The 72,089-nt window shown below is 34.2% G+C and overlaps 4 protein-coding genes across 7 annotated transcripts; 1 reads left to right on the top strand and 3 right to left on the bottom strand.

Moving 5' to 3' along the window:
* Window positions 1-41,204: 41,204 nt before the first annotated feature.
* LOC144998018 (DNA double-strand break repair protein) lies at window positions 41,205-44,864 on the bottom strand. The gene is made up of 6 exons (XM_078957859.1): window positions 44,635-44,864; window positions 44,445-44,516; window positions 43,701-43,734; window positions 41,993-43,532; window positions 41,675-41,765; window positions 41,205-41,404 (listed from the first exon to the last, which is right to left on the bottom strand). Exons 1-6 carry the CDS (start codon window positions 44,712-44,714, stop codon window positions 41,365-41,367), a joined length of 1,857 nt encoding a protein of 618 aa, XP_078813985.1. The 5' UTR covers window positions 44,715-44,864; the 3' UTR covers window positions 41,205-41,364.
* Window positions 44,865-46,322: 1,458 nt separating this feature from the next.
* On the top strand, window positions 46,323-48,476 carry IMP4 (Ribosomal RNA processing Brix domain protein). The gene is made up of 9 exons (XM_078994263.1): window positions 46,323-46,559; window positions 46,638-46,721; window positions 46,891-47,000; window positions 47,090-47,140; window positions 47,227-47,370; window positions 47,608-47,697; window positions 47,798-47,904; window positions 47,986-48,070; window positions 48,259-48,476. The coding sequence occupies exons 1-9, from the start codon at window positions 46,448-46,450 to the stop codon at window positions 48,355-48,357; spliced, it is 882 nt and encodes a 293-aa protein (XP_078850389.1). The 5' UTR covers window positions 46,323-46,447; the 3' UTR covers window positions 48,358-48,476.
* Window positions 48,477-50,429: 1,953 nt separating this feature from the next.
* LOC145045327 (RNA polymerase II transcriptional coactivator KIWI-like) lies at window positions 50,430-51,707 on the bottom strand. The gene is made up of 3 exons (XM_078993667.1): window positions 51,346-51,707; window positions 50,939-50,961; window positions 50,430-50,667 (listed from the first exon to the last, which is right to left on the bottom strand). Exons 1-3 carry the CDS (start codon window positions 51,590-51,592, stop codon window positions 50,617-50,619), a joined length of 321 nt encoding a protein of 106 aa, XP_078849793.1. The 5' UTR covers window positions 51,593-51,707; the 3' UTR covers window positions 50,430-50,616.
* A 3,726-nt stretch (window positions 51,708-55,433) lies between these two features.
* LOC144998121 (ubinuclein-1-like) lies at window positions 55,434-67,202 on the bottom strand. 4 transcript variants are annotated; one of them, XM_078957939.1, is made up of 11 exons: window positions 66,631-67,202; window positions 59,990-60,066; window positions 59,768-59,882; window positions 59,085-59,184; window positions 58,606-58,712; window positions 58,386-58,472; window positions 57,728-57,847; window positions 57,197-57,274; window positions 56,912-56,959; window positions 56,149-56,247; window positions 55,434-55,856 (listed from the first exon to the last, which is right to left on the bottom strand). In XM_078957939.1, the coding sequence occupies exons 1-11, from the start codon at window positions 66,838-66,840 to the stop codon at window positions 55,647-55,649; spliced, it is 1,251 nt and encodes a 416-aa protein (XP_078814065.1). In that variant the 5' UTR covers window positions 66,841-67,202; the 3' UTR covers window positions 55,434-55,646. The 4 variants fall into 4 exon arrangements, with proteins under 4 accessions (XP_078814065.1, XP_078814061.1, XP_078814064.1 ...); XM_078957935.1 differs by having other exon boundaries at window positions 59,591-59,888; window positions 66,631-67,201; XM_078957938.1 differs by having other exon boundaries at window positions 59,768-59,888; window positions 66,631-67,201.
* Window positions 67,203-72,089: the final 4,887 nt, after the last annotated feature.

Below are 72,089 nucleotides of genomic sequence, written 5' to 3'. Positions count from 1 at the left end.
GTCTTACACTTGAGGGGAGGTTCAAACTAGCCAAAACTGGCAACTTTATGGACTTAGAGACTAAAAGAGTTCAGATCTGGAGTTGCAACTTTAGATCTTAGCTCAAACACAAGAAAAGCTTTCTAAAAACCATCCAAAAGAGATCTATGAATAAAAAAGCCAAGGTAATAGCTTAATACCTTCAAAAAGGGTGCCCACTGAAGTAGATATTTGATTCCCCACGAGTTCCTTGCTTCTAATTACTTGTTTTCCCTAAGCTTTTCTCACCAAAATCCTTCTTCAAATATTAACACACCAAGAAAGCACACACTCTTCAATTTAGGGTTTTGAATGACAAGAGGTTGTAGAGGGGTGGACAATGATCATTTATATAGGGTGCATAACCCCAAAAAATAGGGTTTCATCCTCCAGCTCCAACTCGTCGAGTCCCTCCTTAGACTCGGTGAGTAGGTCACTTAAACAAGTGGACCAACCCACTGCTACTCGACGATTCGATCAACCAACTCATCGAGTAGACCTTGAAATCAAAATATCTTATAACAAAAGAAATCAATACCTAGGAATTGGGGCATTACATGGATCTGCATCCCGATCCTGATCCCCGGCTCCAAATCGTGTCACCACCATACTGCTTTGCAATACCATAAAACATAATGATCATGATGTCCACATAGGGGATCCTCCTACACCAGTTCTCCTTAGAGCTTCCAAGTCTAACATTGGTTCTATTACAGTTCATGTGCTTTCAGTAGTACGGGCCCAATACTACCTTCCATACCTACTTGTACCTTCACCAAGGCTCTACCTGATAACTCTAATTTGTTCTAGAACAAATCAGATCTCACAGGATACTGCATAGCTCAAATCCTAGGCTAACCTAAGATTTCCTCCATCCATATCAAACCATAACTCAATCATAGTAGGTTGCCTTATGCATGCAAATTATACACATAACATGATCAAACAGACTTTTGAATAATAGACACTTCCCTAAGACCACAACCAGATAAGGAACAGGTAATAAGGAAAAAACAATCATTCTGAGGCTATAATACCCTAACCATATACAATTTTAAAAGCATACATTTAGCAAGATTCATATGATTATGATAACTCACATATCAGTATACCATGGCTAACATACTGGGGGAACTACTTACTTGTCTCGGCCGATCCCACACATTACATTCTCCTTTTTCTCATTCTAAAAAGTTTTTAACTTTTTTTAAAACAATTTTACCACTTCCTTAGTTTGAGTCCTAACACACCCATGAGTGTGCCCAAATCCCTCAAACCAAGATCCTGATACCAACTTGTAACGATCCAATTTTCGAAATAAAATTTCAATTTTAAAATATCAAAACATTTCCAATTATCCATAAAACCTCAAAAAAATTGTTTTCAAATTCATACATCAACAAATTCATATTTCAAATATAAGAGTGTCCCAAAAGAAAACGCCTGTGAGAGTGCAAGCCGCGCCATCATACCTTGCCCTTGCCCTTAGGCTCAGAAGTACCTGAAACAATCAACAAACTGTAAGCTAATGCTTAGTGAGTTCCCCAGAGCATACCCTACACAGTCCACATAATCATATAATCATATTATCTATAAAATTTACATAAACCACATAAGCCATGCATACAAACATATAAGTAAACCATGGAAACCCTACAGGGTCTTACATTTACACCTAATACCACTTGTGACAACCCGAATCTTTTTCCGTCAACGTTAGTCGATTTCCATTAAATAAGTTTTGAATTTTATTTTGTCAAATTCCTATGATTTGGAAAATCATTTGGTTTTCTGATTAAATTTTTATAGATGAGTCGGACCCAAAATCACGCATAAGACCCGAGATTTCTCCGAGAAAATCAGCAATTCCGGCCTGACCGGTGTTCACGGCCGTGAACCCAATCACAACCGTAAACCCGATCACGGTCGTGTACCCAATCACGGTTGGACCCCCAACATATATATATATATATATATATATATATATATATATATATATATATACCCAATCACGATTGGACCCCCAACATATATATATATATATATATATATATATATATGTCCCCTACCCTCATTTAAATTTTTCTGGCAGCAAACCCACTTTTTATCTCTAAAATCTCTCACTCGAAAACTCAATATTTAACAAGTTTTATCTTTATTTATCGCTCTATCCGCTTTAGAAGATGTTTTGGAGCATCAAACACCCACTTTTCGTTGATTCAACATCATGTTCTTGAGTTCACGACCATGAACCCTTCGGATATTTATAATTCGGGCTGTGAACCCCTCAAACCTTCAAAGACCGTGAACCCTTTAAAGGTAGTAAACTGTTCACGACCGAGAACAGTTCACGACCGTGATCCCTTCACGGCTGTAATCAGCCCCGACCGTGAATCGTGGTGAAAAAACACTTTTCCTGATTCAATCGACTCCCAGTAACATTCCTTAACCAAATGCAAATGTTTTTCTAACACTTTATCTAACGAAATCGCTAATTTTAGATGCAATTATGTGTTTAATTATTTATAGGATTTTGTTAACTTTGCGTACAACTCGAGGGTCCTCAATTCCAGTTTCGCAGTCCGACACTTTCACGCAACCAACAGTGAGTTCATACCTCTATGCTTTTACAATTTTTAACGTTTTCAGGGGAGATACAAGCCAAATACAAATGATTTTGTGAACTTCTTGAAAATAATTTCAATAGGTTTAAAACTTATGCAATTGATACAACAAAAAGCTTTTCACACTTTATAAAATATTCAAATATTTTATCCCTTTTGTAACATGCTGAGCATAAGGGAAGTTTTCAAATTACAGTCATAATTGCATAGTTTTCAGATCAATATATGGAACAAGTACATAACCTTTCACGCAAACTATAATAGGTATAGTTTGGGATTTCAATATACAGTTTTACAAATTCAGAACTTATACATTATCAAACATATAAACTACGACATATTTAGTTTATGATATACATTATTACTCTTCAAGGTATACGAACGGTTTCAAATACGAGAAAACAATACAAAACTACACGCAAACAAGTTAATACAGGATTGTGAGACAACACTTCAATTGTACCCTTCGGGGTATTGGTTAAATCCTATCATTAGTATAACCAGAGTCTCCTGGAGGGAGAGTATGAAATTTATGAATAGATCTATCCGGGAGTGACAAGCCCACACCTGAACTATTAGCTACAGTTAGGCAGGCATGCTTGGGGTGAGGAATATCATACCATCCGACCCCTGAAGAACGTCTTAGAGGTCACTAGTCATATCAAGCATGGTTAGACGACTCATAATAGTATAAACTAGCCTTTTTTTACGGGATTTCATTCTTCATTAGTTTTCTTTTTATTGATAGAACTACCATACATTACATTGGAGGATTCCAGGGATACAATACACGGTTTTATTTTAAGTAATAAAACTACTATACATACTGGTGGTAACCAAGGTTTTCAAACTGAACACATTATACATACTGGTGGTAAACAGGGTTTTTATACAGAGGGTTTTCATTAAAAACAACGATATACAATACAACTGGTGGTAGCCAGGCATACAAACTATTACTCGATACACAGCTCCAGAACGTAGTAACGAACTCATATGTTATAAAATATTGGATTTTCTTGGGAAGCATACAAACATATTAAAGATTCAATGACAGGTTTCATTACAAAATTTTTCTTATGAACTCACCAGCTTTATGCTGATACTCTTTCAAAATCACTTATATTCTCAGGAAATCAGTAGACAGGTACTCCCACAGGCTTTTGAGAAGACGGAGCATATAGAGTCACGTCTTTTATATATATTTTGTTATAGTTTTGATGTACTCAAACTATGAAACAAAAAGATGTAAATATTCACATCTTAATTTAATGGTTGTGTTTACTTTGATTACTATGATGCAATTGTTGTGATACTATACATGACGTCCTCCACCCCTGAACGTTTATGTCATTTTGATTTCGGGGTGTGACACCAATGGAACCCCCACATGCTCTTAACTAACTATCATGGGAACCCCAACATGGTCTTCCTGCTGTGGGAACCCCCATACGGTCTTTACAATCAAGAGATGACATACAAACCATACAATCAAATATAATAGAATGCCCTGGAAACCCTCCAAGGTCTTACATACAAGTGCCTCGGTAATCCCCAAGGTCTTTCATGCGAGTATAACAAATAACTAGTTTATCACATATCACATAACCAACTAATCATAACTCATAATGATAATGGACTGGCCTTGGTGCCTTCGACCTATTGGTATGGTGAGGAGACTCACCTCTCGTAAAGTCTAAACTGACAAGATAAGATCAGATAAATCCCACACGTTGCTCCAACTTAACTGTCTGTAATCATCATGTGATTAACCTGTCACAATCCAGGAATACCATAAATGTCCTCAAAGTCAACCCTGGTTAAAGTCAAGGTCAACAGTCCATGTTGAGCTCAACTCGTCGAGTGCATCCAGCAACTCGTCGAGTTACCTGAGTAACTCATCAACTCGCCGAGTTACCTACGTAACTCGTCGAGTTACTCAATGTCCAGAGAACCGAAAACCCATGTTGACCGGGTACTCCAATCTTTCATAGAAATCACTCGGAATCTCGGAAAATAGGTAAAACCTACCCGACTCGTCGAGTTAGCTATGGGACCCAACGATTTCCTTCAATCCTTTTTGTGTTCGAACCTTTTTAAGCTACCCCCAAAGCTTCAGATTGCAGATCTAGCCTCCTAAGGGATGGTTTCCACGTAAAGTTGCAAACTTTACATGCATGCAAGCTCTTAAGTACCAAAACCAAGCTAAGGGAGAGGTTTTATCCAAAGAGAAGAGCCAGTGCTTGATAAATTCAGAGACTTTATAACTCTAGGGGCTTAGAGGAGTCCAGATGTGAAGTTACAACTTCAGATCAAGCTCAATACCCGAAATGCTCTACAAATGTACTAAAAATGACCTTAAACCTAAGAAAAAGGGGATCTAATGCTAGAATGATCAAGATAATAGCTTTTTACCTTCAAATGGATGCCCAAATGTTGTAGATGATGGATCTACAATATTCTTCTCATTCCAAACTTCTCAACCCTCAAACTTCTTCAACAAAAGGCACCAAGAAGACTTTCTTAGTCTCACAAGCACAACGAAGCAACAATAACGACTAGGGCTTGTTCTCTGGGTAGTGAAGTGGTAAGGGAGGCCACAAGAGGCAAATTAAGTCCTTTATATAGGGTGCAAACCCTGAAAATTAGGGTTTTCCTTTACAGCGCCTACTTGTTGAGTCGGGGCCTTTCGACGCGGTTAGTAGGATTTATTTCCCGTGTCCTCATAAATGATCTCTACTTGACGAGTTAGAGCTCCCCAAATCGTCGAGTCCTAGCATAAAACCCTAAAATCTTGAAAATTAAATGATACCTGCAACACATGTTACAAAACTGGTAAAAATGGGTATCGAAATTCTGAAGGATTAGTACAATGATTTGGTTCTTATCTCACTTCCTAAGTCATATGGTCAGTTTGTTAAAAACTTTCATATGATGTATTTCAATGTGACCCTAATTGATCTGACTGAGATGTTGATAATAGTATAAACATAGATGCTTAAGAGTACAACTAAGGCATAAATTCTTGAAGGATCTAATCCCAAAAATTCATTGGACATTGAAAATAGTGACAATGGTGGTCTATAAAATATTTCTCTTCCCAATGGAAAGGGTTCGTCCAAGATCAAATTGTTTGATCGTATGATAAAGAGAAATGCTAGTTATGGTATTGTTCCATGTGTAGACTCCAAAGAGTCCATTTGTTTCGACTTCCAATTAAAGGGATATTGGTTATGAAGCTGCCTAAAGTACATGAAGGATCTCAGATATGGTACAATCAATTCATATAACTCTACTTCAGGTACATCCATTATCTGACTCCATTGTTTTATAATATCCTATTCATAGACTCTTAATACATTATGTGATGAGCACATTTTTATGATATTGTAGGATCTAAGAGAAAGAAGTAAGATTAAGCAGAGTGAGCTAAATTTGATTGTGAGAGATGGAATTTTTCACATGGTTCTATGGTCAGAATTTGGAGCTATTGTTAAGGAGTTAGGATAATTTAATAGATTGTTATTACTCTTCAAAGATGTATAGAAACATAGTTTTCATTTTATGCATTGTAAGCACAAGTTCCAATTATTCATTTATTTTCAATAAAAGTGAAGTTTTCGTTTGTTTGGTTGCCTTATTTTACATTTCATTGTATGGAATTTATGGAAGTGTTGGGTGTGTTTTCAATATTAGCAATATTAATTATGGTTTTGATTCTTTTGATATTGCTTATGGTATTGTCATAATTGACTATGTGAAAAGAAATCTTGTCACCAAGTTTCAATTGGACAAAAACATGGAGTCATATAATTCAAATTGTGTGATGCATGAGAATCTTGTTCATTGTAAAATTATGACTAATTCATTGTTCACATGTTTATGTGAGGCAAGTGAATGACTAATGGGTCTAGTACATGTTGATATGGACTCTTCAGATACACCACAAAGGACGATAGCTCTATTCGTCATGATTTTCTGATGTTTCAGTAAATATAGTTTGTTTATAGGACTAAACATAATTTTGATACTTTGAAAAGATTCAAAGAGTAGCAGAACGAATAAGAAGAATCTTTTAGGCAGAAAGATAAAAGTTTCTCTAATCTGAAATGAAAAGAGAGTACTTTAGTATTATGTTTTATGATTATCTTAGTGATTGATGTTCACAAAAATACTTGCTAGTCTTAAATTTATAACCTAACAAACTCTTACTAACTGTGCACTTATAGGTAGTGTACCTAGTCAAATTATAGTATAGCTTAGGTAAGTCAGGGGTCGATCACAGGGAACATAATGTTGGGTTTTGAGCATTCTAACACTCCTAAGGTGTGCATGCAACCCTAATAACCTTGGATCTATTTTTTCTCTAAAAATACATGCAAATAATAATTTCCAAGGTTTACATCCTAACTAGCATAACATGAAGAACTAGAATCATAAAATACTAGAAGAATGATATACCTTTTGATAGTGATTGATCGCTTGGAGTTTGAGAGCCTAGCACCAATAATGTGAATGCCTCAAGTGGAATCACAAATCACCACAAACTTGGAAAAACCTTGAGAGAATAATATGTTGTGTAGAAATTGGCCACCACAAAGTCTCACACAACTAGTTGCCATTTCTTGCAATATGTGCATCTTTATATAGTGTGGAGGATTAGGGTAAACCCTAATAACCCATGTCTTTTCCTTTCCAAGGATCCATGGGTTAAAAGCTCCATGGATCACCCATGGACCCCCATGCATGCTTAGCCCATTCCTAATGAGTTTAAGCCCACATTATATAAAATGCAACAACCCATGTTTAATTAGTCTTCCTTTTAATCACTAAATTAATTCATAATTAATTTAAGAATAAAACTAATTAAATAACATGACTTCATATTAATATATTATAACTTATAATATATTAATAAATCATAAACATACTATTATCATAATATTATCCATATAAATTGTTCGGGTGAAGTGCAACCCAAATGGACCATGTTGGGTCGGGTCAAGTATATACCAAATAAGTTATGGACTTAGACACCTTATCCAACAGTCTCCCACTTGGATAAGTCTAATAACTGTATTTGCGTATATTACTTCAAGAACCAACCAGCAATCGTAGCTCTCAAAAACTCTATTGAACTATGAAGCGCCATTTTAGATAAGTGATCATATAATCCTCTGTTCTCATGATATCAGCCGGACAAATACATGGAACAATGACTTACTTATTGTCTGGCAGTTGTTTCTCGATTTTCAATTTGTTTGACAAAGAACTTAACTGAACACATCAATTTAGTTCTGACCGGGCCCGGTACATGGGTCAACACAAAATCATCGAGGGGCCCAAATATCGCTTCTATTTCTAGAAGGAACAGATAAATTTCGACTCATATGCTTGTTCTACTACTTGTTGAATTGTACACAAAGGCACATTTTATAACATCAAGTTACGGATGCGTTTACGTGCAATCGATGCACAACCAACTCATAGGTAACAACTCATATCTCTAGGTTTGAAGACTTATATGATATTATCATCTAACGATCACTCGAGATAAATTTCATGAAGTGATACAAGTGAGCGTGGGTTTATTCCAATACTCATAACTTATGAGCACTCATGAACGTTGTAGCAACCATTGCTATGTCTAAACACATTTAGCCATCTACTACCTCGATTCATGACAGTCTTAATTCATACCTACTTCCAACATATGAACGACTGTGGAGTGTTTAAATAACTTTGTCATTCGGAAAGAATAACCTAGCTATTCTGGAAGTCAAAACATGCAAAGTGAAACACAATAATAATCGAATCCAATATGGTCTCAAAACCCTTTTGAATATAAATAGAACCACCTTTTATTTATTACCATATTGATTACACATTATTCATTGTATAATGTTTCAAATAATCAACTTAATACTTGAATAAAACAACAGTTGTCCCATGCTCCTAGCATGCACACTTTGTTTTCAAAACAATAGTTATGCCATACTCCAAGTATGCACACTATGTTTGTCTATGATCTTTACTTTTGTGAAATAGATCAATTGAACATGATTCCAATGATTCTTATTTCACAATTCCAAATCCTTATTGTAAATGTAAGAGTTCCTAATTCCTATCATTTACCAAAAATCTGTTAGATTTTAAACTTTTATGCAATGTTCCTCTTGTAATGATTATGCACAAAGATACAAAACTTGTCACCAGTCATTACAGAGTATTCCAAAGGAGATCAAATCTATGGAAACAAAGTTTCATATCCAAAGTACATTGCTTTGAACATCCTTCTTGCACTAAGGTTTTCTAATCTTACACAAATTGAACAACTTCCACCTATAGATACATTTCCATAGTCCCATTTTGACTATCACTTCCGAATAAGAGTTACCTCTTTTCGGAATATGTCAATATGGTCCTTTCCAACAATTTACATCATACTTCCAACTGTCCTGAGCAACCAATCTTTGGCGAACCTTAGACTGTCCTTGACAATTTCTTAATCACTTTAGTCATATCCCATTCTAGACTTTTCCCTTCTCAATGACCTAAGCATTTGGAAAATTAAGAAAGAATGAATATTATAGCACATGCAATCGATCCTATATCCGAAGCATATGGGACACGATTTGTGATGTTTCACATAAAGACATGATACTAGACCAGACTTTTGCTACAAAATTTTTTATTTGACATGTTTTCAAAATTTAACTATGAAGAGGGATGCCGTAGTCATAAACGAATTTTGATAACGCAATATATATATATATATATATATATATATATATATATATATATATATATATATATAGAGAGAGAGAGAGAGAGAGAGAATTTCTTTAAGTTGAACCATTCCAACATAAAATACATATATATATATATATATATCCTTGACTAAAGATGATTAAAATCTCAATCTAAGCTTTTAGAATTGAATGGAAGTATAATTTCCTCTCCCTTAATTATAGCAAAACAATTTTTTTTTCAACCCCTGAAACTTCACAAATTGAAACTTTTGTTTTTCTATAATTAACATTGCTAGCTTGCAATAATAATAATCATAATTATCATGCTCCCACTAACATGATGATTATTAGCATAACACTTATGCTCCCACTATCTTTGACATGTATTCAGAAATCGTTTGGACTTCTAAAATTTATATTCATACACCTTTCCGTAGATAGCTCACATGTGTGTCTAAGCAATTTCAAGAACTATGAAAAGGGATGTCGTAATCATAGTCTCAATTGTTTAGACCTTTTCCATTTCTCATAAGTCCATATTAGTGTGCCGGTTAACGACACACGCTCCACTAACGACTTTTGAAAATTCAAATAACACAATTGCTATCTACTTAAATCTACTTAGTGAAAGCGTTTCCTCACCATCATTCTCATGAATCGGAGAGAAACCTTATGACACTTAGATTTTATGGTGTATGAGTTCCTATCCATGTGAATTTGTCAAAACCATAATCACAAGACAAGGTTAGTGACAAAATAAGCCTCAAATGGATTGAACCTTTTAAATCTTAATTTCTTGTCACTTGGTAGCATAATGCCCACCAATGCTTCCAAGCTGTTATGCACGCAGTTTAGAACTAACATAAAACATATGCATAGTCAATTTAATTGGCACAAGAATTATGTCAACATGATAGGTTACAAACCTCAAGTCATGTGCTAGTGATAAAACACATGTTTTACTCTTGATTAAATCTTGAAACTCTTTCAGGATCTTTAAGGCTCCCACTGTCCTCTTGACATATAAGTTTCCCTAGTCAAGAACCATTCCCTGCCAAAAAAAATATTCAAGGGGTAGTGCGGATTCGTATCATGATAAACACTTCACACAATTGGTCTTAGTTGGTCTTTGTCTTATCCAAGACATCACAACTTACCAATTTCAAATGAACAGGAGTAGAAAACATTTTACACTACATTTGATAAGTATTTTAAACCTTACTTTATGTCACTCAATGTTACAATCTTGGAGTATGACTCTAAGAGTTGTTTTGGAACGAAGTATGATTCATCTTCTTGATTTTAACCATTCCAATAATTCATGACCTCTATTCTTAGTCATAACAATGCACTAAGATGTCCTTAGAGTATGAATTTGTGATATGGTTTTATAATCATTAATATGATCATAAAACACGATACTATAGTACTCTCCCATCTTTTCAGATTTGAGAAACTTTTATCTTTCTGCCTAATTTGATTTTTTTTCATTTGTTCTGCCACACATTGAAAACTTTCTAATGCTTTAGAATTATACTTAAACTTGTAAGTATAACCATATTTACTAATCTTTAGTAAATCATGACGAATCGATCTTTGTGGTGGACCTTGACCAACACACCCAGTGTACCCGATCCCTTTAGTCCTATCCTTGATCACATAAGGAATTAGTCTTAATTTTCCAAAGATGAAAATTCTCATCCATCATACAATACAACTTGTATGATTCCAATTTTCAGTCCACTTCAAACTTGGGTGATGAAAACCTTTCCTCATTTGGTAAATTCTGACATTACCACAAACGAAAGAATCAAATCCACTTTCCAATATTGCTATTACTGGAAACATATAAGCAACAATTTTTCACAAACGCCATTGTAAGGATATTTTTAAAATAAATAAAATTAAAACCCCTTTTCTTTTTTATTTTAAAACTTTGCGGAAAAACTTATCCTTACAATCCATATGAAAACCTTGTTGTTATCTATTCCTAAGTAATATATCATAACACTCAAGCAACAACACAAAATTCTGATCACGGAACCATGCGATCGAAACCCATCTTCGCAATCAGAATTTGCATATACTTCCTTTTAGCTTCCTATCTTTTCTTTGATTCTTAAAAACATCAACATGTGACCCATTCACATTATGTAATAAGAATCTCCAAATAGGAACTTAATAGAGTTAGACAGTGGACTTTAACTGGAGTAGAGTCAAACTTCTTGACTTGATCAACCATATGATCTTGCAGGTAAATATGGCAGCTTCGCAATCAGTGTCCCTCCCTTTAGCAATAAAACATATGGACCCTTTGGTAATGGCACATGAGACTATCTCAGACTTATCCTTTCTCTTTACCATTTGGTCAACCGAGTTGACTATGGCCGATCCCTTTCCATTGGGAAGAGAAATCCTTTTCTAGATATCCAATGCTACCATTGTCAATGTCCATTTAAGGTTTGGGAAGTTGATCTTCTAACAAAATTTGCTTTAATAGTGTTCCAAATCATTGTTGATTCCGCAACACCAAGCAAATAGATAAGATCACTAAGGGTCATGTCATAGTTTGTCTCATAGTAGTCCTAAAGGGACTCACTATGTTACCAAGAAAGTGACTGAACATCCAACTTTCACAAGACTTTGACACCCAACTCTCCCGGCTTGTCAATATGCGACTTTATCTCCAAGATGTGAGCACACATAGACTATGCTTGCCAATAGGGCTTGAGTGACCTTAAACTTGTGGGTTAGGGAGAATAAATAGAGGATGTGAAGGAAGAGAAACATGATGTTGAGGGACATCATCTTTAAGAGGAAAGCTTGTTCCTAGAGATTTGGGATGATCACAGTTGTCTGAACCAGACATCTATAATGGGAGAGGGATGCCGTAATCCAAGCTATAAAATATTTAAAGGTAGGCGAATGACGATTCACCAATTTCCACCATGAAAAACGAAATAATTTATTAGGTTTTAATTGGATTTGAAACTCCTAGATCTTTTTAGATTCATTGAACTTTTCATTGGCATGTTTCAATCTCGAGTGTTCCCTTCAAGTTTTGTGACTGGGATGCTGAGGATCACAAAACAAGGTGTGAATAACCATACTAATTCATTTGGTACCCTTAATATTATCACCTAATCAATGTGCCGGTTAATCACACACGCTCCATTGATCTACGACAAACATTAAGTCACCCTTCGTGATCCTTACTAGTCCAAGTTAGTGTGCCGGTTAACCACACACGCTCCACCAACGACTTGGTAAGGTACAAAGTGTGAATTCCATGAGCTAGCACCATGTTCACATTTTTCATAAAGTAACTAAGATTGGGAATTAAAATATTTACTTACTTTATCATAATCATTATACTTTTAATGAGAATCTAAACTCATTGTCCTACCCGCTCGGCTAACGACCCTCCACCGATCAAGGAAGCGGTGGGTGAGAGTGGACACCCATTAAGCTACCATTTTATAGGCAACCACCTTCTACCCCCCCCCCCCCCTTATAGACCGGTTTCGTGAATGAGGACTACTAACAAAACGACTTAATCTTATACATACATATATATATATATATATATATATATATATATATATATATATATATATATTAACCATTAATCTTATAATAGTATAAGGGTTGAATTTTAACTTTTAAAACTCTAAGGGTTTAGAATTAAAGTTTGTGTGAGACTTTAAAATTTCCAAAACTGCAAGTTTTGAACAATTCATAAACTTTTGGATATTCATAACTTATGAGTTTTAATTAAGTGTTTAAAACTTTTAATGAAGTGTCTTGGAAATCCATAACTTGAGGACAAGTTATGGAGTCCATAAAACATTTATTAGAAAAAACTCTTCAAAAGTGTAACTTATGACTTCTTAAAAAACATTTAAAAGAAAAACTTTTGGAATTCCATAACTTGAGGACAAGTTATGGAGTTCATTCAATGTCATAAAGATCAAGAATTATTCTATCAAACAATTTGCAAACAATTCCTATGATCTATCAAAACTCATAAGTTCATGAACATTCATAATCAACAACTTTCAAGAATCAAATAAGCATATATAAACTTGAAACATTGATTATAACTTTGAAATTGGTCCACCATCATCATTACCACATCAAAAACAGGTTTTATAAGTTCAAAACAGTTTAAGGTAATGATTCTAGACCAGTTCCAACACCAAAACTCAAAAATCTGCACTTAGGCCTGCCAACTCATCGAGTGCATAAACTGACGCGACGAGTTGGTTGAATATATGCATGGACTCGGCGAGTTCCATGAAGGACCCGGTGAGTCAGCTGTGCAGAATGCAGATTTTCGACATTTTTTAGCAATTTGCATCAAGTATTTAAGAAAACAAGCCTAGGCTCTGATACCACTGTTGGGTTTTGAGCATTCTAACACTCCTAAGGTGTGCATGCAACCCTAACAACCTTGGATCTATGTTTTCTCTAAAAATACATGCAAATAATAATTTCCAAGGTTTACATCCTAACTAGCATAACATGAAGAACTAGAATCATAAAATACTAGAAGAATGACATACCTTTTGATAGTGATTGATCGCTTGGAGTTTGAGAGCCTAGCACCAATAATGTGAATGCCTCAAGTGGAATCACAAATCACCAAAAAAATGGAAAAACCTTGAGAGAATAATATGCTATGTAGAAATCGGCCACCACAAAGTCTCACACAACTAGTTGCCATTTCTTGTAATATGTGCATCTTTATATAGTGTGGAGGATTAGGGTAAACCCTAATAACCCATGTCTTTTCCTTTCCAAGGATCCACGGGTTAAAAGCTCCATGGATCATCCATGGACCCCCATGCATGCTTAGCCCATTCCTAATGAGTTTAAGCCCACATTATATAAAATGCAACAACCCATGTTTAATTAGTCTTCCTTTTAATCACTAAATTCATTCATAATTAATTTAAGACTAAAACTAATTAAATAACATGACTTCATATTAATATATTATAACTTATAATATATTAATAAATCATAAAAATACTATTATCATAAGATTATTCATATAAAATGTTCGGGTGAAGTGCAACCCAAATGGACCATGTCGGGTCGGGTCAAGTATATACCAAATAAGTTATGGACTTAGAAACCTTATCCAACACATAATTCAATAAAATAAGTTAACAACTTTTAATTAAACTATGAAGCAAACTATGGTTTGCGCGGACGGGGGGGGGGGGGGGGGGGGGTTACTGATTTTTCAAGATCAAAAGAAGTTAAACTATCAGCTAGAAATTGAACAAGCAAAGAAAACAAAGTAACTTGAAGATTAAAAGAATACTTCTGCTTAGATCTGATTTCACTTTCTTCTATGGTTGATTTCTAATGGATAGGTTATACTGATTACCAATTATCTAGCTATTGAGATCAAGTATCTAGGCCTACTAATTTATGTATTACAAAGAAATGATCATGCTCAAGTTAACCACCAAATCGATAATAGCATAATTGGATTATGAATGATATTAGTTACTCACCTATTATTATGTTAAGCAACCAAGTACTAACTAAGGCTAATTATGCTCTCTAACACAATTAAAGTTACTAGCTCTAATTACTTAAGCTAAGATATGATTTATCCTAGCTCTAATTATCTAATGATCATAAATAATTAAGGAATATATTCATGCAATTAATATGATCAGTCAACATACAAAATCTGATTTATAAACAATGTAAACTATAACTAAAACATGCGAGGGGTTATAGATATTAAACACAAGTAAAATCAAATATAATCATCCAAATATTGAAATCAACTCATATGGATCAAGTTCATCAACACCAAACAAAATTAAAAGGTGTTTAGCCTCTCATTGTCGCAGAGAAACATAATAGATCTAAGTAAAATAAGCTTGACATGAGTATAATAAGCAAACAGACTAGATCAATGTTGAATTCTTCTAAATCTTCTATTATTCTTAAGTTTCACTTCAATTTCGATCTTCTTTTAGGTTTCTAAGGGTTTTTAATCACATTAACCTCACAAAACCAAATGCATGTATCTTCTTTCGACCTAATGTTCACTTTTTTATAATAGTAAAAATCTGATCACTACGTCATGGTCGATCACCACTACAACGTGGTCTTTGAGTAAATCCCGTGTCTGCCAAGTCAACCAGAAGGGTCACAATTCTTCCATTTGACATGTCGTGTTGATGAACACCACGATGTGGTCTTCAGTCTACTTTTCTTCTTCTTTTGTTTCAGCTCTCGTTTCCTGCTTCCAGCTCCTCGTATGCATCCTTTTTGTCCCGAGCAAGTCTTTGCCGCTACAAAACATATTTTAAACATAATAAGTATTTTTTGTTCCATATTAAGCATAATTGTAGCTAAAAGTATTAGAAAAATGCATTAAATATGTAGTTGGTTATGCACATAGAAAGTTATATCGTTGAATTATAAAAAGGTAACATTTAGTTATATTATAACATAAATAAGAGTAATAAATTCATAAGTTTGGAACATCTCAATATCATAAAAGAAGATGCGATGCAAATGTGTCGTGCTCTTCCCCATACTGCCAAAAAGACCTGCAACATTTAAACTTAAAACCATATGCACAAAACTTAGTGAGTTCCCCAAGATACCACATACAACAAATAACACCCCCCCCCCCCCTTCATAAATAATAATAATAACAACAACAACAACAACAACAACAACAACAACAACAATAATAATAATAATAATAATAATAATAATAATAATAATAATAATAATAATTGGACCACATCCATATAATGGGCACTGCTCAACATAACTGGACCCCTTCCAAACAATGGGTCCCACCCAACATAATTGGACCTGATGACGTGCCTAGGGCAGCACGGCAGGAACACGAGCTGGACATGCCAATCGGGCTCAGCCCAGTAGGCTTAGCGTCCGCTGGCATGCCGGGAGTAGAAGGAACAAACGAAAGGCCCGCACACGCCAACCCGGCCCAGCAGGCTTAGCGTCCGCTGGTGCCCTCTGGAGTGGAACACACAGGCGAAAGGCTCGCGCTCGCCTAGAGACGCTCCTAGATAACAAGACAAAACAAACGGTCAGGAGACAGGTAGGAGAATTGCCCCATTACCGTCATAGCCAATAAGAGCGCCCTGACGGATAAAGGCGCATGACCCTCCAATCAGCGCCCCTGATCCTGTCTCCCCAAAAAGCGATTTTGTCTGGTACGGATCAGGCAAGGGAGCTAGGTATAAAAGGGCACGCTCTCAGACCTACAAGGTAAGTTCTCTCAACTCTTTGGAGAGAATACACTCAAACCCTAAAACACCCTCTAACTTGACCGTCAGAGCGTTCTTCTAGGAGCTCCTCCCGGAAAGCGGCTGACGACCCTTGTTCTTTGTGATCTTGCAGTGATAGTTGAATATTGGAAAGGATTTGACATGCAGTATAAGAGCAAGGTCGCATCAGGACCCAATCCAGATAATGATCCTCGCCCAACATAATTAGACCTCGTCTAGATAATGGGCCTCACCCAACATAAAAACAAACAAGCATATAAGCACGAGTCAGAAATACAACAAGCATACATTACTCAAAGGAGTGAACGGATCTACTCTTGAAACCACCATCCATGCAACCAAAGAAACCTTCTTAATCATCAAGCTTCACTAAAATACCTTATTAAGCACCAAAAATGGTTCAAAGAGAGAGAATAGGCTCTTAATACTCAAAGGGGGCTAGGGTTTCACTTAAGGGACATTCGAGGGTGAAGTAGAGGCTAAGAAATGACAAGCCCGAATGGTTAATGGCCTTTAAATACTCCAAAAACGCTAAAAAAACAGATAGCCAATAGGGGTCGGAAGCATCCCATGCTCATTTAAGAAACGCTTTGTGCCTTTGTGGATAATTCTAAATTTTCAGTTTTCAGCTTCGAACAATCATAACTTCTTCATTCTAAACCTGTTTTAAATGATCTTTATATGCACACGAAGGCATTGATAAACCCTAATATTCTATATAATTACTTTTGACTTAATTCATACCTAACTTAATTCATTAATACATGCAAGAAGTCAAAAATATCACTTTTCCCCCATTTTTCGCTTTTGGCTCCCATACATGATGCAGAGGCTTAAATCACTTAACTAACATTATCAAAATATAATAAAGTCCAAACTTTATCCTTTGAATCCTGAGACATGCTCTTAACTAAATCAAAGTCCACCATTCCAAAATAAGAAACTTTCTAAAATCAGATGTTATACATATGAATTATATTATTTGTGAAATTAATAAAAACAATTTATATAGATAAAGAGTGTGGGTGCAGTGATCACCGTGGTGAGGCTATTGTGGCTATAATATTCCTCACCCTGCATAAAATGCACCGTAGGATTGGTCCATCTAGAATGGGTTGCCATCACACCCATCTCCCAGATGCCTAATCATTGCATAATTGTCCTTTGAGTTTTCCACACATGGGACCTTTTTTTCTCTTTAATTCACAAATTAAAAGCACAAATAAGTGCATCAGTATTTTTCCTGTATATTATATGCAACTGTTGATTCATGTTTGGTTGTGGTATGTTGAATAGGTAGTAAACTCGTTATTGAGTAGTCTGTAAATCACGAGTGGTCTCATGTACTTGTTATATAATGTATTTACTAGGCATATTGTGGAATAGCATTTCAATGTCGAGTCCTAGTATTTTTTGGTTCCGTGAGTACCCTATAAATAGGGTAAGTACGACATAAAGTCATAATACCTTGAGCATTTTATACCCAAACTTTCTCTGTACTCATTCCATGATTCATTGAGCTAAAACTATATCTTATTTAGATATTCGTATTCTTTACTCTGATTTACTATCGATTATTCAAAACACAAATCAAAATATCTTTTTAATTGGTATGAGAGCAGCAATCAACATCTTTATTAAAGAATTTTGTTCGTGTTTTCGCTTAATTGAGTCAATTGTTCTGATTCTATATTTCTGCAAAGCGAAGGCATAATTTTTTGCTTAATCATTATGATTGATCGATTTTGCATTTGTGTTGTCAGTCGTTTAGATCTTGATTTCAGTTTTCTCAACTTTATCCTCTTAGATCTCAAATTTAACTCAATATGATGGCAAATCTCAATGTCAACACCATGATAGACTTCACAAACTTCCTTGGATCTAAAACTAAGGTTCCAATGTTGATCCATGAGTACTACAATTAATGGGAAGATTGTATGTGTAACATCCCAAAATTTACGACCAAAAATTTCATTTTAAATTTAATAATTATAAAATCATTTGTCTGAAAACATCATAATACTACTCATATAAAAAAACCAATGTATCCATAATCAAAACATGTCATGACAAAATAACATTAGAGTATAAATCCCATATATCTCATGTGCGGAAATCCTGGTGTGATGCGCTGCAGTCATGTCGAGTCCTATCCCTTCGAAGAGGAAGTACCTAAAACCAAAACTGGAAACCTTAAGCACAAAGCTTAGTGAGTTCCCCCATCACACCACATACCATATAATAAACATACTGTTAGGCATATCTGGGTTCCCCGACCTACACTACTGGGCATACAGGAGTGCTCAACCTACCCCTGTTAGGCATACCAGGGTGCCCAACCTACCCCTGTCAGACATACCACAGTGTCCGACCTACCCCTGTCAGGCATATCTGGGTGCGTGACCTACCCTCCAATTTATCTCAATCGGTTATGGTGACTATTTCACCCCTACCACTACCACATAATAACATATCATAAACATACTACTAGGCATATATGGGTACTGTCTACCCCTTTTGTCTCTTTCAACCGGCAACTGTGGACTATCTCACCCCTCCTACCACTATCACATAATATCATAGCATCCTAGCACATAAAGCATATTAGATAGTGGCACCAGACAATTATCACAAAGACAATCATCTAAACTATGAACAACTACTAGTGGGATGGCATTGGTACCTTCGACCCACTTCTACTAGAAGGTAACTCCCCTCCACTGTTGTGAAGTGGCTGAACTGTCCTCGACTCTGAAATCCGCCTCACTCAAACTCCTGCACATAAAGATTTCCTTTAATTACCCTTTCATGCTCATACCCCCTTAAGGGTCAACTTTTGTCAAAGTCAAAGTCAAGGTCAACACTCTGGTCAAAGTCAACATCCTGGTCAAAGTCAACATCTGGTTGACTCAACTCGCCGAGTTGGTACATCAACTTGTCGAGTTCCATGAATCATAAAACCTTGAAATCACGATTCAACTCGTCGACTTCCTATAACAGAGTCGGGACTTTTCAACACAACTCATCTAGTCCCTCCTTGAACTCGTCAAGATCTTTAGTCTTTAATACCTAAAAGCCATGGCTAACTCGCGAAGTCATCACCTAGACTCACCGAGTTTGTTCGGTAACATAAAAGGTCGGGGGACCACGATCCAACTCTCCGAGTCGGATGAACAACTCGTCGAGTTCTCTTAGTCTAAATCCATTTAGTCACTTCCAATCGAGGGTGCATCTTGGTTTTCCTGAATATCCTCTAGAGGCACCATTGCAGAGTCGTCTACCAAGCACTTTCGCAGCTGGGAGATATGAAAGGTGTTGTTGATCAAACTAAGCTCGACTTGCAGATCTAGTCTATTTTCCACCTTGACTACCGTGACTATAACCCTTAAAGGTCCGATATACCTGAGGCCCATCTTGCCCCATTTTTTGAAGCGGATGACACCTTTAGAAGGACCATATCTCTGACCTTGAACTCCAGGTCCGATCGTCACCTGTCGGCGTAACTCTTTTGTTGACTTTGGGTCATCTGGAGTCTACTCCGGACCTGCTAGATCCTCTCTGTCATCTTGAGTACCACTTCGGTACTCCCCATGACCCTCTGCCTAACCTCACCCCAACATATCGGGGTTCTGTACTTCCTCCCGTAGAGCATCTCGAATCGAGGTCAGTTGATACTGGCGTGGTAGCTATTATTATAGGAAAAATCTGCCAAGGGAAGGTAGGTATCCCAGCTACCACCGAAGTCTAAGATACACGCCCGCACCATATCCTCCAAAGTCTAGATAGTCTGCTTACTCTGACCATCCATCTGCGGGTAAAAAGTCATGTTGAATTGCAGACGAGTACCCAACTCGTCATGTAATTTCTTCAAGAATCTGGAAGTGAAGAGTACATCTCGGTCAAAAATCACGGAAACTGGCACTCCGTGTCGAGCTACTACCTCTCTGATGTAGATTTCGGCCAACTTCTCAGACGAAATGCTCTCCTGGATCGGAATGAAATGGGCACTCTTGATCAACCGATCCACGATGAACCAAATAGAATCCATCCTCGTGCGGTCCTAGGAAGCTTCGTGATGCAATCCATAGTAATATCTGTTGGATTAATGTCTAAGCCTATAACCATAATTGGTAAGTACTTGACCCGATTGTGCATGGTCCTTTTGGGTTGCCTTCACCAAAGCAACTTGACTGGAGAAATAATAGAGAAATAGGTTAATATGATTTATTAATATGTTATAAGAATAATATATTAAATTAGAAATCATATTTGTTTAATTAATATTGGTCAATAATTAATTAAGAATTAATTTTGTGATCAAATGTAATTAATTAAACTAGAGGGGCTGAATTGTAATTATGTGATAGTTACAAAATAGGGCAAGGATTATCCTAAGGACAGGTTGGATGAATTTAAGGTGATGAGGCCTTAGAATTTGTTCATGATAAGGATTCAAGGCTTATCTTATGGTTTGCTTGGTGGGCAAGCAACTAGATAAGGATAAGGACTGAAACCCTATCTCTACACCTATATAAACACCCCTTTGGCTCATGAATTCATCGATACCTTCCCAAGACTTCTTAGGGACGAATTTTATACCTCTCCTTCTCTCTCTATAACTTCTCCAATTGCTTGTGGTGTTTGTGAGCCATTAGAGGCACTACACTTGTGGTGCTTGCTTTCAAGACCTAGGGTTGGAAGATTCAAGTTGTTATTACAATATAACAACAAGAGGTATGTAATCTAACTTTCTTGGTTAATTTCGAAAATAGCAATCATCTTTAGGGTTTTATTATATGTTCATAATGTTGTATATCTAATAGTGAAAACATATATCCAATGCTAGGGTTGCATGTACACATAGGATTGTTTGTATAAAAACCCATCAGTGGTATCAAAGACTGGTTAACTTGTTTTCAATTAGTTTATTCAATTGTATGAACTTGATATTTTAGGGTTTATTGCCAATAAACCCTAGGAGGATAGGGTTTTTCGAGATTAGGGTTTGCAAACCCTAATTTGCAAAAGTTTGAATAAGATCTTCAAATCCTTTCCTTAAACCCTTAGATTTCGAAATCTAGGATTTGTTTTAATCCCTTGATTTTCGAAATTAGCCTCCTCCCCAAGATAAGATCCTAAATCTTAAGGATTTCAATTATCCCATATATTGTAATTATCTTCTAATTGTTATATATGGTAATTATAGATTTTGCATTATCCTAACCATAATTTCGAAATCTAGAGAGATAATTAAGGGATTAGGATCTCTTAAATGTATAAATGGTAATTATCCTCATGATTTAGATAATCCCTTATAATTTAATAATTAAACTAATTGTCTAATTCAAGATAATTATTAAATCAAGAGTTTTAATATTTAAAATTTTAATTTACATGTCATAAATTTGAAAAAAATTTTAAGAGAAATTAAAACTAAATTGTTTTGAAAAGTTTCAAAACTTGCCCTCAAATTTTGGAATTTAAATTTTGATTAAAAGTTTAACTTTGATGCATATTTAAATTCTAAACCCTAATGTTTTGAAATGTTTCAAAACTTGCCGTCAAGTTTTGGAATTTAAAAGTTGATTAAAAGTTTAATTTAGGAATGTTAAATTCTAAAACCCTAGTATTGTTTTGAAAAATCCAAATCACACCCTTATGGTGTTATTAATTAGTTAAGGTGTATAATTAAAAGAAGTTTAATAAATCCATAAAAGGTTTGGTTTACAATTAAAAGTATAATTGTTATATTTGACCACCTAGTATTTTTAAAGAGTAAAACACACCCTATACTATATATAACATTAAAAGTATAACATTATATATATGTATAAGTAAAGTCAGTCTTACCGTTAGTAGGCCTCATTCACGAAGCTGATCTATAAGGGGAGTTTAAGGAAATTGCCTATAAAATGACGATTGAATGGGTATCCACTCTTACCCACCGCACTCTTGACTAGTGGAGGGTCGTTAGCCGAACGGGTAGGATAGGACAAAAACCTTCCATTATAAGTATAATGAAGTACAAAAGTAACTAAATGTTTTACAAATTCCCAATCTTAGTTACTTAGGCGAAAGTGAATTGATGCAATTCCATGAAATTACACTTTGTACCCTTGCGAAGACGTTAGTGGAGCGTGTGTGGTTTACCGGCACACTAAATGGTTCTAAGCGAAGGTAGCAAAGGGTGACTCAATGTTTGTCATAGTTCGGTGGAGCGTGTGTGGTTTACCAGCACATCGAATAGGTGACTGTAACATGTGAGGGCACCATGTAAGTTTGCATGGTTATTCACACCCGCTTTGTGATCCTCGACATCCCAGTCACAAACTAGAGGGGCATATCGAGATTTAAACATGCCATTTAAATGTTCAATGAATCTCAAAGGATCTAGGAGTTTTCATAGATTTAAAACTTATTTTTTTTTTTCGTTTTTCATGGTGGAAATTAGTGAATCGTCATTCACTTACCTTCAAATGTTCTGCAATTTTGGTTATGGCATCCCTCTACCGAGTTCTAGAATATTGTGTTGGGTCCTGGCCTTAGTATCTCATTTGGGTGATTTACTAAGGACTCAATCAATCAACTAACTTGAATTTGTTTCTCCCGTTTTGTAGATGTCAAAGTTCGACAACTATGGTCTTCCCAAATCCCGTGGAACAAGCATTCCACATGAAGATGGTATTCCACGATTCGATCGAGGAACAAGAAATCATGCTTCACTTCCTCCACGTCCTCTAATTGTTCTCCCTAGCCCACAAGATCGAAGAATTGAAAGGTTCAATATCACTAAGGCCCTATTGGAAATGAAACATGAAGATGGTAAATCCGTGTGTGCCCACATTCTAGGAATGAAATCATAGATCGATAGGTTGATTATGTTGGGTGTGTCATTTCCCGATGAGTTGGCTGTGAACTGGGTTCTGCAGTCACTCCTAGAATCATATAATGAGTTCAAAAGAAAGTATTATATGATGGATCATGACGATAACCTCATTGAGCTAACTTACATGCTCATTGCTGCTGAATCAGAAATGATTTGGCGAAGCAATGGAGCGTATTTGTTGGGAAAGTCAACCGACCATGCTTCCGAGGACGTTCTAAGAGAAGCGACCTGCGTTTGCTGCCAAGAGAAATGGCGTTGGATGGAAGTCTGCCTCAAGAGCCTGAAGATTCCAAAGATGGGAGAGTCAAAGAGTATGGTTGTGCTTCAGGTAAAATTCCACAATCTAATCCATTAAGTTCCTATTCGTTGATTCTTAATACATGATGTGATAAGATTGCATTTGAATGTTTTGCAGGATCGGTGAAAAGAAAGGAAGCTTGATGAAAAAGCAAGATGAGTCTAATCACAAAGCAATGGATCTCGATCGCATGGACTTGAAGATTAGATTTTGAGCTTATATATTTATGATAGAATTGTTAGGAATATTCGACTACATAGTTTTCAATGGATTTTGCATTGTAAGGACAAATGTTTTCCGCTGCTTTTATAAATAAAATAAATTTTGTTTGACTTATTTATTTCCTTGCAATGAAATCGTTATGAAAATTGATGTTTACATATTTCTACAAAGAATGGATATGATTCTTATTTATGGAAATGTCAAGAATTTACCAAATAGTGAGAGTTTCTCATCGCCCAAATTTCAATTGGACAGAAATTTGGAATCACGCAACTTGGTTGCATGATGAATGAGAAACTTCATATTTGGAAATTAGACTAATTCGTTGACAAAGTGTCAAGTGAAGGACTAGGAGATCAAGCACACAAAGTTGTGTGTTACTCAATTCCACCATAAGAGTAACAAAGATATTCATCATGATTTACTAAAGGTTTAGTAAATATGATAAGATTAAGTGTAATTCGGAATTTATTAAAAAGGTTTAAATCAATGGCGAAACGAATAAGAAGAATCAAGTAGGCAGAAAGATAAAAGGTTCTCCATTCTAAGAAGAAGGGATAGTACCTTTTATGTTTTATGATAGGTCTTAATGATTAAGAACCATATCTCAAATGATCCTCTAAATGAGTCTTAGTACAACTGTATGTTTAAGAAGGGGAATCAAGAATTGAAGAAATGGTTAAATCAAGAAGTCAATCATACTTCGTTCCAAAACAAGTCTTAGAGTTAAGATTGTGACAATGAGTGACAAGTATTAAAAGGTTTATAACGTTCATCAAATGTGGAAAGTTGTGATGTCTTGGATAAGACAAAGACCAACTACGACCAATTTATGAAGTGTTTTGATAAAAACTACACTAACTCTTGAATATTTGTTTGTTAAGAAATGTTTATTGACAAGAGAATCTTATATGTCAAGGAGTCAGTGGGAGTCTTAATGGTCTTGAAAGGTTTCAAGAACAAATCAAATAAACCTTATCGATCATCACTAGCACACGAGTTGAGGTTAACAACCTATCGTGTTGACATTATTTTTCTGTGCTGTTCCAATTGAGTTAATTATGCATGTGAGTCCTATGAGTTCTCATTTGAATGCATAAAAGGCAAGGACCTTGATCAATGGAAAGTACATTGATAGGAAAAGGTGAGTTGCTTAACTACTTGGAAGACATGGTGGGCAGTCGTGCTACCATAAGGCAAGAAATCAAGATTAAGAAAGTTCGGTCCATAAGAGTTTGAATTTGTCGTAAACCTTGGTTTTAACAAATTCACATGGATAGGAACACATACACCGTTTAAATCTAAGTGTCATAAGATTTCCTCCTTCATGAAAATGATTGTGAGAAAATGCTTTCACTAAGAAAGATTTTTAGAAGATAGTGATTGTAAAATTGCATTCTCGAATTCGATTATGGTTACGGTATCCCTTTCCATGATTTGAATTGTGAGGTTTGGCAATTAGTCTTAATTGTTTAGACACACATATGAACTATCTAAGGCAAAGGTGTATAATTTCAAGAAGCATTGATAAAAGATTATTAAAGCACTAAGTATTAGAAACATGAACTTAAGAAATTCAATAAGTATTGTTTTTCTGAAAGTTAAGCTGTTTCTGAATACATGTCAAAGCTAGTGGGAGCATAAGTGTTATGTTTTATAATAATCATCATGATAGTGGGAGCATAAATGTTATGATTGTATGATTATTAAGGCACGTATTGCAAGTTGGGAATATTAATTATAGAAAACAAGAGTTATACCTTGCAAAGTAGTAAGGGTTGTAAAGTTGTTTTGCTATAATTAAGGGAGAGAATATTATGCTCCATTTCAAATCTAAAGGCTTAGGTTGTGGAATGTTAATAAATTTAGTCAAAGGTACATAGTGTAAGACATTATGGCAGAAGATTGATAAAGTATCAAATCTTTATGTAAGACATTATGCATCGTGTCCCATACGCTTTGGGTATAAGATCGATTGCAAATGTTGTAATATTTGACCATTCTAAAATTTTCCAAATGACTAGCGCATTTAGAGGGAAAAATGACTAGAATCAGTTTTGACTAAAATAATTAAACAACTATCAAAGGACAATCCAAAGTTCGACGAGGATTGGTTGCTTCTGAGTAGTTGAAAGCATGGTATTGGATGGACCATATCGACATTATTACGAATAGATATGATTCTATTAAGAATAAGTTGTCATATGGAAAATATGGAAGCGTGTCCATATTGGGAATTGAATATTGAAAATCTATGTCTAGATTAGAAACTTTTATGCAAAAGGATGTTCAAAGGAATGTACTTTGAATAAGAGACATCATATCTAAGGAATTGTCTTGGAACAATCTCCAATAGAGGACTTTGTAATATCATTGGCAAAAGTCTTTGTGACTTTGGTGCAGTGACATTACGAAAGGATCATTGCATAAAATGTTAGAATCTAACATATTCAATAAGTGGCAAGAATTTGGTATTCTTTCACTTGTGAAAAAGTATTTGGAGTTGTGAAATGAGAGTGATTGGAAATGTGTTCAATTTGATCTATTTCACAAAGTAAGAACCATAGGTAAACATTGTGTGCATGCTAAGAGCATGGGACAAGTGCAGTAATAATTCAAGTAACAAGTTGATTACCCAAAACGACAAATAATGAGTAATCGATATGGTGATAAATAAAAGGTGTTTTATTTATACTCAAAGGTTTGAGGCCATATGGGATTAGTATTATTCTTGTGTTTCACTTTGCATGTTTTGACTTCCTGAATAATTTAATCGGTTTAGAACAGTCAAAATTATTCAAATGGGCCACAGTCTTTCATATGTTGGAAGTAGGTATGAATAAAGATTGTCATGAATTGGTGTGTGGATTATCTAAATAGTATTAGATATAAGCAAATGTTTGCTGCAACGTTCATGAGTGCTTATGAATATGATTTGAGCATTGGATTAAATCCACACTCACTTGGATCACTCCATGAATTGTATCACGAGTGATTGATGAGACGATAACATCTTATATTCTTGAAACCGAGATGTGTGAGTTGTATCTTGCAAATCGGTTGCACATTGATACTATGTAAACGCACTAGTAACTTGGTGTTATAAAAAATATTGTTGTGTGTGATTCAGTGAGTGAGTGCAAGCGAGCATTGTATCAAAGTTTATCCGTTCCTTTTATCCAAAGTAGGATAAAAGCAATATCTTTGGGCCCCTCGATGATTTAGTGATGACAAACGTAAATGCTCGGCCGGGCTAGGGCTAATTTGATTTTTTCAATTAGTCAGTCATCATAAATCGGAAGTTGAGAAATAGTACAAAGAGAATGATTAGAAATCATGTCTATACGATATCTAGAATGGAGGAATATACGATCTCTTATCTGAAGGACAAGTTACTGATAAGATCAGAGTTTGACAACGTCTTTGAGAGCTACGATTGCAAATCGAGGTGTACTTACGTTTGTAGTTACTAGACTTATTCAAGTGGGAGACTGTTGGATTAGTGTCTAAGCCTGTAACCATAATTGGTAAGTACTTGACCCGATTGTGCATGGTCCTTTTGGGTTGCCTTCACCAAAGCAACTTGACTGGAGAAATAATAGAGAAAGAGGTTATTATGATTTATTAATATGTTATAAGAATAATATATTAAAGTAGAAATCATATTTGTTTAATTAATATTGGTCAATAATTAATTAAGAATTAATTTTGTGATCAAATGTAATTAATTAAACTAGAGGGGCTGAATTGTAATTATGTGATAGTTACAAAATAGGGTAAGGATTATCCTAAGGATAGGTTGGATGAATTTAAGGTGATGAGGCCTTAGAATTTGTTCATGATAAGGATTCAAGGCTTATCTTATGGTTTGCTTGGTGGGCAAGCAACTAGATAAGGATAAGGACTGAAACCCTATCTCTACACCTATATAAACACCCCTTTGGCTCATGAATTCGTTGATACCTTACCAAGACTTCTTAGGGACGAATTTTATACCTCTCCTTCTCTCTCTATATCTTCTCCAATTGCTTGTGGTGTTTGTGAGCCATTAGAGGCACTACACTTATGGTGCTTGCTTTCAAGACCTAGGGTTTGAAGATTCAAGTTGTTATTACAATATAACAACAAGAGGTATGTAATCTAACTTTCTTGGTTAATTTCGAAAATAGCAATCATCTTTAGGGTTTTATTATGTGTTCATAATGTTGTATATCTAATAGTGAAAACATAGATCCAATGCTAGGGTTGCATGTACACATAGGATTGTTTGTATAAAACCCATCAATATCCTCACATTTCCACACAGGGATATCCAATGGTTGCGTCATGTCATGAGGCCTCTAGTGCTTGGCCTTGACCTTCCTGCAGGTCAGGCAACACTCCACGTACCAAGCTATGTCCCGCTTCATGCAGGGCCATCAATAATCAGGGCGGATATCTCTGTACATCTTCGTCGCCCCAGGATGGATGGAAAATCCAGACTTGTGGACCTCGTCCAATAGAACCTGACGTACCCCGCTCCAGTAAAGAACCCAAGCCCTCAGATGTAGGGTCAGCAGCCCTCAGCCGTTATAATCAAATGAGGCAACTTGGCTTATAATCCGATCACACTTCCGACGCTCTTCCTTCATACCCTTGACATGCGCCTCTCGGATCCGCTCCAAAAGCAGATTCACTACTGTCATCCTCAAGCAGATGTCTTATGATCCGATTGATGGGTTTTATCCATAAGAAAATCCTATGAGCTCATAGAAACCCTAATGCTTGGATCTAGGTTCCTCTATTGTACATGCAATTCATCCAAGACTATAAACCCTAAATCTAGTATATGATAATCCATATTAACATAATAATAGGTTTAAGATATTACCTTGATTGTTATGTAGCAATAACAATCCCAATTCCTTCTTGTAATGACTTTAGAAAGCTTAGAGTCACAAATGTCACTCCTCTAATGGTTCACAAACACCAAGAGCAAGAGGATGAAGAGGAGAAGAGAAGGAGTCTGCCCAAAATCGTCCAAAACCCTAGAGGATCTCATCACCTCGTTTTTGGGGCTTAAGGGTGCTATTTATACATGTAGGCTATTAGGGTTTTAAACTAGGAAACCCTAATCTGACTGCTTAAGCCCTAAGCAGCCCATGGATTCCTTTCTTAAAGGCCTTGGACGATTTCTAATGGATTTCCCCATAGAATTCATCCAACCTTATATAATAAGGTAATCTATAGCCCAATTGCAATTATCTTATAATTACAATTCCAATCCCTTAAGTTTAATTAATCTCTTTTAGTCACAAACTTAATTCTTATTAATTCTTGGATAATATTAATTAAACAATATGATTTCTCCTTTAATATATTATTCCCATAATATATTAATAAATCATATTTAATCCTTTCTCTCCATAATTCATCCTATCAAGTTGCTCTGGTGAAGGCAACCCAAAAGGACCATGCACCATCGGGTCAAGTACATACCAAAATAGTTATGGACTTAGACACTAATCCAACACCAATCACACTTGGATAAGTCTAATAACTATTCTGCGTATGACTTTAGATCCTGATCTGCAATCATAGCTTTCCAAAGCCGCTGTCAACTCTGATCCTATCAGATACGAGTGTCCTTTAGATAAGGGATCATACATTCCTCCATTCTAGATATCGTATAAGACATGATTTCTAATCATTCTCTCTGTACCATTTCTCGATTTCCAATTTATGACGACTGACTAATTGAACAAATCAAATTAGCCCTAGCCCGGCCGAGCATTTACGTTTGTCATCACTAAATCATCAAGGGGCCTAAAGATATCGCTTTTATCCTACTTTGGATACAAGGAACGGATAAAATTTGACTCAATGCTCGCTTGCACTTACTCACCAAATCACACACAACAATATGCTTTATAACACCAAGTTACTGGTGCGTTTACATATTATCAATGTGCAACCGATTTGCAAGATACAACCCACACATCTCGGTTTCAAGAATATAAGATATTATCGTCTCACCAATCACTTGTGATACAATTCATGGAGTGATCCAAGTGAGCTTGGGTTTAATCCAATGCTCAAATCATATTCATAAGCACTCATGAACATTACAACAAACATTTTCTTATGTCTAATACTCTTTAGACAATCCACACACCAATTCATGACAGTCTTCATTCATACCTACTTCCAACATATGAACGACTGTGACCTGTTTGAATAATTTGACTGTTCTAAACCAATTAAATTATTCAGGAAGTCAAAACATGCAAAGTGAAACACAAGGATAATACTAATCCCATATGGCCTCAAACCTTTGAGTATAAATAAGACACCTTTTATTTATCACTATATCGATTACTCATTATTTGTTGTTTCGGGCAATCAACTTCTTACTTGAATTACAACACTTGTCCCATGCTCTCAGCATGCACACAATGTTTACCTATGGTTCTTACTTTGTGAAATAGATCAAATGAACACATTTCCAATCATACTCATTCCACAACTCCCAATCCTTATCACAAGTGTAAGAATATCAAATTCTTGTCACTTATAGAACATGTTAGATTCTAACATTTTATGCAATGATCCTTTTGTAATGTCACTACACTAAAGTCACAATGACTATTGCCAATGAAATTACAAAGTCCTCTATTGGAGATTGTTACAAGACAATTCCATAGATGTGATGTCTCTCACTCGAAGTACATTTCTTTGAATATCCTTTTGCATAAAGTTTCGAATCTAGACTTAGATTCTCAATATTTAACTCCTAATATGGAAACCTTTCCATACTTACCATATGACAACTTATTCTTAATAGAATCTTATCTATTCATAATAATGTCGATATACTCCACCCAATACAATACTTCCAACTACTCACAAGCAACCAATCCTCGGCGAATTTTGGATTGTCCTTTGATTGTTGTTTAATTGTCTTAGTTAAAACCGATTCTTGTCCTTTTTCCCTATAAATGCACTAGACATTTGGAAAATTTTAGAATGGTCAAATATTATAGCATTTGCAATCGATCCTATACCCGAAGCGTATGGGACACGATTCATAATGTCTTACATAAAGATTGATACTTTATCAATCTTCTGCCATAATATTCTATGTACTATGTTTTCACAATTCGAATTATGAAGAGGAATGTCGTAATCATAATCGAAATTTGAGAACACATTATGTATCCTTGACTAAATTATTAACATTCCACAACCTAAGCCTTTAGATTTGAAATGAAGCATAATATTCTCTCCCTTAATTATAGCAAAGCAACTTTTCAACCATTGCAACTTTGCAAAGTATAACTCTTGTTTTCTATAATTAATATTGCTAACTTGCAATACTTTTCATAATAATCATACTCTATCATAACATTTATGCTCCCACTATTATGATGATTACTATAAACATAACACTTATGCTCCCACTAGCTTTGACATGTATTCAGAAACCAGCTTAACTTCCAGAAAAACAATACTTGTTGAATTTCTTAAGTTCATGTTTCTAATACCTAATGCTTTGATAATCCTTTATCTAAGCTTATACACCTTTCCTTTAGATAGCTCATATGTGTGTCTAAACAATTAAGACCAATTGCCAAATCTCACAATTCGAATCTTGGAAAGGGATACCGTAACCATAATCGAATTTGAGAATACAATTTCACAATCACTATCTTCTTAAAATATCTATTAGTGAAAGCATTTCCTCACAGTCATTTTCATGAAGGAGGGAATCTTATGACACTTAGATTTTAATGGTGTATGTGTTCCTATCCATGTGAACTTGTCAAAAACAAAGTTTACGACAAATTCAAACTCATATGGACCGAACTTTCTTAATCTTGATTTCTTGCCTTATTTTAACACAGCTGCCCACCATGTCTTCCAAGCAGCTGAGCAGCATTTCCTGTCAATGTACTTTTCATTGATTAAGGTCCTTGCCTTTTATGCATTCAAATGAGAACTCATAGCACATGCATAATTAAATCAATTGGAATGGCACAGAAACAAAATAACGTCAACACGATAGGTTATAAACCTCAAGTCGTGTGCTAGTGATGATCAATAAGGTCTATTTTGATTTGTTCTTGAAACCTTTCAAGACCATTAAGACTCCCATTGACTCTTCGACATATAAGATTCTCTTGTCAATAAACATTTCCTGACAAATATTCAAGAGTTAGTGTAGTTTTTATCAAAACACTTCATAAATAGGTCCTAGTTGGTCTTTGTCTTATCCAAGACATCACAACTTTCCTCATTTGATGAATGTTATAAACCTTCTTATTACTCAATGTCACAATCTGAACTCTAAGACTTGTTTTGGAATGAAGTATGATTGACTTCTTGATTTAACCATTTCTTCAATTCTTGATTCCTCTTCTTAGACATAGAGTTGTACTAAGACCCACTTAGAGGATCAATTGAGATATGGTTCTTAATCATTAAGACCTATCATAAAGCGTAAAAGGTACTCTCCCTTCTTCTTAGAATGGAGAAACTTTTATCTTTCTGCCTACTTTATTCTTCTTATTCGTTCTGCTATCGATTTAAACCTTTTTCAATCAATTCAGAATTACACTTAATCTTATAAGTATAATCATATTTACTAAACCTTTAGTAAATCATGACGAATATCTTTGTTACTCTTATGGTGGACTTGATCATTACACAACATTGTGTACTCGATCTCCTTTCCTTCACTTGACAATTTGTCAACGAATTAGTCTAATTTCCAAATGTGAAAGTTTATTCATTCATCATACAATTCTTATTGTACGCTTCCAAATCTCTATCCAATAGAAACTTGGGCGATGAGAAACTTTCCTTATTTGGTAAATTCTCGACATTTCCACAAACAACATAATTAAGAATCACATCCATTTGTTGTAAATATACGAACACCAATTTTTCATAACGATTTCATTGCAAGGAAATAAATAAACACGTCAAACAAAATTTATTTTATTTATAAAAACAGCAGAAAACATTTGTCCTTAAAATGCAAAATCAACTGAAAACTATGTAATAAATATTCCTAACAACTCTATCTAAGCTCAAAATCTAATCTTCGAATCCATGTCTTCGTGATTAGATTCATCTTGCTATTTCATCAAGCTTCCTCCTTTTTCATCGATCCTGCAAAACATTCAAATGCAATCTTATCGCATTATGTATTAAGAATCAACAAATAGGAACTTAATCGAGTTAGATAGTGGATTTTACCTGAAGTACAGCCATAATCTTTGACTCTCCCATCTTCTAGACTCTTCAGACTCTTAGGGCAGACTTGTATCAACCGCCCTTTCTCTTGGCAGCAAACGCAGGTCGGTTCTCCTAGAACGTCCTCGGAAGCATGGTTGGTTGACTTTCCCAACAAATATGCTCCATTGCTTTGCCAAATCATTTCTGATTCAGCAACAATGAGCATGTAAGTTAGGTCAATGAGGTTTTCGTCATGATCCATCATATAATACTTTCTTATGAACTAATTATATGATTCGGGAAGTGACTGCAGAACCCAGTTCACAGCCAACTTATCCGGGAATGACACACCCAACATTCTCAACCTATCAATGTGTGATTTCATTACTAGAATTTGGGCACACACGGATTTACCATCAAATGCAATCTTATCGCATTATGTATTAAGAATCAACGAATGGGAACTTAATCGAGTTAGATAGTGGATTTTACCTGAAGTACAGCCATAATCTTTGACTCTCCCATCTTCTAGACTCTTCAGGCTCTTAGGGCAGACTTGTATCAACCGCCCTTTCTCTTGGCAGCAAACGCAGGTCGGTTCTCCTAGAACGTCCTCGGAAGCATGGTTGGTTGACTTTCCCAACAAATATGCTCCATTGCTTTGCCAAATCATTTCTGATTCAGCAACAATGAGCATGTAAGTTAGGTCAATGAGGTTTTCGTCATGATCCATCATATAATACTTTCTTATGAACTCATTATATGATTCGGGAAGTGACTGCAGAACCCAGTTCACAGCCAACTTATCCGGGAATGACACACCCAACATTCTCAACCTATCAATGTGTGATTTCATTACTAGAATTTGGGCACACATGGATTTACCATCTTCATGTTTCATTTCCGATAGGGCTTTAGTGACATTGAACCTTTCAATTCTTCGATCTTGTGGGTTAAGGAGAACAACGGGAGGAGGAGGAGGAAGTGAAGCATGATTTCTTGTTCCTCGATCGAATCGTGGAATATCAGCTTCATGTGGAAAGCTTGTTCCACACACGCTCCACTAACATCTTCGCAAGGGCACAAAGTGTAATTTCATGGAATTACATCAATTCACTTTTGCCTAAAGTAACTAAGATTGGGAATTTGTAAAAACATTTAGTTACTTTTATACTTCATTATACTTATAATGGAAGGTTTTGTCCTATCCTACCCGTTCGGCTAACGACCCTCCACTAGTCAAGAGTGCGGTGGGTAAGAGTGGATACTCATTCAATCACCATTTTATAGGCAATTTCCTTAAACACCTCTTATAGACCAGCTTCGTTAATGAGGCCTACTAATGGTAAGACTGACTTTTACTCATATATATATATATATATATATATATATATATATATATATATATATATATATATATATATATATATATATATAATCTTAGACTTTTAATGTTATATATAGTATAGGGTGTATTTTACACTTTTAAAATAGTAGGTTGTCAAATTTAACAATCATACTTTTAATTCAATTAAATTGTAAACCAAAACTTTTATGGATTTATTAAACCTCTTTTAATTATACACCTTAATTAATTAATAAAACCATAAGGGTGTGATTTAAACTTTTCAAAACAATACTAGGGTTTTAGAATTTAACATTCCTAGATTAACCTTTTAATCAACTTTTAAATTCCAAAACTTGATGGTAAGTTTTGAAAAATTTCAAAACATTAGGGTTTAGAATTTAAATATACATCAAAATTAAACTTTTAATCAAAATTTAAATTCCAAAACTTGAGGGCAAGTTTTGAAACCTTTTCAAAACATTAGGGTTTCAACTATTTAAATTCCAAAACTAGACTTTTGAGTTCAAATTTAAACTATAAAACCTAAAGGGGAAAATTGAAACTTTTCATAACACAAGGATCAAATAACAAATAATATAAATTAAACAATTAATTTCATCATTATCTATATTTGACTTAATTTCAATTACTTGCAAAATAAGTTACCCAATTAATACAAATAATCCAATCTTTATCATATAAGGAAGTTATTATCTAATCAATTGGTAATTATCTTTTGTTTAATCAAGGATATACTAAAAAATATGAATAAAATCGGATTTTAATGATCTAAAATAGATAAGGCAAGTTTCCATGAGTAAAACTGCAAGAAATCCCGAAATCCCCTCTTTCTGACGCTCGAACTCGCCGAGTACCCCCATGGACTCGCCGAGTATGGGCCTACTCGCCGAGTCTACAATGGGACTTGCCGAGTTCATCAGGCAGGTTGGCCAAAAATCGAATTTGCAACTTGAACAAACACATAATGCATCAATACAATAGAAACCAATCAAGGCTCTGATACCACTGATGGGTTTTAGCCATAAGAACATCCTATGAGCTCATACAAACCCTAATGCTTGGATCTAGGTTCCTCTATTGTACATGCAATTCATCCAAGACTATAAACCCTAAATCTAGTATATGATAATCCATATTAACATAATAATAGGTTTAAGATATTACCTTGATTGTTATGTAGCAATAACAATCCCAATTCCTTCTTGTAATGACTTTAGAAAGCTTAGAGTCACAAATGTCACTCCTCTAATGGTTCACAAACACCAAGAGCAAGAGGATGAAGAGGAGAAGAGAAGGAGTCTGCCCAAAATCGTCCAAAACCCTAGAGGATCTCATCACCTCGTTTTTGGGGCTTAAGGGTGCTATTTATACATGTAGGCTATTAGGGTTTTAAACTAGGAAACCCTAATCTGACTGCTTAAGCCCTAAGCAGCCCATGGATTCCTTTCTTAAAGGCCTTGGACGATTTCTAATGGATTTCCCCATAGAATTCGTCCAACCTTATATAATAAGGTAATCTATAGCCCAATTGCAATTATCTTATAATTACAATTCCAATCCCTTAAGTTTAATTAATCTCTTTTAGTCACAAACTTAATTCTTATTAATTCTTGGATAATATTAATTAAACAATATGATTTCTCCTTTAATATATTATTCCCATAATATATTAATAAATCATATTTAATCCTTTCTCTCCATAATTCATCCTATCAAGTTGCTCTGGTGAAGGCAACCCAAAAGGACCATGCACCATCGGGTCAAGTACATACCAAAATAGTTATGGACTTAGACACTAATCCAACACCAATCACACTTTCGGTTTCTGTGTCACGCACTGTTGCGCTGAAACTTTGAAAAATCATAACTTCATCATATGAAGTTATATTTGGATGTTCCTTATATACACACTCTGGGTTTTACGATTCCTATGACTTTTGTTTATATCATTTATCCTAAATAATCTTCTATCAAAAATATTTATTTATCACCGTGACGAATAATTATCCTTTTACTCTTTAATCATCTAGCCCTATCTTGTGGGCGTCACGCAACCCCCTTTTACATTTCTACGCTTTTCATAGTTGATTCGAACAACCTTAGTTGATCCGGTTTCAGGAACCTCATGAAAGGTTTCATCCATGATGTACTCATTTTTCTCGTATTTGATAGTGATTCTCATAGCACGGATCCAGTCTAAGTAGTTTAATCTTGTCAACTTTTCCCTTAAGATGATTTGGAGCAAAGAGAAGTTTGTTGTTGCCTTTGAGTTTTGAGCCATCTAAATAAAACAGAATTTTAGTTAATTTGATTTAATTCCTAGGAATCAAGATGATACATCATGTACCAAAATGGTCCATGATAGCGCAACATCTCCTCCATGTCGTAACTTCCCTTGTTGATAGAGCAACAACATCTTCATGGCTCAACATCACCACTTGGCTCAACATCACCTTGGCACAACTTCAGACATGATGACGCATCATGCTATCATTTGGCACAACATACCTAAGGATGGCACAACTTCCTTCTACATGGCGCAACATGTTGCTCCATGTTACTTAAAGTAAGTTGTTCCAAGTGCTTCATTGTGTTCCAAGTTGCTCTAATTTTGTTTTAGAAAATGGAACCTCATTGTTCTTCATTGTTGAGCATGGATGGGCTAATAACAATCCTAACAAGTGGTATCAAAGTTATGGTCGAAGTCTGGATGATATGGTTGGCGTAGGTGGCGCAATCCCCAGTAATTCCCGATCCAACAAAGTTGATCATGAAGCCTTGTATCGAAAGTCTTCCTGATAGAACAGGTCAGGTGAGCGTGTCCTGAAAGTATCGACGGTATGAAAAAAGGATTATATCTGATGAATAATCGTTAAGGGAAGGCCAAGAGCAGAACTTGGGTTTGAGGGGAGGATTGTTGGGGTGGAAACCCAATCCTGCATTGGTAAAATAATAAACTAGATGCTAGCATATAAGGCAATAGGTAATTCTTTATATCACCAATCTGTTTTAGAAAATAGAACGTCATTGTACCTCATTGTTTACTATAGTTGGGCTAATAGCAATCATAACATGATTTTTAATCATTACTAAAAATAATCGAGTAGTTAATCAATAAAAATAAGTCGTAGTTTTCTGTGTTTCGTTTATAAAAGAGCAAAGATACTTTCGTTGTTCCACATTAGAACAATTAGGGACACATATATATTGTGGAAAAAACCCTAAGTGTTTTTATGGATAAATAATGTTTAACAAAAATGACAAAAATGCAAAATTGGCCCTATGGTTTGCTAAAAAATAAATAATTCATTAAACCTATAATAAGGCCCAAAATGTTTTAAACTTGCGTTAAATGTCTAAAATTTGGAAATTCTTGTAGTTTTGGTGCTAAATTACTTGAAAATTTGTTCCATAATTTTAATTTCTTTGTTATATTATATTATTATTTTCTTAACATTTAAATGATTAAAAAGAAAAATAAAATGGGTCCAACCCACCCACCATACCCACGTCCCCAATGATTCGAGCTCACAAACAAAACTAGATGGTATTTTCCTCTTTTATCGTCACTCTTTCTTCCCCTTGCTTTACTTTATCCGGCGAGACCAAGCATCCATATCAACCATTATATCTATTTCTGGAGGACACAACCACCGGGTTTATTAAGATTTGTAAACCTAAACCCAAATCTTTGATTGTGTGTGTTGATACAAGTTGAAAGCCTGAAAGATAAAATCTAGTTTAAATCTTATTAATTTAGAGGGACCAGATGACAATGAAAATGAATGAAACCTAAATTGGCTATGGGTATGGCGGTCCATCAAATCAAAGATGTAACCATGTGGAATGAATCAATTCTTCATCAGTGAGATGCGATTCCATCGAGGCTAGAATGGATCAAAAAAATGTTACAGGTCCTCGATTTTTTGTGTTCATCGATGATGGAGGGCTGGGTCGGTTTTGCCCTTTAAATTCTCAAAAAGTGTGTGTATGTGCTTGAGTTGCAGGTTAATGAAAAAATGTATGTATGTATGTTTTTTTTTTCATATGAAATGAAGAAGATGACAAGGAGTGATGATAGAGATGGGGTGAGAGTGTACAGGTGGGCACTTTCTTATTTTTTATATTTTAAATAATTTATTTTAATAGTAAGGAAATATTAAGAAATTCAAAAACAAAATAAAAGAGTAAGACAATCTTTTTAAGTATTCCAAGGACCAAAATCCCAAGAAATTTTAAATTTTGGATTTTCTATGTAAGTTGAAAACTTTTTGAATGATATCCATAATTAAAAATAAAAAAAAATAAAATAAAATAAAATAAAAAAAAAAACATCGACCAATTTTGAATTTTGTCGCAAAAATTTGAGAAAAATAAATATTTAGGAAAGTAAAAGAAAACATAATAATGGCAATTTTGTAAGGGTGGAGTCATTTCCTCCCAAATCGTTGTCACATATATAGTTTTTCTCTTCTTTTTCTTCATTTTTTTTTGGACAGCATGCAAAGCAAAATATATTAGAAACAAAAGTTAAGCGAGAAGCTCAAGAATTAGCATATACTACAAGCAAGATAGCGGAGAGTTACATCACATATATCAATAGATTTAAGCATAGACCTATTTCTGATCGAATTATAAGTGTACAAGCTAATATCATTTGCCATAATCAATGCAACCTGCCTTTCATTCTTGAAAACACAAGCATTTCTAGCTTTCCAAATCATCAAAATAACACAGTAAACGAAAGACAACCTTAACTTTTGATTGCTCTTGTCCCCATCGATAGCCTTGAGCATCTCCACTAAACCCAAACAAGAAGTCGGTTGCCTATGAAGACCCTCCGACCACTTGACCATCCATTTCTAAATAGGTGACACATAATCACATGAAAAATAGGCATAGTCTAGCTCTTTGTTAAAGACCCAACAAAATGGGCAGCAGCTGGAAGGCACCCTTATACCTCGCTTCATCAGGTTAGTTGATAAAGGAATTCTATTTCTGATCATTATCCACACAAAGCAATTTATCTTCAGAGGAATCCATCCACTCAAGTAAATGAATCATTACAATCCATGTTAGACTTATCCATAAGATGCCTTAAAGATCTGACAAAAAACTCGCCTTAGCCAAGATCACTCCAAACCTACATGTCCTATTCATTCTTAAATTGAAAATCATTCAAAATATTAGATAAAACAGGAAAGTGGTTCATTTCACGACTTGTCGTGTGCTCTCTGTACGAGCCTCAACAGTAATTCTTCTCCATCTCAGCATTAACTCTCACCTTATCATTGAGTAAATTGTCTTTAACATATTCAATACCATATAAGGTAGGAAAAAGCTCTCTGAAAGTAAGATCACCAAACCAAGCATCCTTCCAAAAATGAGTTTTAACCCCAAAGCCAACCTTCCTTTAAATAGAAAATTCAAGTCTACCTTTTTCATCAAATATCAAATCCAATTAAGAGATATCTAGCCAAACACCTTTTATCGATTTTTTAGTTAAAGGCTTACCATCAATCAACTTAATACCATGAATAGATTTGATACAACACCAAAAAAAATCATACCCTATTTTTATCCTCCACCACCATTTAGCAAGAAAAGCCAAGTTCATCGACTCAAGAGAACTAACACTAAGACCTCCAATTGCTTTCGGTTTTGTAACCACATCCCAAGCAACCCAATTGATATTTCTCTTCTCGTCATCTCCTCTCCATAAAAAAAACCTCATTCTCAAGTTATCTAACACATTAATAACTTTTATAGGAGCCTTAAAAAGAGAAAATAATGAAGCGTGTGACTACTAAGAACCGGGTATACAAGTGTAAGTCAACCTCCAAACGATAGACTTTTAGCTTTCCACTTGGATAATTTCGCCTTAAATTTGTCTATCACCGGAACGAGCCCCAAACGGGAGGCCTAAGTAAGTAAAGGGGAGGAAAGTGGACTCATATTTCATCTTTTCTAACCCACAACACATAAAAATCCCATATTTTCCAACCCACTCAATTCATTCAATTTTTAATAAAAATCATACAAACTAATTAAAAAACATACAAAACTAATTTAAGAACATATAAAATTATTTTGGTACAAATCTTAAAGCAAGAAGTATAAATACTCAATAATGCATGGGTTGATAAATGGTTGATCAGGTTCATAAACCCACTTAGATGACAAACCGCTTGACCACTACTTGAAGGAATGGAGTCTTGGAGGTACCGATGATAAATGATTTTTTTAAGTTGTTATGTTTGATAAGCCAAAAAATAACTTATAAGCTAGTTTAAAAAAACTACTTAAATTGACTTTTCTAGAACTTTTCAAAAAAATTCCAAATATACCTTAAAATACCTTAAATTTGTTATAAAAAACATATTCTTCTAAATGTCGTTTTGTTATTTTATATATTTCAACTAGCTTATCAGCTAATTTGGTATCAACTAGTTTTTCAGCTGTTACGCCAAAAGAAACACTAATACCAAATAAAGTTTGCCTGTATTAAGTCTATCAAGTAAAAAGAAAGAGCACCTTCGCATTTATGGACAAAACTACATGCCCTGAGCAAATTATGTTTAATCATTTCCAAATTTACATGTCAATCATCACAAAATTGTTCCTGATTCCTCAAATGTTGTACCAAAAGTATAGATTCATCATCAGCTTCTTAGAGGCTTATTTACAACCCATCAATTCCTTTAGTCTATCTGCTTCACTGGATAACATTTATTTTTCAGAAAAAATAAATAAATAAAAACCTTAAAGACACAAAAAATTATATACAAATAAAAGATAATATAAAAATATCCATAAATATGTTTAATAGTACAATTAGCAAAACCTCCCTGGGGACTTTTATGCAAAATAATTTTTGATTTGGTGTAATACTTGAAAAAAGAGAGTTTGTCCTGTTTTTACATAAAGCATATTTTATATCTACCATGTTATATAAACGAAGCATATCTCAGTTATAGAAAGTGCATACCTTTTAGGAAAAGAGGGAACTAACTCTTCTACTGCCTTGATCATAGTTGAATAGTCATCTTCCTGATGAGTAGTTTTTTCTTTTCTTGCAGCTGCCAACAGTGATTTAAGTTTATTAAACGGATCAATCAAATAAAGTCATAAATAAAGGGTAATAATGGATTTGTTTAATGATATTTAGGTAGTGTTTGGTGTAATGGAAAAGGAGAAGGAATGGAATGGTTCATTCCATTCCATTCCATCTAACAAACATACCCTAAAAGGTAAATTGCAAAAAAAACGAAAAGGAAAAGGAAGTGAAGATAGTAGTTAGAAGTACCTTTACTATATTTTTGACTTAAATCATTGCTTCCACTTTCAAGATAACATAAATCCCTGGAATTTAGTTCACATCCTTCCATTCGTGCAAAATCACCCAACATACGACCAATGACACGATACGCCACCATACTCACCTCATCACTAGCACCTTGTACACCAAGGTACCGATTTCCACAAATACCCTTATCATCATCAAACACTAAATTCCTTTCCAAGCTTAAATCTTTATCACAAACTCGATCCATATCCATATCCGTTTCCATTTTTCCAAAACTCACCAAGTGATATGGCATTGAATTAGTAACTTTCAAACTATTCAAGGAATCCGATTCCATCGAACTAATTCCCATCATGGAATCGGAATTAGCCAGTTTGATCTCAATCTCCTCGGTACTTCCTACTTCTTCATTGAAATCATTGAAATTAGACACATTATTTTCCCTATGTTCTTCATTATCTACACAAATATCATCACCATCACTTTCTCCATGATCCTCCATGTACACATCAGCAAACTCTAGGTCAAAATCATCTTCCGGGATCACATCCCACAAAACTTGCTTCATAGAAGCACTCACATTCAAAATACATTCCACTTCTTCATCTACTTTCATTTCCACCATACGTTTATTTTTCCTTTTAGGACTTTTCTTTATAATAGCAAGAACTTTAAATAAAGACCGTGGAATGTTCTCAATATCACTACACTCTAAAAGATATTCCATCAACAAATTCTTAACCCGTAAAGGCGAAGCATATAATTTCACATCAGGGTCGATTATAAGTTGTATTTTCTTTAAAAGTTTTAGTTCTACATGGTCAACTAGTTTGATACACATTGCAATCTCGTTTTGAAGAGAGATAATTTCGGGTGAAAATTGAATGAAGTTAGTTGCATAGTGATGTCCTTGAATCAACTTTAAAGTCAACCCTGCAACTTCCATTGCTTTTGCTAATGGTTCTTGTAATGAATCCCCTTCACTAAGTTTCGAAAGGAACCCTAAACACTTTTCTCTCAATCGCTTGATCAACATGTTGCGATTCCATCCGGATCTTTTTCGGATTAACTTCGGAATGTAATCTTTGATTCCACGGAGTTTTCGATGCATGGCGGAAAGAGTTTGAAGAGGTAAATCTTCGAGTACGCTAAGTATCTTATGAACAGCGAAATGGGAAGAATCGGAATCGGGAATGAAACGGGATTCGGGATTCCAACGGAAATTTTGCGGATTCTTGAGTAACGATAAATGATCGTTAGATAGTTTTATCTTTGGGGTGTTGTTTTTCAAGAGGTGTTGTTTGATGATATGTTTCATTTTCCAACGGGTGTTTTCGAATTTAATTGAACCACTTGTTAGTAGTTTGGCAAATTGGAAAAGGCCTTGATTTGTCATGTCATCGATTAGGAATAGAAGAGTTGTAATGTCTGTAGGTGAATGAATAAGTTGCATGTCATCATGAAGAATTTGGTATTTGTTTTTGGATTCATGTTCTTCAACTAGCTTTTTGACAAAAGATCTTATAGTTTCATAGAATACCTGAAGGCAAATATTGAGAAATATCAGGAGATGTGAATAAAAGATTGTGGGCTACAAATGAGGAAGAAGTTGTAACATAATAAATATTATTAGAAAATTTTTCCTTCCGCTCCTAAATTATAAAAAATAACCAATAATAACTTCATCATCAAAATTAATAACACTTACATCATCTTCCCTAAGTAGGCATTCAGGTATGGGCCTGCACACATTAAAAAGATGTTTTATAAATGAGTAACCAACATGGAGAGGGGACTTGTGAAGACACTTAGAAAAGGGCAAATTTGTAAACAGTTTGAACTTAATAGGGAAAGCCTCATTTCTCTAGCTTCTCTATTAACTCAATCTTTCTGAACTAAGCAAAAAAACAAACAAAAATGTATATAGCTTAGCTGGTTGAGTTTTGTACTTGTTAACTCTATCAAACATGCTATACACATAGGTGTTAATAATCAGATTTCAATAATATAACTTGCAACAATGAGTTTTTGGTGCTTGGGTAAGAGTAGCCTACTTCTGCATACATTGTACACTTATTTGATTATTTAAGTGGCAATAATCAGCTTTCAGTAGTAATATATTAGCTGCAACAAACTAATCATCAAAGGTGTTGAGTAAACTTGCTTTACCAATGTTTTGTCTATTACTTTCTTAAACCTAAACCTCACTCAACACCATCAAAAATGATGATTACAATGTCCAAAAACTATCTTTTGTTAGAGATGATGAATGAATTAATGATTCAATATCATATCACTTTCAATATCCATGTCTAAACAAACCCCTCAATATAGAACGTAGAACTAAAATTTGAACTAATAAGTAGTCAGATAGAGCTTTTAGGAACATAGCTACGTTTTAACTCAAAGTAAACTCATGTTAATAAACAGAACTGGATCCTATCTCGCGTACCTTTCAGGTTGAGATTTAGATTCTTTTAGTTTGCCAGCTTCGTTTCCGGATGTTGGTAATCCGATTAACCACCTTGTTTCAAACAGCATCAGAAATAACCAGGAATTAGAAATTATATGAGCAAAAAGCAGACAAAGATAAACGCAATTGTTGAAGAAGATTTGGAGAATAAAGCAGCTGAAATACAAACCTTCTCTTGTTCCTAAGCTCCTTCTCTTGAAGATTAACTTGTTCCAACAACGATTTGCAATCTTCGTACCAGAATTCCATCTTAGCGATACAAAAAACAAAGGAGACGTTGCTCAAATTTCAGATTTGTACGAAAAAATCGTCAGAAACAGAAATCCAAAAGGTGTCTTCAGGGGTTTTTGGGCGAGGGTTTTACGCCGAATCCGCGCCAGTGGAGTTTAGGGGTGTTTGGGGAATGAGTTTTGAAATTATTAGTGGGTGATTTTAAAATAGGTTATTAGTTAAAACTAATAAAATAAAAAAGTTTTTAATAAATTTTTTAGATACGAAAAAGTAAAGTTTTTAAAAAGATAGAAAAATCTTAGATTTTTAGTTTTTTAGTTGTTTTATTCTTAAAAAACAATTTTTCTAATCTAAATATTTTTTAAAAACTATTTTTCCTAAAAACTATAAGCTAATAAATATTTTTTTTAAAAATCAAATGATAAAAAAAACTAACTCAAACACACTCTTAGTTTAGTTCTTTTAATGGCTTTCTTAAAATCTTTTTAGTATTTGAAAATATCAAAAAGGTTTTAGAAACTTTTTATTATTGAGATTTTTTATATAAAAAATAAAAAATTATTTTTAATCTTATCATTTTTATTGGTTTTGTTTATTTTGGCTTATATATTTCATAATAATAAATATTTTACATCATGGTTATATCTAAAGTATTAATTTTTTTAATTATATAATCTATTTGATTAAATATATATTTATATATATATATATATATATATATATATATATATATATATATATATATATATATATTAAAAAAATAATTTTCAAAATATACAATTATAAAGATTTTAAAATATCATTTTAATATGTTATTTATTAAAATATTAATATCAACTAATGTGATTTTTCAAACATATGGAGGTATTCTTAAATTTTTAAAAATTAAATAAAAATGGTTTATATAGTATATTTTTTAGGGTTAATTTCATAAAATACCTTATATTTTGTGTTTTATGTAAATATATTTGTTAATAAGTTTTTAGGGTTAATTTATAAAAAACCTTATATTTTATGTTTTTTTAGGAATAAACATAATTTTTACTTTTTTCATGAAAAAACGTTATATTTTTTGATTTTTTTTCCAATTTCTCCCTTTTAGCTATTTTTAATTATTTTTATAAAATATGAGGGTTTTTCAGAAAAAACTAAAAAAGTTAAGAATGTATATCGAAACATTAAGAAGGTTGAAGGTTTTTTTCTTAAAAAAATAAAAAGTTAGGGTTGTTTGGAAAAAAATGAAAATAAAAAAATTATAAGGTATTTTTCATGAATAAATAAATATAAAGTTAAAAAAAAAATATATATATATATATATATATATATATATATATATATATATATATATATATATATATAAGGATTTTTTTATAAGATTCGCTACTTTTTTTAAACACTCCGATTTCATAAAGAATAGAAGAACTCACGACTAGAAGCCAATGAACAATGCACACGCACAACTCACAGCACAAAAACTATTTCGAATAAATTTGTTGAGGTTGTAACTTGTAAACGTTATGTTGGACTCACACTCACTAGAGGTTGGTGACCGTTAAATATTTTGAAACTACGGGGGCCAAAGAGTACAATCCGCAATAGTTTTGTGCAATTATCCTATTTCCACAGACTCCTAAAACCCTAACTGGTGCCCGCTACCTGCAAACTTAAGCAAAAACCCAAAAACCCTATTTTCTTCGATATTGTTTTAGGAGGAGAAACTGCAAGTAATTGTCTGTGTGTAAAGACAAAGTATGTTGCGACGGAATGTGAGGTTGAGAAGAGAGTATCTGTATAGGAAAAGTTTGGAAGGCAAAGAACGTTTGCTTTACGAGAAGAAACGCAAAATCAAACAAGCTCTTGAAGGTTTCTTTTTGTTCGAATGATTACTGTTACTTCTTTGTTTCTGTTTGGTTAAATTATATAATCTTGATTTATGCGCAGAGGGGAAACCAATTCCGACTGAGCTCAGAAACGAGGATGCTGCTCTTCGCCAAGAAATCGACCTCGAAGATGAACGAACTGCAGGTGTGTTTTCTACCCTTCAAAATCGATCTTATTTCTGAAGTTTGTCCATTGAAAGATGTCATACGCGATTGGGGTTTTAGATTCATAAAAGACGTTGTATGATTTGGCATCTAAAGATGCTGTATCAGAACACGATAGTAACATTGTCTTCTAATTTTCTTCAATCTAGTTCCAAGATCAACCATAGACGATGAATATGCAAATGCAAACGAAAGAGATCCAAAAATCCTACTAACCACATCTCACGACCCAAGTGCTCCTCTTAAACAGTTCGTAAAGGTTTGCTATTTACTAAATTATTATCTTTTAATACTTTTCTCTAGTCATATTTTGTCGAAAAGCAGTTTCTTTAATGGCTTTAATTGCAGGAATTGAAGTTTGTCTTCCCCAATTCACAACGTATGAACCGTGGTGGTCAGGTTAGATTAAAAATTTTAAACATAGATTGATTCATCATTTATGACAATTGATTGTTGAAACTTAATCTATTTTGGTGAATGCACAGGTTATATCTGAAATAGTTGAGACATGTAGAGCACATGACTTTACAGATCTTATACTTGTTTATGAACATCGTGGTGTACCTGATAAGATTGTTATAAGTCACTTGCCTTTTGGTCCAACTTCTTATTTTCAAATCCTCAATGTGGTGAGTAATTAAGCTTCTTTTTTGTATTATTTTGTTTCCATAATGCAAGAAATAGCAACACACATTTTTTTGTGTTTTATAGCATCTTACTTTCTTTTCTTTCTATTGCAACATTGTACTTTCAGTTTTTTCTTATTAAGCCTTTTTGTATTTTAAAGCATTACCTAATTTTAGTGAAAATATGATGCTATTTCATGCACTTAATTCTTGAATGCATATTCTGATATTTTTTTATAGGTTACAAGACATGACAATAAAGACAAGAAGGAAATGGGAACTGTTTCTGAGGCTTATCCACATCTGATTCTTAACAACTTTTCAACCAAGGTATACAGTCACTTGTTTTTCCATATTGATTTTAATTTCAATTTCATTTGAAATCTTTTTTTTTTTTTTTTGATATTTTATCGTTTGTGTGATTGAATAGATTGGTGAAAGGACTGCAACCATCTTAAAGCATCTCTTCCCAGTGCCTAAGCCTGATTCCAAACGTATAATCACTTTTGCTAATCAATCAGATTACATTTCTTTCAGGTAATTGCTTATCATGATTTTAATCAAATTAAATTAAATGCAACTCTTCAAAAATAAATAACAAGCTATATGTTTTTACAGGCATCATGTCTATAGGCAAAGTGGAGGTCCTAAATCGATTGATTTAAAGGAGGTTGGGCCTCGATTTGAGTTAAAATTGTATCAGGTAACATATCTTATAAAATCGTATTTTTATTTCTTCTTATTACAACATTTTACTTTGAACAAATATAACCAATAGTAGCATTGTCATCTATATACAAAGCAAATTTCTGTTCACTGTTTTAATAAGAAAACCTTGAAAGTACAATGTAGAATGATATGAAAGATAACTTTTTCCCTGTTTTGTTGCAGATAAAGCTTGGAACAGTTGATCAAGACGAAGCACAAACAGAATGGGTGTTGAGATCCTTCATGAACACCTCCAAGAAGCAGAAAGTTTTAGGCGAATGAGACAAAGATTCTAATTGGCCCCTCATCTTTCTTGGGCTGTCATTTTTGTTTTGTTTTGATAAATTATTTCCAGACTGTTATATGTATGTATCATTTACTTGATATAAAAACTTTTAATAGTCCCAGTGTTTCTAATTTATACCTTTAAAAAATTATTATATTTTTTAGACACAATACTCTGATAAAAAAACAGGGCCATGTGCAATCAAACTAACATTAAGTTTCACTCAAAGTATCTTTTATTGCACTTTTTCATTATGTGATGTACAATCTATACGAGGATTTGGCTAACACCGATCTTTGGTTTCATTATGTTATATGCACAATCCATCAAAAAGATTTTGATTAATATAAATTAACAACTATATTCATAAGTGAATGTATATACGTTAGAATAATTCCAAATATATCAGCAAACATTATTTTTATCCAAAATCTTTTAGTTATACTTATCTCCTATAATGGTTTCTACATCTCTTTTGAAAATTTTGTAGTCTACTACTTTAGGTTTCTACATCTCTTTGCTCTCATTGATCTAATATTTTATGCATATATTTCATTAATTACTAACTTATATTATAACATGTTTGCCTTCGGATGTATATTTTTTGTAGGTTTTTTAGTTAACCTACAAATTTAATGTGTTTTGTGATTGGAGATTAGAATATTATCAGCTTAAGCATTCCTGTTTTCTTTGTAATTTAGGAGATCTCATTTATTTACTAGTTAGTCTTCTTATCATGATTATTTTATCATTAATTGATTAGTGGATTTTTATGGAAATTTTATCAGAGGGGTGTTTTTTTCCTTGTACCAGGCTCACACCTATCTGGTAATATCGTAAAAAAGAAAGTTGACTTTAGATAGGATTACTATATATAAGGTTTTGATTGTTTTTAATATTTTGTGAATTAGTTTCGTATGATTTATTTAGTTTGTATTTATTTCAAAATACATAAAATTGAATGGGTTAAGAGATATGAGTTTGTATTTGAAAATGAGAAAAGATTGATATGGCGTATGCATGATGCATCGGCAATGATGAACTCTTTCGATCCTTGCTGTTCAACAGATACAAAGGGCTGAATAATTGCTTTTATATTATTATTACCTGATTTTTAAGTAAAATTTTACATTTTGTAAGAGAACAAAAGTCGGGCATACAACTTGACCTTTTTAAAGAGTCAAGAGAAACTTTAAAATATGAGATTATGAACAATAAATTTGAATAGCTCTTTCATGCTTTTCAAAATATTAGTTAATACTAATACGGTTATAAGTTCGGAGAGAATCTCCATCCAGTAAACACCACACCAACTAGTGTACAGTTTTTATTGCATCTTTCTTTTTTCTATTTTTTTATTTTAAATTGTTATTAAAGAATATATATTTTTAAAAATTAAAAAAAACATATTTCTTAGGGTGTTCATTTGAATTGTTCGATTAAATCCAATCAAATAAATCCAAATTGATTTCGATTTTAAAAAAAAAAAGATTTAAATATTTCAAATTAAATTCAAATCTCATCTGATTCAATCAAATTACAATTCGGTTGGGTCAGATTTTATAAATCAATTTTCAAAAAACAAATTAATTTTTTAAACCCATATAATTAAAATATTACCCAATTTTATTTATATAAAAAAAATAACAAACAACTTAATTGTGGTTTAAAGTCTATAAACAACTATTAAAAAAATATATTAAAATCTAATACTTTGTAGATAAAAAGTCTCAAAAATGAACATTAAGGTTATTAATGTTTTTTAATAGGTGATATTTTTTGAATCTATTTGAAAAAAAAAAAAAAAAAGAATAGAATGATAAAATATTATTTGATTTTTTTAGACTATTCCTTTCTTATTTTATAAATCAAAACCAATCTAAATTCAAAGTAATAATTCGGTTTTGTTGAAAACCAATCCAATTAAATGGACAATTCAGTTTTATCAAAATAATGAACAACCCTCCTGATAGTTTGCTTTCTGCCTTTTGGGAAAGGACAATCTAAGGGTAATATCTTTTCAACATTCAGTGTATTTAGTGATAGTTTGCTCTAATAGGATGAAAGATAGCATTGCAAATATATGCTTCTCGTTCAAAAGAAAACCATGCAAAACATCCCACGCTAGAATCCATATCCACCAGCTACAACTACATACATCATATAAGCATACTTGCACCAATGATTCTGGTCAACAGTCAGCAAAAAGAAACAACATTTTAGTCTTCTACTTGTTACAAATAGTGCACCATTTACTATGCAAGCGCCTTGTCAATTTCATCCACATGAGCACGAAGTTCTTTCCACTGCCAGATACAACAACAACAAAACCTCATTGTTAATAAGACCAAAAATATTAAGTGTTTTTCTAGATAAGTAAATGATAATAAATTTATAAAAAGTTAGGACTTGATTAGGAAATCATAGTTTCCCTGACTTTATCTATTAAGTCAAAAAGAACCACTCATATATAGCTCCTTACCAAATTAAATCATGCCCTAGTTAAGTCCATTAAGTCTAAAAGAAACAACACTTTAGTAAGGTCTGTAACAAAAGAGAAGAGCTGCAAATAAATACCTGATCAATGCTCAATGAGATACCTGAAATGACAGTAAAATAAACAATATCAGTAGTTGCTACTTTGCCTTCTGCAGATTGAACTTGGTACATGGATGAACACTAACAAAGGCTCCAATTTGTAAAGGCAAACTGAAACTAAGAAAACCCCTGGTGCAAATAAACCATAGGACTAAGTTCTTTATAAGTTCTTCTAATACGAATTCTAGTTAAAAACCACCGTTTACTGAAAACCCTAATGTAAAAATTAAGGTAAGTAACCCTAGGTCGATACAGTTTAAACATATGAAACCCTAGATAAACCATAAATTCAGACACGGGAAATGCTAAACTAAAAAAACCCTATATGATTATATCATGAAATATGAGGATTTCAGTAAAGACATGAAAGGTAGTGAAGTGTAAACCTTTTTTTCCAGGCATTTGCTTGCCATCTTTGACGTAGAACTCACGTATATCAACAAAAACCCTCCCTTGCCAGTTTCGGACACTAACCCTCCGGTTTTTGGAAACGTCGCAGATGAAGATGGTGTCATCGTCGCCGGAATCATCACCGGATGTGTCCTTCTTGTGCATTTTCTTTGGAGGAGCGTCGTCGTCGCAGATGAAGTCGTCAAGGTCCTTGTCCTTGCCTTTCCCGCGCTTGTACGACATCTTTTTTTCTCTTTTCTTTTTCTTTGTCTCTGTTTGGTAACCTTCAGTCCTGAACCCCCCCCTCTCTCTCTCTCTTAAGAGTTAAGATTGTGAATGTCGTATTTCAAAATAAAGGCTAACGATCAGTAGAGTATAAATATCCCATCCTAGACATAGGCCCTCTCTAATGGACTATCGGCCCAATTTTGTCTTATCAAACAACAAAATTGGGTACATCCTTGTTTCGGGAGTTTTGGTCGGAAGAATGGTGTGATACTCTGAGGGGAGTATCTTGTCCTTATTTTATATTTTAATAACTTGTTAATATTATATGTCATATGTTAATTTTTATTTTAAATTTTAAATTTTTTTATTTTAATTACATTAAATTAATAATTGATTCTTCATTTTAAATTTTAAATTTTAAATTTCACACTCTCATTATATTAAAATAATAATATTAGAATAAAAAATAAAATAAAATTAATATATATTATAAGGTAATATAATTTCATGTATTTATTTAAATAAATAATTATTATAATTTTATGTAACTAAAAGATATATTTTAATTAATAATTTATATAAAATAATTAATTGATAATTTTAAGTTTTCACTATGAAAGTTTAATTAATTTTATAACCATAATTTTCATGGGTTATGAACTACTCTTTTATGGACTATCGGGGGAATTTAGGTTACTCAAGACCTATCATTACACCAAAAGCCCGATTCCTAAAGTTTTTTTTCTTGGATTTTATAAATAATTGGCAACACTAAAAAATATTTTCAAATACTAATGCAATTAATCACATCTGACTAGACCAACAATTTTAGAAGTTTCCAACATTCTATGCTCATATAAACCAGTATAAAACTACCGAGGGCAGGAGTAAGCTCACTATTTTATTTTTTTTATTTTTTAAAAGAAGGCTACAAACTATGTTCGTCCGTTTTCCTTGATCTATCCATGCCCAAGTGTCCGCTAGTTGATAATAATACTAAATTAACTTTTATAACTAAAACTATTTTTGTAAATAATTACGTTTTATCTTTGTTAAAAAAAATGAAATAAATTTTATTTTTTCTACAAAATAAAGTTGATTTTGATATAAAATTTATGTAAATTTAAAATTGACTTTGGTTTGATGGCTAAAGAGTGATAATTTTTTGATTTGGTTGGGTTGTATATTTAAGATAAGATGGATAATAATTTTTTTAATAATTAAAAGTATATATATATATATATATATATATATATATATATATATATATATATATATATATATATATATATATATATATATATATATATATATATATATATATATATATATATAGTTTGTTCCTTTGTATACAATTTTTTATTTGATTGGTTGTCATTTCTTTTATATTTTCCTTTTTTGTTTGCTGCGTTTTGTATTTTTAATTTTTAATATGTCTTATCTCCTCACACAACCCACTACCCATTGATTACCCCAAGTTGGTTTATTCCACCGTCTCAGATCCACCTTTAATCTTCTTCTTGATTTTTCTACACCGCCTCTTCTTGCCTCCACCGACTCGCTTTAACGCCAACTGAAAGCCACTTTAAGATGTTTTAAATGTATTGATTTTTAATTTTGGTTCAGATTTGCAAACAATCGACGACTTTCAACCCCCACAACGCGGGAAAAATCTTCACTAGTTAGATATGAGAGAGAGAGAGAGAGAGAGAGAATGACCTAAACTGCAACAATCCCATCAAGTACACAAACCATGTATGTATGTTTCTTGACCCATACACGCCCACGTGTGACGTGCCCAATATATAACAATGGTATGAAGAAGCATTTTTTTTTTTATGATATAAGCATGTTTCCTTCATGTTCCTTCTTGAGAGTTAATTTATGTGAAGTTGGTTGACTTCACAGAAGCAAACATTCTTGTTCGAAGTTTATTAAAGTTGTTTGGAGTTATCTGATGCGTACGTTGTAAACAATGGTCTTTGTTGTCTCTCGGGAAATAAATGGTCTTCAATTGAACTTATTAAAATCGATGTAATTCTTAAGAAGTTTGCAATTTTTTTTAGAAATTGGAGCATATGATCATTTGTATGCTAATCTCGACTAGTTTTTGATTCTTTATTGATTATGTATGGAGATTATGAATTCAACTATCGTATAATCAAAAGTTGGGACTTAGGAGAGTCAATTATCCTTCTTTATTTCAAATTGTAGTAATTGTTCATTGTTTCAATATTTTATCAACATATATATTTTACTTAACACAAAACAGAATAAAATGGTAAAGTAATCATTTTTAGCACAATGCCACGTTAGATTTATACACGTCACTTAAGAATTTGTTAGAAAAAATATTCACCTTGTAATATTAGGGAATTGTGGAGATGTGATTTCATTTTGAAAAAAACATATGCCAAGCACCAATCAGAACCCACATTCTCCACTTTCTTTCTCATATCTCTTCTTGCTAGACGGTTGGCGACCCTTCTTTGGGTAGACACTTGATGAGAGCCAATGAATGGTGTTGACGACTTCTTTGCAAGGGGAGGCGATGGTTTAGCACCTCACTTCCAATAGCCTAATGCTCACCAAGAACAATGTCTCGTGCAAATTTAAGCTTTTTTTTGTGTGTGTTTTATGTCATTGAAACTTAGATGTAAAGGAATGATGGGCTTTTCATCCATGGCTCAAACTATAATATTATTTCAAACTTCTATATATACATGTGTGACAACTTATTTATTTATTTTTTTTTCTTAATGTCTTGAGTTCTTAAATTGAACCGACCATAAATGACTTTTTTTTATTTAACCCAGACAAAAAGAATTAATCACTTAATGTGTTAAGATGCCAACCCTCTACCAATATTATCTTCTTCATTTTACCTCCCAGCTCCTCACATATTAAAATTGATAAATATTATTAAACTTAAATAACAATGTTGAATTTTTTTTAAGTATAAAATGGTAAAATGATTGTTTAGTCTCATTTGAAGTCCATAAACAAAACAAACACTATGTATACGTTTATCTAGACATATCATTACTTATTCAGCCAATTCACCATACATGGCTTAATAAGAAAAACAATGAGTTCGCTTTCCACCATTAATGTTAACCCCTTAATATAATTAAAGGTGCTTAAGTGACACAAAAATAAAACTTTGTGATTAATCAAATATGATGCCATGTCATTTCCATATCATTGTTAAATTATTAATCAAATAAATAAGCATGTGGCAATTTGAAAAAAAAAGGTTCTAGGTACCTAACTAAAACAAATTTAAAAGCTTGGTTACTATGTTATGAGTTATGACTAACCAAGGTGATTGGGTTGTGGGTCTACTCTCCTCTACAACACAATAATCATTGAGAGAAAATTAAAAGAACGACCAAAGTTCCAACATAATCTTTAGCATGCATCTCAAGATTTCTTGCTAAGATCGATGACATGGAACTTTGTTTTTCACATCATTGATGTCGTGTGACACACAATGGAGTAGAATGGACAAGCTTTGTAGGGTTTTTCTGATTGATAAAACTTTACAAGATTGTAGAATCTTTTTTGGCTTGTTTTCGATAATAAGGATGGCGAGAGCATTAATTTGAACAGAAGATTACATGTGATTGGATTTAAATGTTTTGTGTTGAATGCATTTTATTAATCTTTTCTAGTGCCAACTTAATACATTTGCAAAGATTTGACACATGTGAACTACTTTTTTTTTTTTATGTAATATTGCCACAAAGTTAAGTGCTTTTGGTTGCGACTTTCATTGATTTATATAAATGACATGAAAACTTAAATTTAAGCAGTTAAGCCTCTTAAAAAGAATTGAGGTACCAACTACCAAACATACAACAAAACTGAAACTTGGTAATTATTTAATGAAATTGTTTTAAACATATTACCATTTATGTGAAAAAAAAAAACTGGTACAATTGGCCTGTTTTCACATAAATGTAACAAAAATCAAGATTGAGAGGTTAAAACCTCTTAGAACAGGGGCATTATGGTCACATAAATGTTACCATTTATATACAGTTTCACGGGTAGTGTCCTATACAACTCAGCAATCGCCTGCTGATGGTGGGCTGAACCTTTTTGCAGGTGCACCAAGTTTCCGATCAAGTTCAGGCGTGCCAGGGACAACAGTGTCCAGAAAATTTACAACAGGGGCATTATGGTCATTTACCGTTTTTCCCTGTTCAGCAACTAAGTTAGCTTCTTCATCATGGAGATTGTTATCCACCCCTGCAGTAGGCTTCTTTTCATGCCCCTGAACATGATCAAAAGACTTTTTTATCAAATCAACAGTTATCCAGACAATCTTAACAAACCTACCTTAAATTTTATTCCCAGATATACCCTTTCGGTTTTTAACTTGGTTCATTACAAAGCAATGTTTTTTTGTTCAATCAATAGAGAATTATATGTACATTAATTTAATCATGTAGACTGGATAATGAGACTTCCGGATAAATTGCAACGTTTAAACTGACATCTACTATGTGTCAAAAGTCTAAAATACCCTTGGATAAAATAATTATAAATTAACAATAGCTACAAACCTTTTCTTGCAATAGTGTTCTTCTACGTTCTTTGGCTCTACAAATTGCATTTCGTATTCCATGGTTGTCCATGCTCCCTTTTGGCCACAAAGCCGCAAGCTTGACAACATAAAAGAAAAATATTTTTCCTAAATTAGATAAATCCATTTTCTGGGAGATATTTATTATTTCATTTTTTTTAGGAATTATCTCCTAAATTAAGATAGATCCCTTTTAGGTTAGGATTAGGTTTAGTTTCCACTGAACTCAAAACCCATAAAAGAGTGTCATTTATGCCAAATTCAGTCAAAAAAGCCACTGAAAACTGATATGTTGACTATTATGCCCTTCAATTCACTTGTTATATTTAAAAATGACATGATGAAACACTAACATAAGAGGAGTACGTAAAACATAGCATGAAAACAGATAAGATGACCATCATGCCCTTGAAGAATTGAATGATGTTATATAGGCACAAGGTAATGTGGAAGAGAAGAGAAAAAAGAAAACTAGCAAGGGTAATGTAGACTATTGTAGTACATTGTAAACATAAGTGTTTTTTTAACAAGCTTTTAGTTTAGTTTTTATGTTAGGTAAACTAGACTCTTGAAGCTTTAGATTACTATCAAGTAAAAAGAAATCATGAGCATTTTACTCTGGATGTGTTTGACTATCAGTCAAATGTCATAAATAACCTTCAACAAAGCAACTTTCAATAAAGAAATCGGCATACAAAAGAAAGGAAAGAAATAAGAGGGTGGTATTCCAAGAAAGCAACTACCTGAATGTAGAATTTTCGTATTTCTGAGTTTTTAATTTCATCCATCGCCTGTTTAATATAACAAGGAAAATGAAGTATATGTCCATTATTAAGTCCAATATAACAGAACAAGAATACTTCCAACACCTTATAGGCCCCGTTTGTTACTCATGACAGGACAGGTGGCATGCATACATTGGACTCAGACTGGGACCAATGCCAATAGGACAAAAATTGCATTCTTTTTGTCGGGTGTGCAAAAGACATTAGTGCCCTTTACCTGAGTCATGGAATTAAAAACAATACCTGGACATAAATGTCATAGAAATCACATATTTTATCTTCCATCTCTTGGTCCATACTGTATTTTGCATTATGAGCAACCTGCAAATTTTTATATTTCAATGGTTGTTTATGGACCAAATCATATTGGGAAATTTGAGTTTCTATGCCTCAAAAGTCAAAACACCCCTCATATAAAACTATGCTCAATAATATCATCCTCCGAAAAATATGCATATCTTTTTGCTTTTGTTCCGAAAATGCCCCTCTTTTACATCGAGTTGGTGAGCCTATATGAGCTTAAACAAACCAATCAAAGCAAATTCTACTTTTAAGAAACTAGTCTAAGCCCTAAGGCGTGTTTTTTTTTTTTTTTTTTTTCCATATTATGTTTTGTTTTAAAAAAAATAATGTTTGTAAAAAGTTAGGACTTAATGGGGAATGCTTCGTTTTTTTAGTTTCTCTATTAAGTCGTTCTTTTTGCATTATATAACTTCTTAGATTATGTAGCTATTTTTGTTAAAAAAAATGTAAACATTTGTGTAACAAAGGTACCTTTGTTTCCATTGATGGGGCCCGCAATTTGATCATTTCAACAACCTCCTTTTTAATCTGGATAAACCGGGAATCATCCAATCCACATGTTGATGATGAAACAATATCCCTCAAGCATCTCTATACACACAGAGAAAAGGGGTATGACTTATGAGTAAATAATTATTTAGCCACTTGACAATTTTTCTGTAGTTTGTGATTAAACCAATATTCTTTTTTGACCTTTTGGGAAACCATTTTTCCTGGCTACTCGATTTTGAAAAAGTTAAAATACAGAAAAATACAGCCTACTTTTATCATTTTTATCGATTTCGTCACTTGAGTTTGGACTCTTATGATTCTATGATATTGTAATAATAGTTCAACAGCTAATTTATAAAAAAAAAAAGTCAGTGGTGGATAAATCGATAAGATAATGAAAGTAGGTTGTGAATTTTGTTTAATAAAGCAACTTAGTAGATTGTCTAAAGCTAGATACTATTTTAATCAACTTTTAAGATGTTCGATCCATTTCCCCCCCTTTGGACCCTTTAGCAATAAAATATAATCCGAAAAGGAACCATATTCACCAAAATGTTTTAAAATTGTACACTCTAAATAACAGTGCTTTTGTAGCTCAAGTGAAGAGAAACGAAAATTGTTAAAAATCATTGGATACCTTTAGTGTTCTTGGCTTCAACCAGTGTCCAAGAATGCTCATAAGACGCATCATTAGCTCATCTGATATTTTCCCTTGGCTTGAATGCTGAAATTCCCAAAGAAAAGTGTTATAAAGAAGAAGAAAAAGAATCAAATTATTTTTCTTTTCGTATTCAAAAAATAGCCCATGTGAAGAAAAAAAAATTACGACACAATGATGTTATAATGGTATTACATACTGCTAATCTAGCAACAGTCTCAAGCTTTTTCTTAAGTTCTGGAGGCAAATGGCTTTTAGATGCAACTGAATGAACCGAATCTTGAACATCACCATGCAGTTGTCTTGCTGCAAAAGAAACACATTTTGGATATATGACTTAATGCAGAAAGAATAACTTAATAAACAGGGCCTAAGTTTTTACAAATTTTATCATATATGTTTTTCTTCCATTTCCCCGAGTGTGCCTTCATTTTCTTAAATATATTTATTCAGACAACACTAAATGGAAAATAAAATAGAAACAGGACATAAGTGTGTTCAATATTCGTCAATAAAGACAAATTAGGGCGCAACCATGTCGACCCAAATCAATATCATTGGTTTTTTGTAATGGGTGACAATGGGCAAGTGATTATATTTTGAAAAGTTCAAAAGAAAAAAGAAAATATTGCAATTTTCATGAATTGAGCATCAATTATTTGAGAAAATGGAACTTACACTCTGCAACCATTGTCTCCATCTCCAAGATGGTACTTTCGAGCATTGATCCATTCATCAAATCACAAGATTCATCCTTAATGTCTCTTGATGAAGTACTCTATTAATTGCAAAAAAAAACTATATTAATGATGTTTAAAAAAAATAATGGCACACTTGGGAAAGTGAAGGAAAAAATAAATGAGGAAAAGTTAATGGGGAAAGTATATTAAGTCATTCTTTTTGTCTTACATAAAAAAGAAACACTGATATATAATTATATAGCTTATTGGATTAAGTCATATCAGCATTAAGTCCATTTAGTTTAGCAGAAGTGGATATCTATTCATCAAAAAATGCCGAAAATCGCCTTACAATCATGACAGAATACTGGTTTGAGATGGATAAATACGTATACTTTTAGCTTTGTCAAAAAGGGAAGTTTGTAAAGAAAGTCAAACAACACATAAGCATAGAAAATCATTAAGATTTTCTATGCCTGTGTGTATGCATTGTATACTACTCACTGTTGTCTGCATTGTATAAGGAACATTAAGGTCAGGAAGCTCATTCCTTCCATTGTTGACCGAATGTTCTTCACTAAGGTCAACACATACAGCAGCCCAATCAGATGTCATTCCACAAGGAGATCCTGATTTGTTCTTGTTATCATAATGATAATTCACATCAGTTGACGATTTTACCCTCGCATGTCCCATTTTTGTGTTTTTGGTGAGTTGAACAACATTGACCCTTTCCAGGACTTGTGAGATATCAGTCCTCTGCTTTTTTGGTTGGCAATGCTCTATTGTAGAAGATCTATAGCTAGCAATCACAAAACTACATTAATCGCTTTATTCAAAAACATTGGGTTACTTTTTAATAAATAATTTCCACAAAAAATAAAGGAGTTAGCAATATCTCACTTTTGCTCTTCCTTCTCTTTCTTAAGAATGATGTTGGAGTACTCTCTTCTTGACTCATCTTCTTCATGAAACCACTTCTGCAAAAGAGAGAGTTCATGGTCAAATGAGCAATTAATACCAGATTTATCTTGAAATCAGCCTAAGTATTTAAAAGAAACCATTACAATTAAGAGATGTACATGCCATAATTGGTGAAGACATTCAATCACTTATGAGAAATAATAAGTGAATAAATAACTAACTTATTCCCCAAAATATGTGTCTTGATTACAAAAAGCCAACCAATGTCCATAGAAATGCATTTCACAAATGAATGTTAGAGAAAACGAAGGTTTGTGTAATAAAAAACTATCATATAATCTTAGATACACATTGTAACTATATGTCACATCAGGAAACAAATCAAGTATAAATAGTATGTCATCAAACACAAGAAAAAGATTAAAACTTTACAAGTAGCTAACTGAACTGAGAAGACAAAGAAATCCTTTGTTTCCGTTTCTACAAATCATATCTCAATTATGGAAATAGTATCTTTGTATTAAAAATAAATATAAATAGATATGACATTGAAGCGCATAAGTTGTGTGCAAAAAAGTGAATGCTACAAGTTTGATGAAATAGAGAAGGGCATTATGTTTCATTATTGCTTCATGATTCCTTCCAGAACATTCTACAAAACAAACGTACCCTTAGAAGCTTGTAGTAGGTAGGTTTAAAATTGTTTCAGTATGAAGTCATTAATCGCATAAGGAGAGATATTAGGAGGTGGAAGTGAATGGGAATGGGAAAAATCCATGACTTAACTGACATCATTCGCTACATCATCACAATTTAACAAATGCCTAAGGGGCATTTGGTTCGCAGTATTAAGGATATACAGTCTGAGCCCATTAAACAACATCAACAGCAGCCCAATACATCAGCCAATGAGCAATCTGAAGATCCGATCCAAGGAGCTGATATAACACGTTTATAATTCACTTTGTATACTCAAATGTATAGTCAATTAGATTCTATATTTGTGCCTACAGAATAGCTCTATTCCAGCTGTATAATCTGTTGTCTATAGCCTATATAAGGGATATTCATTAATAAATAAATCAATTCATTTTGATCATACAATTATTTCTCTATATGGTATCAGAGCTCCAATAGCTCCTCTGAGTTTTTTTCTTTCCGATCCTATTTCAGCAATTCTTCCATGGCGATCATTGAGGTCAACCCCTGCCTCGGCTATCTCACCACCACTTTTCCCGCCATCAGCAACTAGAACACTTCCAGATATTGAACCAGCAGTTGCATCTCCTAAGATAATTCCAACCACTGCTCCACCCCAACAGCCCTCATCCTCACCCATACATACAACACCTCCGTCTCCTACACAGCAATCAACCACCTCCTCATCAAATATTGATCCGCCTATTGTATCTGTCACACCTTATCCACAACGAAACCGAAAACCGAACTCAAAATACTTCAACAACAACCTCATAAATACTACCACCCTACATCCAATACCTACAACCCTTGAACCTACTACCCATAATCAAGCTTCTAAAGACCCGAAATGGAGATCTGCAATGGACTCCGAATTTAATGCACTCATTCAAAACAATACTTGGGAACTAGTTCCTGCTTCCACTCACACACCCATAGGCTGCAAATGGGTTTTTCGAATAAAACGAAATCCGGATGGCTCCATCTCTAAACACAAAGCCCGTCTCGCCGCCAAAGGTTTCTTACAACAATATGGCAAGGACTATTTTGACACTTTCAGCCCGGTCGCTAAACTTGTTACTATACGCATTGTTTTATCCATTGCTCTTTCCAACAATTGGCCATTAAGACAACTAGATGTTAACAATGCATTTCTTCATGGTACACTTCATGAAGAAGTATTCATGACACAACCACCTAGCTACACTGATCCCCAATACCCTACTCATATTTGCAAACTCAAGAAATCCATCTATGGCTTAAAACAAGCCCCACGGGCTTGGTACATCGAACTTACCACCTTCTTAATTCGGTTTGTGTTCAAAAAATCGTTAGCTGATGCGTCACTGTTCATTTATCAAAATAAATCAATCACTTGTTACTTCATGGTCTATGTAGATGACATAGTACTCACCGGTAACCATTCCCACTTTCTCGATCACTTTATTACTTCTCTAAGTGCAAAGTTTTCTCTAAAAGATCTTGGTGCATTACATAACTTCCTTGGTGTCGAAGTTATTCCTACACCCACTGGTTTGTTTCTCTCTCAACACCGACATATACAACACATGCTTACTCAGTTTCACATGGAAGGTGCAAAGGAAGTCTTCACTCCCCTTAGTGCTACTGAACCTTTATCCATCACCGATCAGTCCCCCACCGTAGATGCTACTCTGTATCGTAAACTTGTAGGTTCTCTTCCATATCTTGCATTTACACGTCCTGGTATCTCCTTTGCTATCAATAAACTTTCCCAGTTCATGCATAATCCCCGTCAAACTCATTGGCAAGCACTTAAGCGTCTTCTGCGTTATCTTAAAGGCACCATTCACCATGGTCTTGTTCTTAATCGAAACTCGTCTCTCACTCTCTCGGTCTTTTCTGATTCTGATTGGGGAGGTGTTCACAGTGCAGGTAGATCAACAACTGCTTACTTACTTTATTTGGGTACTAACATTGTCTCATAGAAGTCAACAAAACAAAAATATGTTTCTCGCTCATCAACGGAGGCCGAGTACAAAGCTCTTGCCAATGCCACTGCCGAACTCATATGGTTAAAGAATTTACTACAAGAACTGGGTATCACGCCTACAACTACTCCTACATTATTTTGTGACAACACTGGTGCTACTTATTTGTGTGCAAACCCTGTTTATCACTCCAGAATGAAGCACATTGCTTTGGATTACCATTTTGTTAGGGAACAAATCTCTTCTGGTCTTCTAAAGGTTTTTCATGTCAACTCTCAAGATCAACTCGCGGATATGTTAACTAAGCCACTCTCTCGTGCTCCCTTTCTGCGAAACAGGTCCAAGATTGGAGTCTCCGATGGATCCTCCCTCTTGCGGGGGCGTATTAAGGATATACAGTCTGAGCCCATTAAACAACATCAACAGCAGCCCAATACATTAGCCCATGAGCAATCTAAAGATCCGATCCAAGGAGCTGATATAACACGTTTATAATTCACTTTGTATATTTAAATGTATAGTCAATTAGATTCTATATTTGTGTCTACAGAATAGCTCTATTCCAGCTCTATAATCTGTTGTAAATAGCCTATATAAGGGATATTCATTAATAAACAAATTAATTCATTCTGATCATACAATTATTTCTCTATACGCAAAATGTTTTGGAAGGAATCGGATACCATCGAAGGAATTAGAGATTGAAGGAGTTGGAATCTAAAGGGATTGTATTGTGGCATTTGGTGTGCAGGAAATGGAATGAAATCCTTAAGTACATGTGAGCAAGAAGAGGCAAAGCATGTGGAGAAGCTAGAGGTGTTTACTTGTGAAATTCTACAAGTGAAAAGGGTATATGAGTTTTATTAACAAATGGGGGAATGTGGAGAATTTTAACTGTGGGTTTTAGAATGGAATGTTGAAATCCGTCGGTCAAAGGATTTGGTGAATTCCAAAGGAATTCAATTCCATACTTATTTCCAATGAAACGCGGGATTGGCATGGAACTTAATTCCAATTCCACTCAAGTACCACATAACACGTCGAACCAAACACCCCCCAAGTAAATCTATGTTCAAGATTTGTGATATATAGCATTTTCCTTTAAATTTACATTGTTGTTCAAAAACATCAACTACAAAAAATTGATTGAGTAAATAGATGGGGGTAGGTGAGTAATGAGAGAGAAATGGAGTATATGCATATGTTATTAATGCAAAATAATGATTCTTTCGTTTTCATTATTGCTTACCATAACTAGTTTGGCATAAATTGTTTGTTGGTGTGAAGTAAGGTGATAGAAACTCTAAATTAGAGCAATTGGTTATCAAGAATCAACGAGTTGAAAGCAACTTTCGTTATAGAAGGGACGAAACAATGTAGTTATGCTTAATGGTGAATAGATCCATCTTATTGCCTCATTCATTATATAGAAGTTGCCAACAATGTGGATTCGAAATTAACGAAGATAGGTTATGTAGGAAGCATATCCGGAGATCAACAGTCTCATCATATATATAGGGCAACAAAGTTGAAGGAGATGCTCCTTTTACTTTTTTCAAGAGAGGAATATGAGCATGTCTTTGGATCCTCAAATGTCCAAGGAAGTTTGGCTCACAAAACAAATGAGTAGTTATGAAGTTAGCAATACGGACATGTCTTTGGATCCACATCATGCTGAATCTCATCCCTTCCAAGTAGATATATCCACAAAAAGCATGATGTATGCATATGTACTTTAACTCTCTGATTTGCCTCTATGAGAGAGCAAAATAAAGCATGGTTGAGAGAAAGTACGCATAAACGAGATGATAGGTTGAAGGTACTTTGTTCTATATATACGTTGTCACAAGGCCTTGATTCTCTTAAGAAACCAAAGATCCCCTTAGAGTTATGCCCATGTAGAGTTGTTAATCTAAATTGTTTTTTAGGTATTGGGCTTTGATTGGGTTGTTGCCTTAAAATGCTTTGCATGTATTGGGCTTTGGGTCTACCCTTTTACAAGCCTATTTGGGCCTCTATTTGACGAAAGTCGTCCCTACATGCTTGCCTTAACGGTAAGGAGATTGGATTTCACAAAGGAGGTGTTAGGTTCCTTGCTCTCTAAGGCATTGAAATTTACCTCCCTTGTGTTGCGTGAGTCCCGCTTAGTTAGAGGCCGCTCGAGTTCGTGTTTACCATGTTCGACTAGAGTCCTTTGGCAAATATTTCATAATCATTAGCCTCAAATAGTAAATCTATATCTTGGAAGATATCCTACCATTTCATATGTTATGGAAGTTACAAGCATTGACATAGTTAATAAAGGGATAAATAAGTCATGTTTGGAGTAACGGTTTTGATAAGAATATGTAGGAAATACATATTTACTTGGTTAAGAAACTCCTTGGAGATTTAAACGATGCACTTACTTAGGTTTAGTTGCTAGGAATACATAGGGTTATAAGTTATAATATATATATATATATATATATATATATATATATATATAAGTTAGATACCCGTGTATTATACATATTGATTATAAATATTATTAAATAGGAATAAGTAACATTAAAGATTTCTAAAAATAAGAGGGTGTTTCAACTTTCACTAAATTGAAGACATTTGGGATGAATGGGAAAATTAGATATTTAGGAACACAAGGATGGTGAAAGTGTCCCTAAAGTTACTTATTTATTATATATATATATATATATATATATATATATATATATATATATATATATAAAATAAAGATTTGTATATATACATATATACATATACATACATACATATATATGTAGAGAGATGTATCAATAATCTCTAGTGAAGTGTAAGGTCTATATTTCATCAATCTAACTTTCTATAATCTAAGGTTCTGAGCGTCAAGATGCCACGATGCAACATGTTTCTTATAATAATGTAGAAAGAATGCAAATATTGAATTGCATTTCAGGCCGATGTATAGCACCAATGTGGAAGTTGTCATGCTTGCACTAAGCTCACCAGGATCAAGCAAGTCATTATAGAGAATTTGTTAGTCTTAAATCACGTATAACTAAAGTTGAAATTTTATGCTAGCAATGGCATTGTTCTAGATGTTAGGATTCTTTGTAGGTTTCCACCATTAGTAGATATCATAAGACATATACATATCATTAGTCGATTATGCATATTATCATATATATATAACATAATAACGAAAAGGTGCATACTCTACCAAATAGCTCAAACCATTCTACTTAAACACTATGTAGATTATATGTACCCAAGCAAAGGAACCAGTTACAACCCTACAAGACTCGTTAAACGCTCCTAGAAGAAGGTTTAAAGTGGGTAACTTCAGGTGTAAGGCCCCCCTGGCTTCTAGTTTTTCTTTTATTGGGAACATCTTTCGCTACAATGCCATACTCCATCTGTAAGACCACCAAGCACAATATAGATATTGAAATTATTAACAAATTCCTAAAGGTTTAATGAGATAAATCCACGGGTAATTATGACTTTAAGTAGCAATAATCACTTTTGAGAGTTTTTTGACAAAATTTGATCAAAATAATCTGACAAGAATGTTATTGCAGCCTCGATCCCTTAAGGGATCCATGAATTTTAACTCGGAATGGTGTCTTCATGAGTACCTGAATCTCATATGATCTGTGGGTTCTTAAGTAGGGAAATTTTTAGTAAAAATTGGAGAATTAAACAATTTTCCACCCCTAAAGAAAAGTTGTAATCAATTCGTAAAATTTGCCTCCTTTTCGAGAAATTTTGGGCTCCCCTGCTGAATTCTTTTACATTGAGGCTTCCTTTGTACAAGAGCATGCCGAATTGTGTCCAAATTAAACAAAATTTACAAAATTTGCACAAATCTAACAATCATTTAACCCTAGTAATGGAGAAATAATAAAAATTCACCAACAGAATCATCAGAATATTACGTATATACATAAAACCAACAAGGAGAATTCTTACCGGAGGCTCAGGTGATGGAGGAGGAGACTGATCAACCGGAATGCCGGATTCTTTAAGCAGCTTAACCCATGAAACAATCGTTGTTTCGCCAGGTTTCAATTCTATCTGAAATCGCTTCCTGTCGTTCTGTACATCAGAAGAAGATTCGTCCACCAGCAACCGACCACCAGCAGCGGCGGCGGCACCACCACTCTTGCTGCCACTCTCCATTTCAGAAACTTTTGAGAGTAAGAAACAAATGCTTTCTTTTTCTTTTTTACTTTTTTGGTGGGCTACACTAGTAAGCAAGAGATGACCACATTTTTTGGCCGCTTCCCAACAACTTAAAGTAGAAATTTTTAGGGTAGAGTTCACACATCAACACACACAGATTCCTGAAACTGAGATGAGTTTTCAAGGGGATTTGCTGAAATTGAATTGAGAGAGCGGTCTCCAATGCGTCAAGCTGAAACTGAATTGAGAATTGAAAGGAGGGGGGTTTACTCATTACTGTGAGTAAAAGCAAGGTAAGGTACAGTTGGCCGGATTTGCAGAATTTAGGACAAGATTGCGCTCTTTACTAGAGTGTTGTTATTTTCAACCCTTTTCAAACAAACTATTAACTTATTAACTTATGAAAATGTTTATAATATTTGATTTAATATAAGAGAGTGGAAAAGTGAGTAATTATTTATGAGACAAAACTGTAAAATCGGTGGTTGTTGAAAATTAACATTTTGATCCACAAGTTTTAAATTAGCATCATCGATCCAAAACTTTAAGTTTGTTGCAAGTTTAATCCAATAATTTAAAAGTTTTGTATACTCCTCCATTAAATGTAGCATTCATTGCCTACATGAAGGTATTTTTGTCATTCTTTCTATATCCTTCACTTTTATTTAATTAATATATTAGACTCTTTAAATATGGTAAAGACCATGTGTTACCTTCATTCATGTCATCATCTTCTTTAGTTGCCTTAATAAAAACCAGGTCATCATCGTCATTTATGGGGATGCCCTATGGAAGTAAGTAATTATTTTTTGGATTTTCAAAAAATAATTTTGATCGGGGATCCAAGTTTTTTTTTTCAAGGAATTAAACTGTCGATTTATTGCATGGGTTGATGGTCCCATGTGTGCACGTTCAAAAGATATAATGCTTATGTTATTGTGATCAATCAACAAACTGAAGGCATAATCTATAAAACTCTAAGTGTTGCCGAAGAGTTACGCCGACCGGAGGCGTTCGGACTTGGAGTTCCAGGTGGGTGAGATGGTCATCCTGAAGGTGTCACCCTGGAAGGTTGTCATCAGATTCCGAAAGCGGGGCAAGCTGGCCCCCAGATTCATATGTTCGTTCAGGGTTTTGGCTCGGGTGGGTCGGGTTGCTTACCATTTGGACCTTCCAGCAGAGCTCAGTCAGATCCACAACACATTCCATGTATCTCAGTTGCAGAAGTGTTTGGTGGACAAGTGAGCAGTTATACCATTGGAGGATATTTAGGTTGATAGCAGCCTGAATTACATCGAGAGACCCGTTGCGATCTTGGATCGGAAGACGAAGACTTTGAGGAACAATGTAGTCCAGCTAGTAAAGGTGTAGTAGCAGCACCGGAAGGGTTCAGAGTGGACGTGGGAGTCTGAGGAGGAAATGAGAGAGCATTATCCGGAGTTGTTTTCAGATTCAGTAGCAGCAGACTTGAGGACGAAGTCTGATTCAAGTGGGGGTGATTTGTAACGATCGTCTTTCAAGGTATTAATTATTTATTTTTTTTAAATTATAATTGGGCCAAGTATGGATAATATGAGTATTGGATTGGACTTATGCACTTGGACCAAAGGCTTGGGGCGCCCAGATGACTTACGTTGGGCGTACGTGGGGCGTAATGGGGGGCAGTTAGAATCGGGGGCGCGCACACGTACGCGCAGCGTACGTAAATAGATAAGGAAAACCCTAATTTAGGGTTTAAGATCTATATAAACCCCATTATAGCCTTCTACCTAGTTTCTTATCAGCCTACTCACCCACAAGGAAACCCTAACTCGTTCTTACCCCTTCTCATTGTGTGAAGTTGCTTTTGTGAGTGTTTTTAGTGGAAGAAAGTTGTGAAGAAGGAAAAGAAAGGTTGGAGAAGAAGCTTGAGCTCAAGGATCTGGACTAAGCTCACCCTTTTGTCACAAAAGAAGGTATAAAGCACTTAACTTTCTTCCTCATATTCTAGATCTGGGGTTTTGGGAGTTTTGGACCTCTTTAGGTCCAAAGGTTGGACCTTGATCTTGTGAATCCGTTTTTAAGCTTGAGGTTGCCATCCTTGAGGCTCAAAACACTTTCTTAGCAATAAAGTTTCAATCTTTGAGGCCTTCATGAATCCATGCAAGAGATCTAGCCACTTTCATGGAAATAGATTATTGTTTTTAAGGTTTGAGCTTATGTGAGTCATGTAAGCCATCAAGTAAGCAACTTTATGGTTTAAGGCATGGAATAAGACTTGGATATAAGTTTGTAGCTTCTGACATGAAATATTAAGCACTTAATAGAGAAAGGACTTAACAGGGAATTACGTTGAGCGTAAATGGGAGTACGCCCAGCGTACCCGACATCGAACATTTACGTTAAGCGTACTTCGGAGTACGCCCCGCGTAACTCAGTCAGTTTGGACCTTGGGTATTTGGGCCTTGGTGTGGGTTGTATTTTGACCTTGGGCCTTAGTGGGCCAGCAGGAGTCAGAGTATGGGCCAAAGGCATTTTGGGCTTAAGTGGGGCCATATGAGGAGTTAGGCCCAATTTAGAAAATTAGGCCTTTAGTGGGCCTTTGGTGAGCCATTAGTGGACTTAGAAAGAAGTAAAGGGTTTAGGCCTTGGTTAGGACCCACGCCATAGCAGGGGTAAAATAGTCATTTCACCCATAAAAGGATCCTCGTTTTGATTAAGTGTTTTACTGGTCATGATAGCCGGAGAGCAGCCGGGACAGCAGCCAGTGATCCTTCACTCGGATTTTCAGCTATCAGTTCTTCGAGGTGAGTTTCCTTCCAGTATGAACGGGTCTAGGGCCACAATGTCGGTCCGTTTAAATAGCAGTAGTTCCGAACTGCGGTCCGATGCCAGGGTGGTCCCAAGAAGTAGTTTAGTATGCTTGATATCTTTGTGATTCAGGCATGTCTATGTGTTATGTGTTCCGGACTACGGTACGATGCAGTATGTAGTATATGTGTTATTGTTATATGTTATAATTATGTTATGCTATGTTCAGTCAGTTTCGAACTTCGGTCTGATGCAGAGGGCGAGGCCCTAGTTAGTTTCGGACTTCGGTCTGATGCAGAGGGCAAGGCCCTAGTCAGTTCCGGACTTCGGTCTGATGCATAGGGCGATGCCCTAGTTAGTTTCGAAATTCGGTCTGATGCAGAGGGTAAGGCCCTAGTTAGTTCCGGACTTCGGTCCGATGCAGAGGGTGAGGCCCTAGTTAGTTTCGGGCTTCGGTTTGATGTAGTGGGCAAGGCCTAGTATGTGCTTTATATGTTATTGTATGGTATGTGGTAATCTGGGGGAGCTCACTAAGCTTCGTGCTTACATTTTTAGTTTTGGTTTCAGGTACTTCAGCTAGCAAAGGAAAGGGCTCGGGATGATGACATGGCACCCACCACAGTTTTAGCCTGGGAGTTAGACTCTGATATTTGACATGATTTGACATCTAATGTGATATGAAACATATTTATAATATCTTGAGATACATGACTTGTGGTTTTTCTATATGATGTTGAATATTATGGTTTTAGTGATATTTTCAAACGAAATTTTTGGCTTGTGTTTTTGGGACGTTTCATTGACTCTCACCAGTACCATTATGTCTGTCTTCTCTCCACCTCATATTGTTTTCTCTTTTTCTTAAGCTCCCAAACTGGTTATGGTGTGGAGGATGGATGATTTTAATAGGAAATTGTTGTAATGAACCAAAATTTTAACTCAGAGTATCTACGGATCTATCAGAGTTTTCTCTAAAAATGTGAAATTCTAAAATCAAAACATCTTACATCCCACGTTGTTTCGGGTTTACAATAAATCATAACTCTAATATAGCGCAACAAGGAAATGTCATAAGTATAACTACTTCTAGTCGAAGTCATTGGTACTTCCAAATCCTCTCGTACAATGGCTACTACCTGAACCTTCAACACATGAAAACATGAAAGGACCTACAACATCAGACCACAAGTCTGGTAAGTTATACTTTAATCTGTTATTATGTATTCATATTCTACCACTCTTGTTCTTTCTTTCATTTGTCTTACTCTATCTCACATCATGCATTTTCATCTTTTTTTCATACTTGTCTTATACTCTATCTTCATGTCTTCTCATGTTCACTCCGTGCTCTATTCATATTCTATGTCAGCCTCTCCCCGACTCCTCTTATTCCCTTGTCTCGCCTCATTTCTTTCTTCTCGTTGTACTCTATCCATACCTCTTCTAATTCACTTCTCTCTCAACTAATACTCTATTCTCATTTTATGGCATACTCACTCCTCTCTTCGTCCTATCTCATCCTTGCTCTTATTTCTTCTTTTCATATTTCCATTCTACTTTTGTTTAGAGCAAACAGCTTAATCACATATGATAGCTTCACCTATTATGTAGGGGGACAACATATGTTAACCTTACTGGTGTACATTCATTCAGACTTAGTCCTATCATCATGATCATATACAGATCACTTGAAAACGTTTATTTTCTTAAATCCCTCGTGGATTACAATTATCCCTTATGAATCCTCTACACTTAATCCTTCATGTATTATACCAAGTTTATCTAAAGAAACTTTTACCTTGTTCCACTTATAGAACCCTTTCTCAATCTTATATAACCACATATCATCTCATTCCCATAGGAATCCTCTATCTTTATTCTCGAATGAATCATTTATCTCCGATCCTGAAGGAATCATCATCTCATTCCCATAGGAATCATCTATCTCCACTCCCGAAGGAATCATCTATCTTCATTCCCAAATGAATCTTCTATCTCCATTCCCAAAGGAAACATGACCTCATTTACATAATCTTTCATGTGAATCAGTGAATGTTATGGTCTCACCATAGTCTTATACATCACATCCCTCATATCATTTTATCTCATCATCTCCTTAAGAGATCTTCTACTACCACTTTAGTACTCAACTCATTAAGTACTTAATTTAAATCTTCATCTACTAAATGTATGTATTTAACATAATACCATTACTATCTAAACATACATATATACTTTATCTTCATATATTAGCTTGTAGGTATTTAACAAACCTCTAGTCATACATTTGTACTCTATCTTCGTATAATATATGATAGGTATATAACATAATACCATCTATATTTAACCCTACATACATACTTTATCTTCTTCTATTAGCTTGTAGGTAATATCATTTACATCTAACCATACCATCCACATTCTATCTACATCTAATATATCTTAGGTATTTAACA

This window comes from Lactuca saligna, chromosome 5, assembly GCF_052625555.1.
Source record: "Lactuca saligna cultivar CGN05327 chromosome 5, ASM5262555v1, whole genome shotgun sequence".
Lineage (NCBI taxonomy): Eukaryota > Viridiplantae > Streptophyta > Magnoliopsida > Asterales > Asteraceae > Lactuca > Lactuca saligna.
The sequence above is the reverse complement of the archived record's forward strand: the minus strand, read 5'-3'. Positions and strand labels throughout refer to the sequence as shown.

Bases quoted from the DNA above. Each gene is read 5' to 3' on its own strand.
- LOC144998018 (XM_078957859.1), bottom strand. From the start codon at position 44,714: ATGGAATTCTGGTACGAAGATTGCAAATCGTTGTTGGAACAAGTTAAT. The intron at 44,517-44,634 runs GTTTGTATTTCA...GTTTGAAACAAG, and splicing joins GAGCTTAGGAACAAGAGAAG to GTGGTTAATCGGATTACCAA. The intron at 41,405-41,674 runs GTATGCACTTTC...AATGTTATCCAG, and splicing joins GTTCCCTCTTTTCCTAAAAG to TGAAGCAGATAGACTAAAGG.
- IMP4 (XM_078994263.1), top strand. From the start codon at position 46,448: ATGTTGCGACGGAATGTGAGGTTGAGAAGAGAGTATCTGTATAGGAAA. The intron at 47,371-47,607 runs GTGAGTAATTAA...ATTTTTTTATAG, and splicing joins ATTTTCAAATCCTCAATGTG to GTTACAAGACATGACAATAA. The intron at 47,698-47,797 runs GTATACAGTCAC...GTGATTGAATAG, and splicing joins TTAACAACTTTTCAACCAAG to ATTGGTGAAAGGACTGCAAC.
- LOC144998121 (XM_078957935.1), bottom strand. From the start codon at position 66,840: ATGGAGAGTGGCAGCAAGAGTGGTGGTGCCGCCGCCGCTGCTGGTGGT. The intron at 58,713-59,084 runs GTAAGTTCCATT...TTTCTTTTGCAG, and splicing joins GGAGACAATGGTTGCAGAGT to CAAGACAACTGCATGGTGAT. The intron at 55,857-56,148 runs GTTTGTAGCTAT...GATCATGTTCAG, and splicing joins GAACACTATTGCAAGAAAAG to GGGCATGAAAAGAAGCCTAC.
- LOC145045327 (XM_078993667.1), bottom strand. From the start codon at position 51,592: ATGTCGTACAAGCGCGGGAAAGGCAAGGACAAGGACCTTGACGACTTC. The intron at 50,962-51,345 runs GTTTACACTTCA...CTGTCATTTCAG, and splicing joins GCAAATGCCTGGAAAAAAAG to GTATCTCATTGAGCATTGAT. The intron at 50,668-50,938 runs GTATTTATTTGC...TGTATCTGGCAG, and splicing joins TCTCATTGAGCATTGATCAG to TGGAAAGAACTTCGTGCTCA.